The sequence below is a fragment of the Pempheris klunzingeri genome, chromosome 5 (assembly GCF_042242105.1).
Source record: "Pempheris klunzingeri isolate RE-2024b chromosome 5, fPemKlu1.hap1, whole genome shotgun sequence".
In the NCBI taxonomy this organism is placed as follows: Eukaryota; Metazoa; Chordata; class Actinopteri; order Acropomatiformes; family Pempheridae; genus Pempheris; species Pempheris klunzingeri.
The window spans coordinates 13,726,191-13,798,279 of NC_092016.1; the positions used below are offsets into that span (position 1 = coordinate 13,726,191).

Sequence of the window (72,089 nt, forward strand, 5' to 3'; positions counted from 1 at the left end):
TTGGTATCTTTAATTGTTTGTCTAATCTATGTGTAATAAAGTAATTGAGATTCCTCTGACTAAATCTTCTAGCTTTTACAATCAACTACCTTCATTGTTGCCATTATAATGAACAGCTATTTTACTAAAGTAAGGAACAGAGAGGAAGCAGTATTGCAAATCAATCATTTCTATTGTCTCTAAACAGAGTCACTTTCCAAAGAACAAAGGAAAGGAGAGAAAAATCGCATGTTTGGCACACACTGTGATAAAGGGCAGGTATTCAGGAAACAGAAATCGGCTTTAGGTTAGCTAATTACTTTTCAAATTGACCCATTTATCTTCATCTGAAAGCCTTCAAGATAAGGCGACTATATTACGTGGTGGTGCTGAGGATCTTTTGTCATGGATGGACAATGCGTGGATCCACCAAAGGCTTTGAAAACACAGAACAATTGTATGAGATTAAAGCATGCAGAGACAGTCCGTAAAATCACCAGTAGTGATAGATCATTTTTTATCATCATTAAAATTCATCTTTAAAGGTTTCTCCATCACCACCATGAGGAAACGACACCTGTGAAATGCAAATGATGTACAGAGGCTGCTTTATTTTATTTATAGTGTTTTGTTTCAAATGTATTTATTAATATTAAATAAATAGATATCAAAACTCTATACCTCACCTTAGCAAAGGTTGCCGTAATAACAGATGTAGTCGACCTATGGTTGCTTTGCAAGAGGCCAAATAATGTTTGATGTGGTAACAAGACTGCAAAAGAGACCATTAGTTAGACAACAAAAGGATTATTTCTCCCAACTTACCATACTGTGCTATTTGTTATTTAAATCCTGTTTGGATACAGAAAACATGCACCTCTAACAGTACACAGTAATTGTGGAGCTGCTCTATAGCATATTTTCCTCCACATGCAGAGGCTAGCGATTTCCCCCTGCTTCCAGTGTTTGTGCTAAGCTAGGCTAAGCAAATCAATCTCAACTAACTCCAGGTCTTTTCCCAAAGTGTCACAACTGAGCTTGTACTTCGGAGGTCAACATTCACATTTTAGTGAAGAATAAAATGCTAAAGCATCCAAAAATACTGATCTCGGCCCTAAGTTATTTTCTTTTTGGGTATCATAAGCTCAGCTCAACATTTATTCATCATCAACCAGTTTATAATAAACTTTGTTCTGATGTGATAACAATGAGAATATGCTGTAGATATAATTGGACAGTCAGGATGATCATTAAGTGTCTGCCATTTGATTCACCTGCTCTGTCGAAGAGGCCTTGAGCAAATAAGTGGGTCCTCTCCAGCTTCAGGGACCCTGCTCCTGCGCTTTCATATTCAGCATATCCCTTTGGTACCAATGCATTACAGTAAACGAAAGCTAAAGAGGTGCTAAAGCTTTGGTTAAGAACAGCTTTGGAGCTTGACATGGGCCGTGCCAATTGTGGAGACAGGCTCATTAAAGGCTGCCTCCCCTCGTGTGACAGCAGCCATTTGTTTAAGAGCCTATCTTCTCTCCAGTCGTCTCAGATGCGATGAGTCTAAGCGTAAGAGCGCTCGCAGAGACACCTGACACATGACAGTGTATACCTGCCTCAGAACGTGGCAGCATCTCTTTGGAAGAGTAATGTCCAAGAGGAATCAATTTCCTGCAATGAATCTCGGCCGCAGACAAAAGATGTTTATGGGTATATGTTTAGAAATATGGGCCGAGCAGAAGTCAACCTTAGACGGTGAGAGAATGTAATATGTGCAACAATAGATGGGGGTGAGATTATGTCATTCAATAAAATATATCAAGGGCATCACCACTGAAAGACTTTCAATAAAACAACAAAGCTCAGGTGGTAGCTCAGTCATTTTTACTCTAAAGCTTTAGCTGACTGCCTCAATGGCTAAAACATATTCAGGCTCCATTTAATAGTGTTGAGTAACAGCATAGCAGGCCATCAAAATCAAAACTTTGCATCCATGTTACACGACACCAAAAAAAAAAAAGTCTCTGGGTTTTTTTAGATTTGGTGAGAAATATCATATGATATGAGTGAAAACTCCAGATCTGCTACTAACTGGACCTAGAGGTGAGATTGTTTTGTCAAATGCTACACCCAGGTCATGAATGAATCTAAAGTCTAAATCTAAACAAATGTTTGAACATAAATTCCTTAAAAACTGAGCTACATCTGCTAAAGATGTGTGAGCTGCAACTTAAAGCTCCTGCAGCATGAGGTCGGATTGGTCTGTCAAAAAGGAAGCTAGTTTTGTATAAATTCAACAACAGTCACTGGTGCCAAGATACTTCATATGAAATAACATTTAAAATCCAGTAAAACTAAATATTGTATGCATAGAAAAACATGATATATCACCTTTCCCCACGTTCCGTATTTCACACTCTTGAGGTTTTTACACCTAAATTCCAGAATATAATATTCACCATGTGTATTTCAGATATTATTTTCAAGGAAAAAGGAACCGGTGTGAATAATGACCCACACAATGCTCTGGCTGATCTTCAGTCACTATCTAGGAATTTTTCTCTCAGCCGTTTAATAAGACATAAAACTAGTAGTAGGAGCAGTGAAGGGTTAAGCTGCTTTAGCTGTGTGCTGTCTGTATTTCACTTCCATTATAGCAGTCTCCCTCTGGCTGTATCGAGTGTCTGCTGCTCAGGATGTGGTGCAACAATTAATCCTCAGATTGATTCACTTCCTATTGAATTGCCCCCAAACTCAAGCTGTAATTCAACCTGTCCTTGTTAATCCTAGACCCTGCCTCACTCACACGACTTTAAAAAAAGGGGCGAGACATGTAGCAACTGTTTATTCATCAACTGCAACTCTATTGAAATCCCATTTGTGTTACGGCTTACAGTCACTACCATGGAAGTAGCTCTTACTGTAAGTGTAGTCAGTTAGTTTTCTATATGAGATGGGAGTTTTAAATCAATCAGGCTGATTGGGAATTAATATTATTGGGAAGGTAACTGAATAAATTGGTATGAACATGTGAATTGAAAGCTTAATAGATTTTAGCTTGAATAGTAATAGTTAATATATTTTAGTAGCCTGGGACGATGTATTTTCGACTTTCTAATAATCATTAGAAAGTTACAAACATCTTGACTTTTAAACTAACATGGCTGAGAATAGTTTGACATTTCGGGAACTACATTTATTCACTTTCTTGCCAAGAGTTACATGACAAGCTAGGGTACAGTTAGCTTAGCTTAGCATAGCTTAGCATAAAGACTGAAAACAGGGAGAAACAGCTAGCCTGACTCTGCTCAAAGGCAAAATCCCACCTACCAGCACATCTAAACCTTACTTTTTTGTTAAATTTGTACAAAATCCATAGTGTAAAATTAACAAATTGTGGTTTTACTGTGGGTCATGTGTTAGACTTACTCGAGGAAGCTGTTCATTTTTATACTTTGGTTTTTTTTGACTGCTGGTAGTCGGATTTCGTCAGCCTTAATGCTAAGCCAAGCTAACCAACCTCTGGGTCCAGTCCAGATAGGGGGTTTCCATCTGTCTTCTCATTAAAATCTACCTCCCCAAATGTTAATACTATTTCTTTAAACTGCTCAAATTTGACCATTAACAATTCATTGACCACAAGAGGAACACTGATGAACAAAGACTGCTAAATGGACCTTGTAGTCCATTATTACCCAAAAATCTTGTTCACCCTCTGTTTCCTTAATTTTTTTTTCTTTTTTGGTGATGAACATTACAACACTTAAGGCTGCAATATAAAAAGAATGTAGAATCGATTTTCTGTCACTAGGTGTTGAGTGGAAGAGGGTGAGCTCCCTTTGTTTGAAACTGAAAGGAGCCCGAGGAGCATGCAAAAGATAACGCAATGATGATATTCAAGGTGAAAGAAACAACCACATTTCTTTTGTTGTATCAAGGCAAAACATATTGATGCAGTTACTCAGCTGTACTCTAGCTGCAGGATTTAAAACGTGCTGCAGTCTTTGATTGCCTCTGATCACATTTCCATTGATAAAGTGTTGGAGCAGCATTTTTCAGAGGGAGATTTCATATCACTGTTGGGAGATAATATATTTATATTAAAAGGCTCTCAGTGCAATCAATCTTTCCTCAGGGACATGAGAAAGAAGCTTAATAAGTTTTATCAGCAGCAGCTTTTTGGAGCCTATAGAGGTCCTGTTCATTATGATTATAGTGCAGCACTACAGGGCTCCAGGGGCCACTTTGAAATTGTGAGAACAAATATTTCACAACTGGGAAATTTGTGTGGGGTTCAGTCAGTCAGATAGTTTAAACCACTGACTTCTGGGGACAGTATGCTGTGAACATCATTGTGCAACATGAGATGGTAACAATGCTAATCCGCTTCAAAGGCTACGTGCTTGTCACAAGTCCTTTAAAAGCTCAGTCACCCAGGCAAAAAGTGCCAGAGGGAAAACCACTAGGCTGCACTTTGATCTTGCCAGGTCTATCACTTTTGATAAGAGCTTCTGAGGCAAATGAGGAAAACATTGTCATTCAAGACACAAGCTCGGCTGGATGGCACATTAATTAATGGCAACTGCTGGAAGCTCAGACTACACTGTAAGAGGTTTAAATTCTGTGTTTTTCTGTTTGGGTTTTTCACACTTTTTAGCACGCTGCAATTCTCAAAGAAACTGTCAGAATAAATGTAGGTATCAAAATGATCTGTGGAAGTGGAAAGGAGTTGAATATATGAGCAATACATAAAAGCATTAAATGGCTATGCTGTAGATGCAATACAGAATTTATGTTATGTGCCCCACCATTCCCTTAATGTGCAATGCTAAATATGGTGGCTCCTTGTCTGCAGTCCAAGAACAGCCTCCAGAATTTTTACGGATGAATCTATTATGCGAGCAGATTACAGGTTTTTAGTTCCTTTTGATGAATTCATTAATGCGACTGCTGAACAATCACCTTCTCTTGAAATAGTCAAAGATTTGAAACTCAGAGCTGCTTATTTCGTCACCGCAGACACATGACGTCACATGAATATGTGAAACTGAGTGAGCAGGTAATCCTCAGAGGTGGCAGAGGTTGTGTTCTTGAAATACTGCCGGCGCTCGGCTCTACCTGTTAGTTAACAGAGGAGAATGCGTATCGATCCCGTTTCCAGTCAGAATGAGTCTCATGGCTTTCCTTTTGCTTCAAACCTCTTTAGCTCCTCTGTCGTTCACTGCTCCTGACATTATTGAGAGTTATGGTGTCTCGCTCTTAGACTGTAGCCTGAAGATAAGCATGATAAAGCTAGTGTGTACTCTTACATCCTGTGAGGTGCCATGTAGATAAATAGATGGAGAGGGCAGCATAAACTGTAGAGCCACAGCTTTGGAGAGTTTTGAAGCGTTTCATGCACCGTAATAACAAAGAGGTTTTGGGATAATTCTGGTGGGAAAGATAATAACTAAAGCGTGTCATACTGTAAATAATGTGATAACTGCTCTTCGCAGTTTGAGGGAAAAACAAAACTGCCATTGTAGTGTCATTCCCCAACCACGACGTAACCTGAAAATAAACAGGAGTAGGAATGTGAGAGCATTTACAGCTCATTCTGCTCGTGATAATGAGAGCCCGCTGAGTCAATCAGCAGAAAACTAACATGCCGGTGGGCGTCTCCTGTGGAGGCACCCTGTGTCTACTGAGCCTGAAATCTAAATACTCTGGAGTTGTTGACTTATTTAAATGAGATGGAGATTCCTTTCATGCTACATAGCAGTCCTCAGACATTCGCAGGATGATTTGAGACACTCATATGGGGCATTATGTTCACATACTCACATTTCTGGATACAATTTGCAGCAATTTCCTGCTGCTGTTTGTACAGTGAAGCGCTTCAGGCTGCATTTAGAAGGTTTTGTTGGAAAGCTTACATTATATCCATCCTAGTGACGGGGAGCTGGGTACCATTACTACCACAATTTTGACTTTAAATATGAAACTTTCAGGGGTGGGGTTTGAAATTTTAGCACAAGACAGGAGGTGCATTTTAAAAAATGAGTAAAAAATGTTGCTGTTATTCTCTTTTTAGACCTTTTGCTTCTCTTTCTGGTTGTATTTCATTTCTTTGAAGTCATTTCTCATCTCACTGTGGTCATTTTGCCTCTCTTTGTGGTCATTTTGTGTCTACTTGTAGTCGTATTGTGTCTCTTTGTAGTCGTTTTGTGTGTCTTTTGATTGACTTTCCAACATGAAATGTGAACAGTCGCTTCAAACAGATGCTCTGGTTCAGGAGCCGTTGGCCTGTACCCAGTAGACCCGTCCAGTAATCCATCCATGATACTAACAGGCCGACCACCTATCTCCTTCTGACTTTTATGGGGCACTAGGGTGGTGAATCAGATTCCAGGGGGGCCTGAGCGTTTTTTTGCCTCTTTGAACTACTGGGAGGTAAATGAAACTCATTTATCTGTGCTTTCCTACAAATACCCATAAATAAAGATATTTGAACTTCAGAGTTCGCTCAATATGGTAGTTCTAATGTTGTTATTGTTACTGGAAATCATACTTGAAGATCCTGTTTTATTTTACAGTTGTGATGCAGCACATATCACTGTGCAAAGCTCGCATAAGAGTGATGAGGATACAGTAGGAGACAACTAACTGTGAACATGAGACGCATCAGTCTCTGATCAATAATGAGCTTATGACAGTGATGGACTGCAGGAATTGCAGAGAAATTGGAGAGACAAATTGTCCGGAGCTCAGAATACACAGCCCCACCTTGTTTCAAGGTCACTGCTTTGTAGCTAAATGTGAACTCAGATGTGATCTTACATGACGATGCTCCAAAAATTATTGTTGTGTGTCTATATATACATATATATGTATATATATTTACTGTATCTTTTTCCTTTGCTTGTTAAAAATGCCATGACTTGCATTCAAATAGCAGCCATATTGATTTATGTCAATGCTATATTGAAGGCTGCAGAATAGGTGGAAACATTTAATGGCAGATCTAAGGCAATAACAACATGACATATGATACCATACAATATTTTATTGATATTAATGTTCTTTTTCTACTGTATTAGTACAATAACAAGCTTCATGCCACAGTGAGAAGGGCACCGTATTTAATTGACTAAATATACACACATAATTAAACTTAATTAGAATGTTGTATTAGTGCTTTCATACTCTGCTAAATCACAAATTAGTCACAAAATAGCTTTAATAAAAAGAGCGCCTGCAGATAAATCTCCAATAAGGACATTTAAGGAGTAGATAAAAGGCACCTGTCTGTATTTGCGTTGAGTTAAGCAGCAGCTTCTCTGGAAATGTGCTAATAGTGGCACAGTTGGTGGAGGGATAGGTGTATATCTCAACATGGCAAATTCATTCACTCATAAATGTGTTCAGAATTCCTTTGAAATCAGTTCAATCAAACAAATAATTTGGACAAAACAAGAACACAATAGTCCTTTTTGAGATGTCACAGTATGAAGAGCACAGCTGTAAATGATACAGTTCATAAATAGAACAGAGCCACCATTATTGCTATTTGTAACACCTGCTCCTATTATGACAATTCACAATGTCTACTGTGAAAAAGCCCTATATGATCATATCAACACCTGATTAACCACAATATAGGCAGATTTCACTGAATGAATAAAATGTATTTCCTGTCTAGATTATGTTACAGACAATGAATGAAGCATTATATTTGTGTACTGAGTCACAGGCAGGTGATTACGATGGATAATGGTGGTACAAAGTGCAGGACTTGGACACCTGAAACAAGGGTTTACATCCTGAGACCCATCTGGTTAGGTTTAGGCAACAACTATATATGCTCATACATGAGAAGCACAAACTGGGGCTGCATGTAGCCTGTAGCCTAATGTGATCGATCTTTAAAGCATCACATCGTAATTGCCAAACTATGCAAGCCTTGAATCAGTGTGCTGTCTTGCCTGTGTTCCCCGGGAGTCTCCCTATCTTCTCTAACCATTAAAAAGGTTATAGCTCAAGGACAGAAGTAAAGCAATTCCTAAAGTGAGATGATAATTCGCTTATGCTGCAATATTGTTGGCACAATAGTGTTTGTCTGCATTAACGCCTCACAAATCTTGTTTGTCTAAATTACCCTGTATTGCTTCTGTTAAAAAGGATAAACAGGATTATTCCATTATCTCTTGCTCCATCTGCCATTGTGGGAAAATCTGAATGCTTCATTAGAGCTGGAAAAACAGCATCCTCCTTCTGTTTTACGTTGCAAAGCATCAACCAGATTTCCTACAACACTCATCCAGGTGGCGCATGAAGGAAAACTCCAAGCGGAGGCTGCCAGCCCTGTCTGGGTTTGTTTTATTGATGCTAAAATGGCACGAGTAGCATATTAAATCACTGACAAAAGCAATGATGCTTAACATTTTCAGTACGCTGTAACCAATACGTCGTCATGTTACAACCAGATTAATTGGAAGTTTCTGTAGCTCAGCTGGTTTTAAACTTGGTGACCAGACTCATTACATTATCTAGTCCCTCTGAGGATATACTATTAAGGCAGCCTATTAGCTATACTGCGTTGTTGTCCCTAGCAGTGTCAGAGGTCTGAAAAACAATGATTTGCTGACTGAGAAGGTTTGAAAATACCACAGCCAACAACACAAAGCTGAAAATCAATACCTAAGCATGGCACCGTCATACCGCCAATTGCTATCTGGTGCTGTTGCAGTTGTTCAGTAAGTGGACTAAACCTGGATTTATAGAAATAAAGCCTTGATTGATTCCTCGCTCACCACCGAGGGATACAGGCGATTATGCTGGCTGTTCTAAAATAAGACATGTGCTACTTGACCAAAGAGGCTTTCTGAAGGGAACCCATATTTGTGTTCAGTGCAAAGTGTGGCAGGAATCTCATTGCAAGCCTGAAACCAAGAGAATATATTAATCACATTCGGGAAGCAAAGGACACCTTCACTTTAACACACACACACGCACACACGCACACACACACACACACACACACACACACACACACACACTGAGCATTTCATTCCTTTATCTTCATTCAGGTACAATGACAGGCTTTACTTAAGAGAGATGATTTTTCCTCTGGAAGAAAAAGCAAGTGGGGTACAATATGTGACAAAGAAAGATAGGAGACTCCCAGGATGGCATATTTTGTGGCTGGCTGAGAGGGATAGCGATGACGGATGTTTGATACTTCTGGGTCTTTTTCACAATTTAAACTCGGGTTAATCATAAGGGATGAGACCGCTTTCAGCCCAATCAAGGCGAGCACAAGTTGTACTAAAGTACTCTCCTGGAGAGGATTTCATCACACAAAACAGATTTAGGTGACAAGATCATTTCATGTGGTTCTGCATCCACCATCTCTGCGCAGCTTTGTGGGTGATCTAATGCAGCAGGGATCTCATCTAGAGCTGTGCCGTAGTTTGTGGGTGATACCAAAGGGCGTCAACCACACTCCAGTGAGCCATTAATTCACGTCACACAAATTAATCCAAGTGTAGGCCTCTGCCACACACAGAGCGCCCCTCTGCTTTCCCACCATACATGATATATTCCAGCATTACTGCACACGGCCACATTTTGGCACTGAGTTGAACATAAGCGTGAAAGCTAGAGGGGGAAAAAGGGAGAAAAAAAAGTTGGAAAAACTTGAAACACCCCTCTGTTGGAGTTTTAAATAATGCATAGTGCAAGTCAAAGTAGACCGTCTAGCCTGAAAGGAGTCATAAATACCACACACATGTCCAACCTTCATAATATCTGCCACATCTGAACTGCAGACAGCAACGCTGGATCTGTTGACAGCCTTACAACCCACTCTCGCTGCACACTTTTTTTTTTTTCTCTCGCAGTTTCAAGCCATCACGTTCATTTTTGTCATTAATGATTAATCTTGGCTTTCTACAGCCTGCTGCCAGTTCGCTTTGCTTAGCACAAAGACTGTAAATGGGGAAACAAACCTTTGTGGTGTTTCAAGTTGCAGATGACGGACTTTTCACAATCTGAGATGTGAATGCTTTTCATGATTTTGTTCTCTGTGTACCTGAATAATCAAATGGACATCTGCTGGAGCAAGACCTCTCTGAATATTGACATTGTCATCAAAAAGTTCCTCTGGAGCACATCTTGTTACCTTGGAAACATGCCCTGCTTTTTGCCTCCTGGACTCTACTTTAATCTCCCCAAGTCCTACTCCTGTGTGTGGAGCTGCTGATGCTATGATACACAATAGTCTGAAGTGATAAATTGCTAGGTTTTCTTTTTCTTTTTTTTTTTCTCCACTGTTACCTTCTTTTTCAGTTATATCTCATTACACAACACTTGCTGCTCTAACAACTTAATATTCTCCTCATGTATTATACTGGAATAGCTCTATGGGAGTGTTGTCAGACCGAAATGAGAGTAAAATGTCAGACCATCCTCCAAGGAGAGCTAAAATTGCTGCCAAAACACCTTAATACAATACAAGACAATTCCACTTATCACATTGTGGAATAAAGATGTTTATCATTAATAATAAACCTTAAGAGGAAAACCCTACCAACTGTAGCTGATATGTTGAGTAAAGAGATTGCATGTTGCACTGCAGCAGATTGTCAAACCATAAAGCTCAAGTCAAACATCGCCCACTCCGCAGCGTGTCACAAGACAGATATCTGATATTCAAAGTGACCATTTAGCATCAAAAGTAAACTGAGTGATGAAATTTCAATGACCTCAGATATTCTAGACATCTTGCAGCCACATCAGGAGCTTCGCACAGTAGGATATGAAGTCAGGGCTGTGGCAGACAGAGCTGGGCTTAACTTTTGGTGAGGAGGACGAATCAAAAGGGGTTCAGGTGGCCGACACGGCACAGCTGGGCCTCGCTAGCAGCTGTGTGAAATCACGAGGCTGGATGAAAAGAACAATTGTCTGGCATCAATACTCAAACCATCAGTCCAGTGAGTTTGGCAACATTTCTGTTAATAAATGACTTTTTTGACAAATGGTTAAACCACAGACTGTCAAATCCCATTCTTACATGAATATCAGATTTTTCGCCTACTGGTAAACAGATAAACAAAACAGATAAACAAGATTTTGCTTTCTCTATAGTAAGTTTCCAGTTGTATATGTATACTATGCATACTAAGTAAATGTATACTATGCTGGTTGGTACATGCTAATTTTCAGCATGTCAGTGTACACACAATCTATTACTATCAACTACTACTATTCTCTGCTACCCTCTGAATAGATTCCTTATATGCATATATTTAGCATAGATTCTTTGGAAATCCAATTCAACAACCCAGTGTGTAAGGATAGATGCAGTATTGTGTACATTTTATGTACCACACAGATAATTGATTTATTGATTAATTTTTTATTAATTTTAAGTGTTGTATGTGTCTCTAATACTTCACATGACGGAAATGTGTCCAGATCTGGATCATCTGACCATCCCAAATCAGCTCAGATTGGCTCATACCACACCGGAAAATTGCATTGTATTTTTCTTTTTTTTGTCTAATGCCAACAATTTTTGGGGGGGGGGTTTGGCTAGTGCCGATGGCTAACTGACCCGGTGGTAACACTTGTTCTCATAGTTTTAGAGGGTCATCTCTTAAATTGGTGAAGGGGTGTCTCATGATGTCCTTGTCCTCATAATGTCCTTAACTATACTTATGTGAATATCAGGGGATGAGCAAAGTTACGCCATTTAATTATAAAATATATTGTCTGAAAATTCCTTTTTCCTAACAAGATTTATTCCATGATCCCTAAATGACACATTTTTTTCAGATAAACTAAATGGACTTTCATATCAAAACGAGCAAAGTGCCCTTTTTTAACAAGGTGTTATACATTTTTGAGCTCGACAGAGAGGGACTGACGGATCTGAATTATTTTTCTCACCAAACAGGCTGTCGGCCCTGGAAAAAAATAAGAACGCTTAGTCTGTTCTGACCTCAAGAGTGTACACTGATACACAAGCTAACATACCCAGACACACAATGACAGGGAGGCGCACAGATACACACTAAATACACAAAGTGAATACACACTCACACGCACACATTATCTGTCACACAGCCAGATAAAGAGTGAGGAAATAGGTGACACATAGAAAAGCCAGTAATGCATGTTGGTGCATGGATAACATACACAGCCACAGAAAGTGTTGTGGATATTGTGTCATGTCAGAAAGAGTGATACTAATACTAATACAACTAATAATAATAATGGAATTGGGATTTGGAGAGTAATTTAAAAGAAGATACTGAGTTTAAAAATGTTTATATTTGTCTGTACAAGAGAATATTACAAGTGTTATATCAAATGTGCCCCAGTGGAGCACTTAAGGGAATACCATGTATGAAAAGCTCTATCTCAGACAGCAGAGGTTTATATTTTTTGGCTTCTGCCTGTAACAGTAGACAAAGTATACTTATGACCCATCATCAGCAGTCAAATGCTCTTTGTCCTCGTTTAATGGAGTATTTTAGCCTCTGGAGGTAAAATTATTCAGTAATTCACCACAAAAATGCAACGATTAAAGGAATCTCTGAAAACCAGAGCGCTGTGTGTACAGAGGAGTGTTTCTTTTCTCTGTTCTTATGCAGTCAGTCGTTTCTTACTTAATTACTGTACTGTTGATGTACTAGAAATTTGCTGTGTGAAAGAGTCAACCAAGTCCTTTAGAAATGTGTTTTTACAGTATATACAGTATGTAAGAAAAATACATACACAAGAATGACTGAGACAGACAGAGAGAGAGAGTGAGAGAGAGAGAGAGAGCGAGAGAGTCTGCTATTGATTGGACATCCAGTTAATTCAAGTCTTTTGTTACCTAATACAGTGTGATCTATCACCAATCACATCCTACATCAGAGCACTAAATGTGATTTACCCCGACCATGTCGATCCTCTTTCAATAAGACACCTGGGAAAAGAAGAGGGCCATAATAAAGAGAGGATTTCTGCAAACAGTGAGTCATACTGATGAGCCAACTGTATGAGTTTACTGCCAGGAATGCTTAACAAAACAAGTGATGTACTCAGGTTTGATAATCTTTTATGAACCTGATGACATCCGCTCTTTCCGTGTGTCTCTGTGAACCATTGAACTTCATGCGCTTACAAAAACATGCATCAAACCGCTGCATTCACAGTGTATCTGTCTGAAAAAATTACTAATAAGAAACAAGAAATCACAATGACTGCTTTTGTACAGTACATACAGGTGGCTCCATTGGTACTAATGGATTAGTACTAACAAGTACTTCAACACTGTTGTCAGCTGGCATAAGTACAAATGTGTTACTGAACCATACTTTATTAAATTGTGTATGTGTCATAGAACTTAATGAAAAGTAGATTCAATAAGTCAACAAACCAAACACCTTCTAAGAAAAGCCCAGAACACCTCTGGGATCTGTCCTGTCATGTGAATTCAGTGTTCGTATGAAATTATACAGCTTTTCTTTGTGGTAGATCCAGTGATAAGGTTGGTATTTTAAAAGCTGCAGGGAAATTTGAATCAGGTTAAATTATCAAGTGATAAATGTGACATTTGTTGGATAAAGGTAAGTAGTTAACCCTTAAGAACACGGATCCATTTCTCCTTTAAGTAAAATTATGCGGGATATAAAAAAAGACTAAATGGACCACAAGGTACACATTTCTGAACGTATTTTTCAGATCTGAAATGTTAAATATATGTCACAGCATTATTTTTTGAAGTTGTTTCATATGAACATTTTGATAAAATATGGTCAGGACAGGTTCATTGTAATCTAGGAAAATGTACCTTTTGATAACAAAAGCAAACTATTTAAAATTAGCCAGCTGTCTCACAGGTTTTAATCAGACAGACCATCATTTTGGACACTGGGTCACATGACTGCACCAGGATGTTGAGTAGCTGTCACTTTGGGACTTTCTCGAGTTGAATTCAACGACAAAGCAGTATGGGGTCATACCAGACCACCGAATGTATTTAACTGAACATGGGTGTGTTTTATTGTTCGTGACTTTTATGTGTAAGAGAATGAATTTGTTTTTGCTTCTACATCGTCTCATTTTAATATTTTTGTATTTTTTCTTTGTGGTTTTGTAGCTTTTTCGCCCTCTGGACTGAGTCCCGATCCTAATTACAGTGTGTATTGTGCAGTTTAAGGCTAAATGGTGAAGTATAATAGTAGGTTTTGTACGCATTAAGCAATCACACACACATGAAATACAAGACCATCTATTTTATGTGACCTCTTTGTCTTCTAAAGGGTCATTCAGATTTCGGAGTAAATTTTAATAGCTTTTTCCCTGCTGCGAATTTTTTGGGAATAAAACGGACTGAGGAATAACTATAGTGTCCTTTTTACACTGAAAACAAACGGCTGATAAAGTAGGAGTACTAATATATTTTAACTTTGAGTAAAAGCATCAATTGATGGTTTTGAGGTGAAACACACTTTCTTAAATCCCAGTAAGCGTTTATTTGATGCGGCCGAAGATAGCGATCCAGTCAAAACCAACCCGGCCAATAAGCCTTAAAGCTGCAGTGCTCCATACTTGATGTTATCCCTGTACAACCACTTGAGCGTAAACTTGGCTCTGTGACTCAAATTGGTATTTTCTGCTGCTTTACTCTAAACAGATGGCAGATAAAGCCAGGAACCTGTTTCTTTGCAATCTTGCCGTGGAATGACACAAACACATGGGAAGCTGATACCCTCATTTTTAATTTTCAAATGCTTCTTCTGACAGGAGTAGTCCTTAAATATTGTACTTACAGAGTAGTTCTACCCCACACATACTAAAACAGAAGAAACTCACACGCGGTCACAACAGGAGCAGGGTTTAGTGCCCCAATAAGATATACATGGATTATTTGTTTTTAAGTTAATGTTACAAGTTAACATTGTTGTTTTCAGAGGCAGTCCATCTGTCAAACACTTCAGAAAAAGATATATTAACAACAACTGGCAGGAAATGTAGTATATGCTGTATGTTCATAGTCCCCATAGCAGGATTCCTAATACCATTAGACACCCTTTAATACCCTTAACTGTACTTCTAGTGCCACAGCAGGGCCACAATTTCTACTTACACACCATAAATAACAATATTCAAATAACAGGATGGTGATGATGACGCCGGAGGATGAACCTTTTTCATTTAATCACTGAACGAGTTTTCCATTCTAGCACCATCCTCAGACCAAAATGTGCCACCTCTAAATAGATTTAACGTTCTTAGTGTCTCTGCTGTTAAGACTGGCTGAATCACCACTGTGTTTGTTCCTTCCAGTGGGGTTTTGACAAACATTGCAGTCTTAAGAGGTCACCAAATTTTTTGAAAATGTCTCCTAAGCCAGTCAATCAACAGAAAATTAATCAGCGACTTTTTTAGTGAACAATTATTAGTTCTGCAATGTAATTATATAGTTTCTCAAGCAAAAATGCCAGAATTTATTTGGTTCCAGCTTGTCAGATGATTTTCTAATTTTCTCAGTTTACAAGTTCATTATTTGTCACATGCAGTAGTTACTGTGCAGTGATCATTGGCAATGAAATTGTTAATTCTCAGGGTCTCTCCAACAATACTCATACAATCTGTTTAGAAATAAACAGTAAAATATAAAGAAGAATAAGACAAAACAGAGCATGAATTGAAAACTACTGTTTATACCTATACATATGGTGCAGGTATAAACAGTAGTAAATATATATACAGAGATGTAAACAGGTAAGAGGTAAGTTTTTAAACACTGTAAATGTGATATCTGTTGGTTGGACAAAACGAGACATTAGAAGATGTTATATTGGGCATTACGAAAGTGTGATGAAAATTGTTTGACTGTTTTCTGACTTTTTATTGAGGAAGAAATTAATCAGGAAAATAATTCATAAGATTCACTGAAAAGGGTTAGAAATGATTGTTAGCTGGAGGCCATTATGTTTATATTGTACAATATAGTGTATACAGATGCTATTCGATTGCCTACCTGTGTATCATAGTACCTCACATGGGCACAACAGTTTCACCCTAAAGCACTGTTGCATTATTTATCGTTTTCCTCAGTGAGTTCGAGCTGTCGCCCTCCATCCTCTGACTTGGATCAGCATAATTCAGTTTTTTTTTCCCCAACAGACTGCAAAAATGGAAACATTTAAGCGAAAAAAGCCAATGTGCACACACACAAAAATATATCAGAATAACATCTCCATTGTCCATAGACTGTATTTATTAACGTAACATCACCATAATGAGAGGTGATGGGTCTTAATGGATGATAAGGACAATTGTGGCAACAGTATGATAAACTGAAAAACAGGAAGGAGATACAGAGCATGTTGTTTGTGTTACTGCGTTGTTATTCCATATTTTTCAGTAAACAGACTCGAGGTATTGTGAAATAGTTATGTCCTGAATATGTGCAATATACTGAAGTACAGTATCATTCTGTGTTCATAGTTAATGAGAAACATGCATACAGTGAATGCTTCCAATTCCTGAAAGCTGCTAACAGGCTCAGTTGTATACGAGCTGAATCTTAGAGCAGTGTTGTCATAACATAAACCAGATGTCTTTTTGGGCTGCATTTTTTGACAGAGAAACACCTCTTTGGCATACAAGGTTTAGCGAAGTTTGAAGTAGCATCGGTGGAGTTTGCTGAATGACAGCATCATCGCTCATTAAATCTGAACGGGAGGGGGAATAAACATGTGAGAGTGTATCAGTTAAATAAATCATTACATGCTGAATAAAGAAATAACACTGTTTTGAATGATACAAGTGGCTTTGCTCTGTCTGTAACCTATGCAGAGTGTGTCTGGATTGCAAGAGAATTGCTTACACCCCGTTGTGGTCCTTCCCCTGGCTGTTTGGGTTTGGATGTGTCCCAGACAAAAGCCTGCCCAAATAAGATCAATGTGCTCGTGCTCCTCTCCTCTGAGCGGGTACTCTCCCACAGCTCCAGAGCGGACTGAGAGGACGGATAAAAGAGAGTTAGCACATATGAAGCTTAACTTAGAGAGCAATATAGTCATGTTTCAGTAAAGTCACGGTACCAAGGGACATGACTCAGATGCATCGCAGTATCATTTATTCACATATTATTGCAACTTTAGATGTACCCGATGTATCCATTTAATGGCAGTGCATGTAAAACTCTGCCTCATGGAGATGTGCATGACGCAGTAAATTAATTTTGATTTTTTTTTTTCCCTTCAGTCTTCTCAGACTGACATATTCAGGCCATTTGAATTGTACAAAGTATTGCCTGATACCTTTACAGCTCCTTTAAGATTGTGTGTCTAATTTTATCACAGCTAATTACAGTGTGGCACAAGCTGTGTAATAAGAAACCTGGATAATGATCCATTACAACAGAGGAAGATCATCAGGGCTTCTAGCACCTAGTGGGCTTGCTCGGTGCTGTGGTTGTAAACATATAATAGCTTAATGGCGGGACAATTTGGAAGCAGCTGGAGGCAAAGCAGCCGAAGCAGCTGTTTCAGTTCAGACTAGCAGAGGAGGAAGAGGAGGAGTGGGGGACTGCTGCAAACCACAACACAGCATTAGCATAAAGCTCATCACAGATCGAGCACACACGCACAAACCCGCACACATATAAATGTATTTATGTAGGCAAACACAATCACACACAATAAGGTTGTAAAACAGTAAAACTACAGCTGCAGAGACGGTCCAAAATGTCAATGTGTGTTTAATTCAGGGGTCACAAACAACAACAATAAAAAAAAAAACTCCATATAATTTTGCAACAATACCATCGTATTGTTTGTGTCTCTGTCCATTGAAGCCATTGTCACTCATCACTGATAATAAAACACATGACAGAGAAGAAAGTGCTTCAGATATTAAATCCAAATGTAACAACACCTTACATGTAGATGAGCACAAATACTACTGTGGTTTCTAATATTCAGGCTGGTGACAACAAACAGTACTCTCAGGCTCAAGTACCCAGATTTTTCTCCAAACTGAGACTTCAGAAGCTACAGCACCCTCTACTGGCACCAGTTATCTTTTTGCTCTGTGGTTCCTGCAAATATACCCACGGTCCACAAGAAAAACCGTCGCTCACATTCCCTTGCCCACAAGCTTAGAAACTGTAATTTTGTGGCTTGGGCAAAGTGATTTACTCGTACAAGATGACTGAGGTTTTCTGCTCCAGCTGATGTCAGTTCCTTAGCATGAATCTGTCGTGTTTGTTCTTGCCCTTTGAGACAATGGACATAAAAAATGTCATTTAGCACTCCCTGTGTTTAACAAAGCCAGTACATGTTTGTGTTTTTGATGGATTCTGGCCTCATCTGATTAGAGAGCAACTACCTTACAATATAAGCTGTCTTCCTGCTGTCTGCATGATCCATGCTTTGTTATAGACTGTGATTATAAACAGTACAGCTGACTGAGGTGTTGCTCTGTTCTCAAGTGGAGCACCACTTGCATTCATTCTCAGCACAAGCACACATTGTGCACACAGAGCTGAATTTTTTTGGCACCTGTGCAAACATACATACACACTCTTCTACACACACACACACACACACACACACACACACAATCACAAGACCTATTTTAATATCATGGTTCTGGAGTAGCTCAAACAGGGAGAGCACTGTAACTGCAAAAGGCAGTTTGTGATTGTTTCCCCATCAAATTTTTTGCTTTAAAAAAAAAAATCTTCTGTAACGAAGATTAATACATAACATACCTAAATCTTGCTGACATCCTGAAATTATTCGATAAAAAAAACAGGGAAACCGGCTTTGTGGCATGGAGAGATATGACACATTGCATGGGGCGCCACATATTGAAAAGAATCAAATCAGCAGTAGCTTTCAGGAATATTTTTCCAACCTCAGATGCTCCAATGCCGACATGCTGAAGGTAGAAGGAGAGGCACCTTTCACACAATGAAAGCCTCATGCTGTGACATGACAGGAAAATCCTACAGTAACACTCTCAAGGTCTTATTTACAGTCCTCTGTTCGAATAGATAAATGGTGGGTACATCCTCACAATAACAAAGCACAGAAGATGAACAAGTAGCGGAGACGCAGGAAGGCGAACAGCTGCACTGCTTCACCTACTGCAGTAAGTGTAAATAAACAGTCTTTTCTTTCTGGAGCTTTACTCCTATTTTTCGAGTGATTATGAAAAATATGGTAACGCTTGACCCGTGAATGTGACAAATAGGAAGCAGACTCTGCATACAGCTGTGAACAATTACAAACAGTGGATGGAATGCTTCTCCACTGCTGCTCTCAGGAATGTGCATCATTGCCCTTTGTCCTCTGAACAAATTGGGGGGAAAGACTATTCAAGCCGGTATAATCCGTGCATTAGAGGTGTTTTAAAGCGGCCATTCTTTACATTCTTTAACGTATACTAAACTTGACACCTGTGAAAAGGCCAAAACACCAAGTTTCCCCTATTTTTTATGAAGAGATTGGGACTACAAATAGCATTTTGTTGTGAAACCCAGTGTTGAAGAAAGACAAATAAGATAAGATAAAACCTTAACATAAGATTGGAAATGGCTGCATTTTCTGAAAAAAAAAAAAAAAGAATGAGTTTATTGCTAAAAAGATACAATTGGAAGGTATGAAATAGCATGCAATAGTATGCAATAACAATTTAAGTTGAAGTGGCGGCCGAAATACATAAATGGATTTTCAATTGCAGTTAAAACTGAACTGTCTGTTTAGGTGTGAGCAAAAACTGAAGTTCGACCGTCGAAAGAGTTGAATTAAAAGCACTAAAAGGAGCTGAACTGTCAGTCAAAGCATGGATGATATAAGTGGAAGTCCTGAAAGAAATCCATGACGGTTCAAGTGTTTAAAATGATTCATGGCGATGTCAGTTAAAGTGTCATCTGAATTTTAAGCACATACATTGCGCATCAACAGAGAAAGTTGTGTGAGTTTGAGGAGCCTGAGGAAGCTTTTTTGTTGCTGTTTAAAGGTGAAGACCTGAGATCTGAAAGGGTTTGAAGTGTCGGACACAGTGTCAGCATTGAAAGGAGATGAAATGTCATTTGAAAAGAAAGAGGTGAAAGCAGTTGAAATGTCAGTTCAAGTGGAAGCGCTGTAATGTATGCACTGTACAGCATTGAAATGTCAGGCGGTAATCCCAGGCAGGAAGACTGAAATGTCAAAGCAGCGAAAAGAAGTGCGAAAACAGACGCGTAGTATAGATAAGAACCGTAATAAGAAGAGAAAACACTATATACGTTATGAGTATTTATTATATCAAATATGAAATATGAAAATAAAAGTAACTATAAGTGTATTAAGATGAAGTGTATTGACACACAGATAAATATTATGTGAATACGCTGAATATGGGGGTGAATTCATATGCTGAAAACATCATTTTGAATATCCTCAAACATTAATGTGATTTGCTTCAATTTTTTAATTTGCATATCCCTTCACATTCCACTTTTAATAGCTTCAGTCAGTCACTGTAACACAAGGGAGAAAATAGAAGTAAACATCAATGCTTTGAAAGTCAAAAGCTTATTTAAAGGAAAGTGAGTACAGTTTGAGTCACTGACAGCCCTGCTAAAAATAAAGCTCACTCTGTTATCAGCTCTAGATTTTAAAAATGTTTCTTTTTCTAAAAAAAAAAACAACAAAAAAAAACCAAAAAGAGTTTGAGGTGTAAATCTTTGTAGGTTTGCACAGTGCCGTAGCTGTGCAAATGAGAACAAATCCTTGTTAAAAACCCTCATTCCAACCTGACAAGTTTAAACAAAGCAATTTCAGGCCCAACTGCACCTGCAGTATTGACATGCCTTGTCAGGGGTGTCTAGCAGGAAGACAATAATTTGTCTAGTAACACGATTGAAATGAGCTCAGAGTCTGGATGCTGGTGGCTGGGAGCAGCTGAGCAGCTATTAACAGGCTCGCTTTAGAAAGGACATCCCACATTAGGCATCATTTAGAGCTGCCACACAAACTACACATCCTGATGCATTAACCTGCACTTGTTTTGTTTACGACATATAGCTTACGATATTAACACTGTATTGATTTTTTTTTATCAACAAGTACATTTATCGACAGAATTGATCATCAGCCACATAAATCAATTCTAACTTGGATTACAAAACACTGCAAACAGAGAGTGTTCATTTAAGGATACAGCTGGCGATATTCTCTATTTTTGTTATTGCCAACAAATCCCATTAAAAAGCTAAACCCAACAATGAATCAGTTTCATAATAATCCCCAATGTCCCAAGCATCTCTGTGGCTCTTCTGTTCATTTTGAAGATGTAAATCACAAATGTATTCTCAGAAAAACAGCTTAGTAATTTCCTATACCATCTGGGTGCTGTAGTTTTTAAGAAAAAGTTACTCAAACCGGAAATCTTGAAGTTTTTAGAGACTATTTTTAGCTGCAGATTTGGTATGCAAGCAAGTAGGGCAGTGGATATGAGACTGACTGAAAATAAGATACAGTTAAAATGCACTTTATTAGGCTGTGGCTACACAATAGTTGGATCGATTTATTGTTTATTCTGGTCTTTTCGTGGGATTTGTTCACAATAAGAAAAACAAAGAACATCGCCAGACTTGTCCTTTAAAGACAAAGACAAAATGTTTATTACATTCAGGTTTTTGTCCGCTTGAAAAGATCCATTATTAGCACATTTTTGAAAGAGGATCAGCTTTCACTTTGCACTTCCTTCAGTGGGCCTGAGGGCTGAGGTTGCTAGGCGATAGTGGCTATCTCCGTGGTGACGTGATCCCCCTTGGGCCTGATCCTCACTCATCACCTCCACAGACAGATACAGGGGCATGTGCATACACACACGTGCACATAACCACACACACACACACACACACACACACACACACACACACACACACACACACACACACACACACACACACACACACACACACACACACACACACACTGGGAGATGACTGCTATCCAGAGGTCGCTCTGCTCTTATCTCTGGGAGGCTGTTGTCACTCACTCATTGCTGTGCTGAGAGGGGCTTCAATGGTCCGACCTGATGAGGCTTAGAGAACACCTCGGAAAACCTCTCGGTTGTCAAGGAGAACCAGATGGTGACAATGAAGAGGCCACGGGAGCAGGAGACACTCAGCACCTCCTCTGTCCACTGCTCAAACAAGTTGTGAACAGAAAGCTCTGTTTATTCTCCAAGCCTGGATGAGTGTAGACATTTACTTTGAATGAAAAATGTTTCAGGGGTTTAATTATTGACTGTGGATTTACTTTCTGATGGCATGTTGTAATTTTTATTTTTTATTTTTTGTGGCTTTCCCTTAACCGCTATGTGCCTCATCTATTGAGGGTAGCTTTAGTTAGCGATTACCTATGATGTCCCAGATGTCTGCCGTGTACTCCTGTGTAGATCTGAGGGGCATCAAAACCTCATGAAAAACTACCAACATTAACATCCATGAAATTTGAAGGATAAATTCCCCTTAAAAGACAGCAACTTGAAAAGTTAAGGGATCACTTGAGTTATTTGGTTTCATTCTGAAGGGAGTACTTAGTTGTGTACTAAATGTCATAGCAATGCAGCCAATAGTTAATGAGACATGGTGCTACAAAAAAGTCATGAGACTATCAAAATCAAAAGGATACATCATCTGGGAAACATGAATGTTTGCAGAAAATTTACACCAATCCATCCAGTAGATGTTCAGATATTTCACCGGATAGTGAAAATTAGCAGTGATCAAAGCATCAAATTCCTTCAATTACTACTTGCCAGTCAGAGATTCACTCACTGACAGACTCAATGACTGCTTTGCTGACACTGGTATAAATGTACTACAGAGTAGTGGTTACAGTACATGGAGCTAAAAGCTAAAAGCACATCTAACCACTGGCTTACGGTGTTTTCAAGTGAAGAACAAAGTCTGACCTTTTGCATCAGGTTACAGTGTGTTGGGAGGCTTCATTGTCATCCCATTGACACACATACAGCCTGTGTACTACATACCCCCGAGCATTGAAAGGAATCATGTTTTCCATTCCTCCGCTCTTCATCCACTGCAGCTGTATCCATGGGAGCACAAATCGGGTCAGAAAAACATATCAACATGAGGAAAATCATATCAATTCCAGAGTGAGGAGAAAACGAGTAAGTGTGATGTTATAGTACATTCATGAAGCAAGTCACCATATTTCAATCAAATTAAAGAGTTGGGACACAAGTCAGGCAAGTCAAGTGTTTCTCCATGAATCAAATCTGAAGTCATCAACATCATGACTATAAATAGACTTCAGCGCAGGCTTCAACTGTGTCAGAGTCTGTCAAAGTAGCTAATATTTATGTCAGTAATAGACAGATTTCAGTTGCACTTGTAAACACACTTGGCATGTTTTTTCATATTCAACAGCAGGTATTTATACATTTTTCCTATGAAAAATAGCTCGTCTTCACTGTGTATACAAAAAAAATAGATGTGTGTGTTTGCATATATGTGTTCATAAGTGTATTTTAGTTGTATCTGAATGTTTTGTGTTTTTTGAGACACGCACATGCGCATGCTGTAGAAATACATTCCCTGCTGGGATAATAAACATTGTCTAATTCAATTTCATTCGTTCAACGTCTGAATGACATTAATGAAGAAAAACTGACTATTTTTCAAGTTTGTAAATCTTTCATTTGCGCAAAAAAAAACAAAAAAAAAACTGCTTAACTCTGTTTGAATATTCAGCAGCATCTACAATATTAAGACAGACCACAGTAAGCCTGAAGCTCAGCAGGCTGTGATCTTTCTCTGTACACAAGTCTGGGACTGCTTGTATGTTTATCACAGAGCGGAGAGGCACATGGAGAAGAGTGTGCTTACATTTCTCAAGGGGCATATTCCACTAATCCTGATTGCTATCTTGGTATCATTAAAGTGGCGAGCATCTACACACACATACTGTTTGAAAGTGTTCATTAGCTGGGTTTCTATCTGAGGTTCCTGCATCAGTGAACTTAACATCAGCATTAGTGTGACAGCCTTCATCAGAGCTCATAAAATTCTGTGATGTTGAGGGAAGGTGCTTCACTACATCTTGTGTCCTTGCACCAGTGATTACAAGAGGAAATTCTAGTATCATCCCTTAATAACTTGCTCCAGAAATGTTTGACAGGCTGCACAGTAGTGACCTACTTAAAATATTTCTGTAGCTCAGTCACATAGTTCTCTCAGATTCTTCTGCCGCAGTGTTTTTAGCTACAGTGTATGCTAGCAGCATGGCTCTAGGGATGGCATTGTCATTCAGTCAGTTGTCCACCACTTTGGTCCAGACTGAAATATCTCAATAACTCCTGGGTCAGTTGCCATGACATTTTGTAGACACATTCATCGTCTCCAGAGGATCACGCTGAGTTTGGTGCTCATCTGACATTCCCACCAGCATAATCTATGTTGAATTTAGTGCCAAATTGCAAATGTTAGCATGCTAACGTGCTATTCTAAGATGCAGAGCATTGTAAACCGCGCAAATTTAGCGTGTGATCATTTTCAGAGAAAGATTAGATTAGATTAGATTAGATTCAACTTTATTGTCATTACACCTGTACAGTACAAGGCAATGAAATGCAGTTTGGCATCTAACCAGAAGTGCAATTTGTAGCAAGTGCAGAAATATCTAAAGGGTATGTACAGAATATACAGAAGGGTGTTTACAGATGCTATATACAGATTAGTGCTATGAACATGTGTGCTAATAACTACGGGTATAAATATAAATATATATACAGATTAGACTGAGAATGGAATGTACATATAATACAGGTGTATACAGGTTGAGGTGATATACATACTACCTAGATTTAAATACTATACTATTAGCATGCTGACGTTAGCATTTAGCTCAAAGCACCCAGTCACAGCACAAAGTCTCTAGCGAAGCTGTGTACTCTTGTTTAATTAAGGTGACAGAAAAGCGTTTAAGTTGGCAAAACCAGAGGAAATTTCTTCTACCATGTCAAGCTCTGATGCTGTTCGCGGTGAAAGCTGTCCATTTCTAGGGACAGAGTTTTTCACCATCATGACCGGCTGTCAGTTAGGCCGGCAAAGGCAATATTCCTGCTGCACCTTTCTCCAAATCAAGCGTCAGAACAAACAATATAGAGATCAATATAAGACAGTGATGCTCAGCTGTGATTTATACTGACAGAGCACTGACCGCAATAAAGGCTGAGTTGGATTTGTACAGCTGTATTAGACCAGATTGCACACCCTTCACCCGTGATTTTCCTGTTGTCCCACACTTGTAGTTTTTCCATTTCACATGCAGAAGAACACACAAGACTGAACCCATTGCCCTCAGTTTATACACTCATTTGGGCTGCTTTAATCTGCTGAAAGATCTGCTTGCGGCCAGAGACTGCGAGCGCAATTAATGACCGATCAACCTGACTGTGTACACACAAACACACAGATCAGTTTACATCTCCCAAGTCTGCATAATCTGGCATCAATACAGCATTTCAGAATAAAATCAGCGATTCAGGGTCAAGATTCACATTAGTCTAGCCAGTTTTTGTCTGTCTCCCCATTGCCAAACAATCTTCAAGGCCACTACTCCATCCGGAAGCATAAAGGGTTTGCTGTTGTGTCTTTATCTGGCCTTGGATCAGGAGTCACTCGCCAAACGGAACAGCCTGACAAGTGGTCCCCCATGTATGGCAGCTTTCTGAGCCCTGTGCTGAGAGATAGATGCTTGTCCTCTGTGTCCACTCTCATTGTTGACCAAGTCCTCTATCATGTTTTGATCATCTTCGTTTGACCTCACCATTCGGCGTTGTTTTGCTTGTGGTCACAATCTGCCACTTGGTTGTGTTATTAAAGTATAAAATGCAGCTGCAGGATAAGATGTAGCCTTGTTATGGTCATCACTGGAGACAAACTAAAACATGTCATCCAGTAAAACAGTTTCAAATAATTAATTCAGGATACATTCTTTAAAGTTGATCTTTCTGTCTTTTATTTATCTTTGTGTAAAATACTGATTTTCTATTCAGTGTTGTCAAGGACAATCATTAAAAATCACATTAAAAATACATTTCTTGTCTCTTGTCGTCTTGTAAATGGGCTTTAAGTATGCACATGTTTTGTTTTTCATTCTATTCATTTCATATGGAATTTTGGCCTTATGTACTCTTTGATCTGTTTCAGGCAGGACTTTATGTTCAGTGATTTGAACACGCCAACTTTTGCACGGGGGTGTGAGCAACGGCAAACATGAGCGCAGCTTTCGCAAGCAAATAACTTTTCTTTTGAAAGACTCCTCTGAGAACATCTGCATGGGAACATCTGGGAATGGCAGGAAATTCGGCATCTCTCAGCGTGACGTGCAATGAATGTTTTTCAAGTACTTCAGAGGGATGAGCAGAGTATTGAGCCCTGCAACCTCCAATCCCTGACAAAATTTATGGAGTCCAGCAGCAAGTGGTTTTCATTACTCATGTCATTTTCCAAACAAATTGCTGTATTGGGCTCCCAGCTGGGGTGCTGGAGTGATGTTTGTCTCCTGGCATAATTACTGTTATATTGGGTTTTCACGATATGTCCACAACATTGTTCCAGTTGTTAACAATGCACTTGGTGTGATGTGACTTGAATGAAAGCAACATATCAGTAACACTTGCTACAGCGTACAAGCTTGCATTTTGTTCACAAAAATCCCAATAGTCCTTTTGTGGAATTAAACCACGGTATGAGAAATGTCTGCTAGTAACAGGAATCTCCCACCAGCGTGAAGGGGCATTCCAGTACCAGTTTAAAAACCATCCAGTTTTAATAGTGTTCATCTGGCAGCAGGGAGCTACAAACATCCACCAGGAATTTAGGTATAAATTGTGCCTGAGACTGGAGAACTGAGCAGACTGCACCTGGTTTGACATAGCTGTTTCGCACACAGTTCTGCAGCTTAGATCAGAAGGCCAGATTCTCGAAGGCAGAAAATAGAAAGGAAAATGGGCTCTTTGGCCAGCTATTTAAAAACCAATGAGTTTAAAATGTTTCATTTGGCATCTACAAGCTAGTGGAAGAGAGGAATATGGGGAAAAAAAAAAAACTTTATTGCCCTTATAGAGAAAATGAAAATCTTAATTCACTCAGTATCGTTTCAACCAGTTTACACCTGATTACCTCCTGCAATTGCCTCGTGATTAATTGAAATGTTTATTGTGGATTTCTTGGTGCATTGTGTGTCATTATTACTGAAGGGAGGATGCAGTATACAAAGGTGTTAAACTAATTTGGTTTCATGGCTTCCAACCTTGTTTTCCCTCGACTGAAAACATTTATTAATTTGTTCAGCACTGCAGGTGTAATGTACCATCAGAATACAGAGTGTCCATATTGCACATCCAGTTTATGTCCTGTGCTCCTCCAGGCCGAGCAGGTGCTCAGCTTAGTCGCATCCAGTGATTTAGAGAAGCATGTCCATCCCATTATCCTCTCCTCCTCCATGCCTGTCTCAGTGGATTCTTTCCTGCCAGCATTTACATTGTCCTTTGCAGCTATCTAGGACAAAATGGAGTGCGAGTTCATGGGAGGGGAGAATGTGATCTTAAGACGCAGTTCGACTTTTTAAACTGTAATCTAAATTGTTGACATACAGTACTACCAAACCTGGCTTTTATCTGTGGGTTCTAATACCAGTTCTACAAAATTACAGGCTAATTTACTGCTTTTTTCTCAAACGCTAACCACGAGAGATAAAGTACCCAAAAAGGAAAGAAAAAGACTCAGGGAGACCCTAGAGTCTTATCAGTCAACGTCAAATTAAACAGCTTTGAGAGAGGATTTAAAAGTAAACTGTTCTTTGTTATTTATGCTATATAATAGAGTAGTATTGATACATTTCTTTCAACACATTACTCTATTGATTTAAGGAATAGCTGCAGCAAAAAATGAAGCTGTAAAAACTATAGTACCGATAAGTTATGTGATGATATTATGTGCTATTTTTTGAGTATGTCAGTAGCGTCAGCGTGCAGGAGAAAATGTAATACGACAGGAAAAACAAAGAATTCAAGCACGATAATAGAAAATAATAGAAGAAGTATTAAAAGCAAGTGAATCTGAACTAATAGAGTCGTAGAGTTTAGCAAAAATGCCGTCAATTTCAAACCATTACACAGACTGTATGAGTAAGGAGTATTTGTATGTGTGCGAATTATTCATATACAGGCATTTATTTTCTATGTATAATGTACTGTATTAAAAAAAAAAAGAAAAAGAAAGTACAGTAATCATTGTATCACAAAAGGGCCACGCTAAACATCTCATCACAGCCACAATGGCTGTATGCAACAATAGGAGATCACGTTTATCCTGGTTTCACTCACAAATTTTTGAATACAAAAAGGACCATTTTCCATTTTGCCTTGTCCAATGTGAAGATTTTCTCTTTATCTGTACAAACATTACATTCATCCTGATTTACAGTTCCCTATTATTAAGATGTACTATACTGTGTGACATTGCGGTATATGTTAAACACACTTTTCAACATTTTTCATTATATATCATTTATGTCTGACTGATGTTTTAACTACGGTGAATTCAGTACAATAATTTAAATCTGGAACGTTTTAACTTTCCAGTCTAATGTTCCTTTCGATCAGTATTCAAAGTTGAGCAGCCACTGCTAAAGATCATGATTACTAGAGGTACAGCATGAGCATGAAGGAAGGAATAACATATATGTTGTTACTTAAATGTTCTTTTCCTAAGTGTGCGGCTCGATGTCATTCTTCCCTCAATTATTAGCATATAGAGTTCATAAATACTCTATGAAGATGTAGGTGCAGCTTATACATGGTGATGTCTAGGAGGTTTCAAGAGACAACAGTAATGAAAAACTATATACCTTTGCCCTCTTCATATACTCCATCTGTGTAGTTGGACTAGGAGTGTCCCTCGGGTGAAGACCCCTCAAACCTTGGGTGGAATGTAAAACAGGTGCTGCGCAATTGGTTCCTCCACGGCGGGGGCGATAGAAAAACAGCCGCCCCTGCAGGAACATGACTGACAGAACATCACATTCTCCAGCCAGCTGTCTTTCCAGATGATCCCTTATTTACACAGACAGACTTAAGGGATAACGTACAGCATGCATACAATACATTATGGATTCTTGTTTAAAAAAAAAAGTCCCTTATATTAAAGAAAAAATCTTATTCTGGTGATTAAATATTCCTTGATAGCATATTTTTTTGTTTTCTCTGGTGGATTAGTTTTGATAGCACACATATGTTCCTCATAAGAGTAAAGATATGCAGATTAAAAACAAATTAAACAATCTGAGCTCTTTTCTTGACACCTTGTGTGTTCTTCAAGTGGCGCTGTAACATCTGGCATGGATTTATACATTGAAATCCTGGCTGGGGATTCAAAGAGGAGAGTTTTTAATTGAATCCACTCCGAAGGCTGTGAGACTGAAATGTCTTCTGGCAAGAACCTTCAAATACATACTCATGTTGCCTTGTCATGTGACCTCTTCCACTGACTGAAAGTTTTTTTCCTCTGTTTTCTGACTCCCGTGTAAAGCCGACATAGTCTTTTTATAAACATTTAAACGTGAAACAAAGAGTGTTTATTACTTTTAATAATCTAACATTGCTGTCACACGACTAAATTCCTCAAATAAAAAGGTATTTTGTCTGAGTGAGTGTCGGCTGCTGCCTCCCTTCCACAAGTCCAGCCCTGACCATAGCTCATACCGGCACAATACTAAACCTACTGCTGTGCAACAATACACACATTCACAGCCCACAGACAGCAAATTGCTTCTCTCATTCCCCACCACGCCCTGCCTTCGTTCTCAGCCACCTGCAAAACAAACTGTGCTGGAAATTTCACTACAAATTACCCTGTGTCTGCCAAATCCCCCCGGGAGCAGAGGAAATCAAAACCCTGGATCTCCCTGCCCCCACAGAGACAGACCACAGCCTCACTCACACAGGAATCATATAGTGTGTGTATTTGTGTGTAAAAAAAAAAGAAGAAAAAAATCATAATTGTTTTTTTTAAATCTAAGAAATGTAAATAACATACTTTGATAATTTTGTTGGACTGAATTTTTACGTTTTCATTCATACTTTTTTTATACTTTGTTTTTTAAATTTGCATTAAAAGTGCAGACAAGCTTAAAAACTACTGTTAACCTTTCACCAAAAAGCTGATTCGAATGAGTGTCTTGAGGTGAAGAATAGAAACCATATGAAAGTTCCCAGCTTACTTTTGTCAGCACCAATTTTATGAACAACCCATACTTCTGTGGGCTTCAGATCAACATGACATGAAACTAAGCCTCCATTCCCACTAAGAAAGAGTGAAAACTGAGACCTGTTTCGCTTCAGGGGAAAATCAAAGGAAGGCACATACCTTAGCAGTGAATAATGATCAACAGCATAAAACCAACAGCTTTTACATTGCAAGGGCCACAGTGCCTCCTGGTGATGTTTCTGCAGAACTGCCAGCAGACAGGAATGTCAGGGAGAGAGAGCGAGTCAGTGGCCGATGTGCCAGAGAGATGAGTGTTGAAAGCTCCTTGGAAAAAGGATTAGGGCTGTTTATGTTGGCCAAGTGGCCCGCTGCCAGCTGCTCAAGTGTGCAAACTTCTTAAAGCTGCAGAACTTCGGGTTGGCCGTGAGTCTTTTCACTCTATTTACCCTCCACCCAGACTGTACGGATGGTTGGGCTTTGTTCAGAGGGAAAGCCCCCTCTGCTTGCACGCTCAACCCCCAAAATAAGTTGGATTGAAAACCAGCCTTTCTGTGACACCACCCCCAAAATCACCCATACACAGATGTGCACAAATACACTTTAAGTAGATTCATTTATTGCATTTATGCATTTATTTTCGCCTTAAGTGTACAAGCAAAAGCATTTCATGTAATTCAGTTGTATTAGAAAATCCTGACCACATTTTAGTAAAATACTGTAGAGGCAGATTTTTTTTTTCTTTTTTCATTGTGTAAGTCAAACCCCTCACTCATTTAACACTAATCAGACACACCATATTTGGATTGTTGAATCTGATTACATTAAGTAAATCTGTCCTGATATGGATTTCATCAAATAAAGAAAGGCAAGGAGTAGAAGCGTCCAGGTTGGAGGTAAAAAAAAAAAAAAGGGGGGGGGGGGGCTCATGCATCAACAGTAGGATAAGACTCAGCCTGGGAGCTGGCGGGATGCCAGAGCTCTGCGGCCTGGAGCTAGATCAGAGCATCGTTCGTGAGTTGTAGTTATGAGATGAGGGTCTCAGGTCATGGAATAATAAAAGGCATAGAGCCTCTGCAGCAACAGAGCTAAACTACAACATTTGTTCTCAAGTCTCAGAAAATACAGCTCGTTTTCCCACCTCACTTATGAACTACAGTGTAGGTCTTCTGTTTGATGTATAGGATGTATACATGCAAACCCAAAAGTTGAATTAATTAATTAGTTAATCGATTCAGCTGTCCATGACCTTTTAAGTTGCTACAAATGTCTCTTTAGGATGTATCTGAGGGCGGTTACAAAGTATTTGGACAGTGGTATACCGTCTTTCAACCAGAATATCCAGATTCAGACACTTCGAGAAGCCACTGACTTTCCTATTTATTTCCTATATCCTTCCTCTTTCCTATTAGCAGTGCTGACCTTGTGCTTTGACTTCTGCACGTAGGAGGAACGCAAAGCAGTTCATTTTGCTTTTGGGTCATCGAAATCCTACTGGTTGTGCTGCTGAGTGGGAACCTATTGCATTTCTACTTTTTACTTGTGTAACATCTAAAATACTGAATGTAGTGTGCAATGGAGTGCAAATGACATGTTTTTAATTCAGTCAGCACATCTCAAAACTACAGTTCACTGTTCCATTTGTAAGAGTAGAGGCTAGTTATCTCTCAGTGCCAAATCAAGCAAGACTTGAAACACTGATATCAATCTAGAGCCTTTGTACAGTGTTTGGGTGATGCAACGCTTTAGCAAATGTTCAAAACAGTTACAGCTAACAGCTACAGTTAGCTACTGATAAGTATTGATAAGTTTGGTTCTCCAGACCTGCTGTGCATCTTTGAGGTGTAGCTGCTGCACAGGCCTTGTCTGTCATTTAAAACAAACTGTTTGGACAACCATTCAAAACTGATGTATCACACCATATAATGATCCTACATATCAGCTTATATTGGAGCTGTGAGAACGTCTGACTCCATCCCTCTACAAACACACACACAGAACAGCGGCACTGTGGGCATGCTGCCATCTTTTGGTGACTGAGAATATCGCAACTAATCAAAATTGATATTTCTAATAAAAGGTGCTGCCAGCTCTACAGTACATGTATGTATATTTGGATGTATAGCTGATGCCAGTATTGGCTAGTTTTATCCCTGTTCATCCTGTGTGGATAATTGGTGTCTATAAGTGTAATAAGATGATCTTGGAGGACAAACATCGTAGAAACTTTCACACTGCAAAGGTTTGTATTCAAACAGGAACATGCTGAAGAAAAACATTCTTCCAAATCCATGTCATCTATTGTTCCATGTAAAACTTTTAACCGACTTAAAAGTTTGAAAAACATGTCAACAAAATAACTTCTCCAATTCCATTTATTTAAAATACTTTCCGACCTTAAAAAGTGCATTGGACAAGCCACATGGATTCACCACCTTTTCATGGTGGGCTCAATTATTCATCAAACAATGTAAGATGGAGCGTGCAATACTGTATAAACCTGACAGTGAAGGTTTAAGGCACTTTCCTTTATCTCACATGTCATTCAGGGATCTTGTAGATGACTAAATATCATTTTCAAAATGCAACATCTTGTATTTTCATAGATTGCATGGTGTCAAATGAACACACACAATCTATGACACATATTGCACCAAATTCTTAGTGTAAACACAATTTACGCTGCTGGCACTGTATTCATACCCAGAGAGAAGGCACAAGGTGCATGGCAATAAGTTAACAATGAACACACAGACACAAAAATAAGTTACATCAAACAAGGCACACAAATAATGCTCAAACCCATATCAAATACAGTGGAACCTCACGCAGGTTTGGCGACGGGGCAACACAATATATCTACCATTTGATCATTTCTGTACTGGGACAGATATCAAGATTGTGCCCCCATATGTAACACTGATATGACGACACTTGATGTGTTGATACTGGCACTGGTGGAGAGGCAGGTTGCGGTAAATACATTTTCTATTTGAAATTATTGTTCAGCTTGTGTCACGCGAGGAGGTTCAGAACACAACTCGAGGAACCGTGATCCGGACAAACATCCAAAGTTTTTTCAAAGCAAAGGATCGTCTGTGTCAAGAATAATATTTAAAGGAGTCTACGCTATGAATTCCGTCTGATGAAATGTTGGTGTCCTACTCTGTCACAGAAATGAGAACACTTTGCAGCTATTTCACTTAACTTCAAGACAATCGTTGAAGTATTTGGCTTCACAGTTACAGTATTAAATAAATGGCAATGGTGGCAATTAGACACATGGTGGTACTATAATTTGCAAGTTAAAGTGTAACATGATTTGGCTTTATCTTGATTGTCTCCTACTTCTGATCTAACCTTTGACACTCAAGCCTGCACTAACCTGGTTCTTGAAAATGCTCCAATCCACTTGTACCAAGACGTGTCCCTGAGGAGTTTGAAGAGCTCATGGTGGACTGTATAGCACCGCTACTGTCTGTTGGCGAAACTACTCCATTATCTTTAGTCTTGAAATAAATTACATAAAATAATGGCAGGACGATGCCTATTAAGAGCATGGCAACTACAGCGTTCCACCACTGGATGCCCCAGTCTGCGCCGTGATTGGTCAGGCGCCGTCCTCTGAAACCAAACCTTTGTTGTGACTCCGAGTTATCCAAGAAATCCTCATCTTGATCATTTGTGGTCTGGATCAGTTTCTCGATATCGTGGTCCACCTCCATTAGAAAGTCTGTGACCTCCCGTAGATGTGGTTGGGCTCTGGCTCTGTCCTGAGGCTTCACTGGGGTGGTGGATGAATCTGGCGTTTCTTCACTTAGGTCTGTGCGAGCCTCGGTTAAAAAGCTGTGCTTCTGAACAGGTATTTTGATAGATTTCAGTGCAAATAAATCTTGTTCCTGCATAAGGTTGTTCACCCGCTTTATATCTGCCACCTGTTGACAGAAACAGGAATGAAGGTTCATGAATGTCAACACTTAATATGCCGCTGAAGAGATCAGCTCTGGTAAAAAAAAAAACCCTCAGTAACCATTAAAAGTCTTTACCTTGCAGCCATATTGTAGTGCTAGCTTGTTGAGATTGTCGCCATCTAATAGCTCCCGCTCCAGCAGCTGGACATTCCTCAGTCTGTCCTGCTCTTGCTCTTGGAAAACCAGCGGCCGCATCTCCATGACATTAAACTCCTCATCATCTGAGGATCCAGTAGACTCATTCGGCCTCCTCTTGAACATGTAAACCTGGCCATCTGCACTGGCATGGACATCCACCGGGGCCTGGAAAGCCCGAGGAACATGCTCCCCTCTCCGCATAATCAAACACCAGCCTGTAAGGAATGTCCATCATTAAAGTAAGGGTACAATTAAAAACCACACTGCCTTATGTAACTGAGTGGGGTTTTCTCATAGAGGGTTTCTTTCATCGGTCTATTTGAAAAGATACAAGGGTCAGATTTGAGCACCTTGTCAATCAAGATTAATAAATCAAGATAAAATGATAATATTTCCCACAAGTCTTGGCTGATGGTATACTGTAATGACCTCATGTGAGGTGTAGTTGTTAAATTCTTAAAAAAGTTATTTTCAGTCACCTGTAAAATCTGTCAACGTAAAACTACAATTATCAATACACAGCAAAATGTACCAAACGCTGGGTGAGCATTACTATGGAATCCCAGTATTAATGTTTGATGTTTTGACTTAACATGAGGCTCCACAATGGGTATCAGGCTGTACACCTTTGTGTAACCCAGACCTAACGCACCTCTGCGTTTGAATCCTACGCTGACCCAAGCAAAGAGCAGAAGCTTGGCGGCTGGACCTGGTTATATATCTATATTGTATCTACTCGGGCTGAACTGCAATAGATGGACGAGCTGGCTTGAATAGGCAACTTGAATGTCATAGCCCACTCGAATGCCCTAATATTACTGTTAACTTGAAAAACTTGAGTCATGACCTTTGACTTGAATTGGGACCGATCTGAGACAACATCAGTATCGGGTGCTGATGCTGATGTAAGATATCAGACTTGGATTGGTGCATCTCTACTCTTGATTATTCTCTCCAGAGTGCACACAAGTTTACAGGGAACAACACTTAATATGCCATAAACAACAAATTGGGGGGATAGTTGCTGTTTTGCAAACTTATTAAAGGGGAACATGGAGCAGGACATAAACACAACATGTCTCTAACCATTTTTACTTCCTGATGTGGCAAGAAAAAATCACAACTTAAGTTAAGACACATCTGTTACCAGAGACTAAAAAGATATGATTATATAAATCACTTCCTTCCACTCAACAGTAGTTTATCATAGTAATGTCACATGGCTATTGTGACTCTGGTTGGTCTGCTTTGGGGTCGCACTGCAAACAAACCTCTCCAGAGTTCACTGGCGGGTCGATAGCTCCTTTTAAGGAAAGTCTGCAGTTGTTTTGTCCGAGTTTGAACTAAAGTTTTCACACCTGCCTAAACGAACCAAAGCATCCAGCTAAACACACAGGAGTTGGTTTAAACCACCTAAAAGTGACAGCACCCTAATCAGTACACATATTATTCAAATACTAGTTAACTATAGCCATTTGTATGTATGCTTACTCCAAACTTAAAGGTTCGACCGAATAAAAGAGTTAATTTATTACATATAAGAAATCATTTTAACGTCATTTCGAAATGCCGTGCTCATAGATTTCTGGTTGACGATGCTTTGAAGGAGCACCTGAAGGCAGCATTAGTGTTGGCTAACAGGCTAATGCTAGCAGGTTAGCTTTAGCTTTAGCGTTCAGCATGTGTCCACTAAACTAACGGCACCACTGCAGAAAGCAACTGGTTCACCTTAACCTCGCTCATGTGTCTGACACCGCGTAGATAAATACCACTTAAAGGAAATGCATTTTTATAGACTTTTTAACCTCAGGCTGCGCTGTACCCATTAAGTTACCTTATAAAAATGCTTTAGCAGCAGTAATGCAGTGCACCGCCTTCCCATAGCAGTCCTCCACAGCCTCTACAGCTAACATCACAACTGGTGGCACGACAGCAGCTACTGGGCAGCCTACTACTTCTTCGTGACCTCTTTAGAGGAAGTTAGCAAAAGAGTTAAAACGCCCCCACTGCTCTGGAGGGTGATAGATAGATAGATAGATAGATAGATATCACCGTGTGTCACTTTGTGTGGGCTCAGTTAAGGCCGTTATGATGACATGTTTTGAATCAGTTCATCCACACATAAACTTTTACATAAAATTCCTTAATACAGCGTGAAAAGTGGGAACATTCCATCTCAGGAGCTTGAGCAGGACTCTGAATGCATCATTTAAATGCCACCTGAAGCTTTTCATTCTTGCTTTACTGGATCCGCACCACAAGTGTGCTGTATAAAGTACAGCAGGCTCTAAAAAGGGCAGCTTTAATATCATCTGGACACATATGAATGCTGCAATGGCAGTATATTGGCTTTTTTCATGGAGGGCTTTTTGACTTGTCACAGCTGCTTTAGTTTCTGAGTACTGGCACTGTGCATGTTGGTTTATTTTCACAACTTACTGGGACAGAGCCATCGCAAATGTTAGTAATAACTCCTGTGCTTTTCCAACTATGACGAGTCGAAATGTCTGCTGCGAAAACTCACAGTTACAGTTTACAACACTGGCACAGCACATTGTCGTCATCACATAGATAGTTCCTGATAATGTGACCCAAATATCTGACTTTTCCCACTACATTTAGCGTTTGGTCCGCCATAAAGAAAGAAGGAAAATCCCACTTCTGATCCTCTTTAGTTCTAGCTATCACAACGACCCTCTTTTTGGGATTAAATTTAATGTCATACTGCTCACCATAGCTTGAGCAGACTGTGAGCAGTTGCTGTAAGCCAGCACTTTAAGGAAACAAGTCGTCAGCGTATATCAGATGGTTAATAAGAGAATCCCCCTCTAAACATGCAGTCCTACATTATTTCAACTTATTAGAAATATCATCCATGTACACATTCAAAAGAAGAGGTGACAGTCTAACTTGCATGGTTTGATGTTGATACCATATATAATAAAAAGAGGTAAATTATAATGGTAATGATTATCTTGATTTTTATTATTTCTTGTTTTTATTTGTTTGCTGTGGTTCTAAACGTAGCCAATATCTGTTCACATTCACACGGTGAACCACTGAAAGTGAGATTTTAGATTTTTATTTCATTAATCCTGTTTTATTTCATTAATTTAAGCTGGTACATGGAGTACAATCTAGTGGAATAGTGCAGCAGAGGGACATTATTGGCCAAATAATTATTTGAAATGCTGCTTCACTGCATGCAAAAATGAAAATGATCGATACTCAATACTGACCACCGCGAAAACATGAAGATGCACAGTCTTAACTTAACTTAACTTAAAAAAAAAATACATTTCAGTGTACAACATCGAAACCTCAAGATCTCAGAGAGAATGAGAGACAAAATACAAGAATAGTACATGAGAACTCCTCCATGTCTGACATCTGTTGGCAGAAAATTATCATTACATCTCATCTAAACAACTGAAGCATAAGGGCTGTCAGTTTCCCTCCTCTCGTCTTTCCCTCTGTAGGTTTCCCTGTACAGGAAAAGCAGTAGTGATGACAGCAGCAGCACACAGCCTTGGGCAGAGAGGATGCTAAAGACTGAAAGCTGGGTCCTGGACCCTTTGGGAAAGAACCTAAGAGGTTTGAGCAAAGGGGTCTGGTGTAGTGGTGGTAATATCTGTGATCACTAGATGGGGCTATTGATCTTTTGTAACTCTTGCCATTTGTCTAAAGCTGCTGATGGCATCAGATTAAACTGATGCAGAGTGTTTTATTGACATTATTTTCATTGTATTTTGTTATTGATTGCTATTGTTAACTGGTATAGAATATTCAGTTTGATCGTTTATCAGAAAACATTAGGTGATTACTTTAGGAATCAAAATACAGTAAAACCAATCCATCAAACTACATATGTGCAATGTGCAAGCAAACCTCAAAAGATATCCTACAATTGGTCCCACATCCTGCATGTGAGTTCTTAGGGAAGAAAGATACAAGCTCCAGAGCAACCCAATCAATAAAAAACATTTAATCGGCTCAGTTGCAGCACTAAACACCAGGATGAGCTGAAACCAGTCGGCAGATGATGATGATGTTCTATACTGTCCTGTCCATGCTTTTGACATACTGTTCTGGCCTGTGCACACTGCTGCTTTTACCACGTGAAGAACTCTGAGCAATGCAATTTCCCCCACAATAGCCTAAAGTTTATTTACATGAAAGCCAAGATTACTCTCTAGGTGTACATTTAAAAGTCCAGCTCATGGTTATGGTTTGGGTACACTCCACCTAAGAGATGGCTGACTGAGGACCACAGCAGCTTCTTACAGAATCTCCTCCATGTGCTACTCAAGGACATTACTGGATTAATTTATTTCAGTGTTTTGCAAAAACTATGCACAACAAACAAACCATTCAACAGCAGATTGATGTATCCATCTTAAAATATTTTCAGACTTTTAGTTAATACTGTAGGTCAGCTTATCCTGGTCCATCCATGGTTGTCCAGCGTACAGGTAAACGCACAGGGCATTATTCATTACAACCACGGCACCTGTCACCCTCTGAAACAAAATACATAGGAAAAGCTGTTTATGAACCATCAAGGGTAAATCCACTGAAATTAAAAAAAGCATTAACCAGTAGATCAAAATCGACCGAAAAGTAAACTCCACAGTGAAGCTAATTTGATCAAAAGTTATCAGATATCTCGAGTAAGAGCAAATGCACTGCTGTAAAAAGCATTCAGAAAAAAAAGTTACATAACTCAAAAGCCATCACCACTGACACATGGCACTGTGCTTTATGAATAGAGTCATATGAATTATAAATATATGCAGATCAGCAGTTTAAAATGCCTCTTATTTACTAATATTAATGCAGGAATCCTACTGGTCAGCCCTGAACAGGCCGCATTCATTTGAATGTAGTCAGCCGGAGGTCAGCTGCTAATCCTTCCATGACATGTACAAATGTAGCTCACAGGAAAGTGACTCTGGGGCTAAATATAAATATAAGACCTACGTGAAACTTGCCAGCACGTTGAACTGTATGTCTGAAAGGGGTTTGAGGCTAGGCCTAACCCAGGCTGCTCTCCTCTCTTGCCAACAAGTGCATTTAAATCACCAGTGTGCAGTAACCCTGAATGATGAGGATGAGGATGAGGATGATGATGATGATGATAAGTACTGCATAAACTTTAACGTGAATTAATATCAGTATAAGATGGTCTAATGGTCTTAATGCATAGAAATATAATTTATGACTAGCTAGATGGCTAATGTAGCCTAGCGTTAGCCTGCTAGCTTAAAAACCGTTAGCTTACATTAGCCGAGGGACAGCGAGTCGCTAACACTGTTACGCTGTTTATGTTTTACCTGCCTTTGGTCAGATTTGTTTCCAACCAAATATTACTTTCTGTAAAAGTATGAAGCTTTCACTGTCGCAATGCAAGGCCAATTCATTACAAAATCATGTCTGAGTATTTGATATGGAGATATGGAGAGTAGAGGTGTCCTGAAAATATTTGGTTTGTCCTCTGTCTTGTCCTTTAATACTGAATATCTGTCGATATCAAGTCAGATACTATATTTATTTTCATTATATCTGTGCTGACCTTTTTTTTTTTGGGCATAATACAGCTCCACAATGTACACTTAGCCTACAGTAAGAATACATTAAATTTAATGAAGCAGTTAATGGCTGACAGCTACAGTAAGAAGCTCTACTTAAAGTATATTAAAGATGAGCTGCTTTCTCCTGCCTTCCTACAATATTTTGTATAGTGTCTGACAGTATTTTGCAGTATGGTACTTTGGCAGGCAGTTTGGACAAGATTTGAACTTACAATGCCGTGTGTTTTTTGTGTCTTTATGGCGCACAGTGGGGGTATTTTTGACAGTTGATGTACTGCAGCAAACAATGGATTGGGGTTGATAAAGAGACTCTCAGGGGACCAGTACAATGTGCAAGGCTGTTGGCAGGGGCAGCCGAAGGGGCTCCTTATAGCCGTGCTAGTTACACACTACATGTTGTACAGCTGCTAGTCACTCTTTAGTGTTGAACAGCACCTAAAGCTATTAGTTTAACAAAAGATAGCTAATTGTAATTAAAGTACACATGGTTTGTGCTGATGGAGGTTAAGATATCTTTGCAGAATCCATAAAACTGTACTTTCAAAGATGAGTGCATTTATGTTTTTGTTCTATGAGTTGCTTCCCACAGAGCGTGACACTGATATTGTCACCTTTGGTTAATACAGGTGCAGTATCAGAAGGAAAGTGATGCAGAGACAGCGCAGGCCAAAGCAGGGACAGACTGTGGAAGAGGTGAGTATTTAGACTGAACTCTAACGTTATCTAACATGGCAAATGCATGTGAGATGGTTGGCAAAAACAGACACCAGATTTTCCAATGGAGAAAGCACACCTAGAGAAAAAAAGAGAGGTGATGATGTAGCCTAAACTGTATTGTCACCACACAGACCATGCCATGGGCATTAATGGGGGCTATTGTGGAGTTATTTTGCTCAATTGAATTGCCAATTAAATGGAAGCTTTTCAGGCAATTGCAGTTGCTGCTGCTAGAGACAGGGACCTGGAAACTAACATAAAGGCTAGGCTGCTGGAAGTGAGAGGTTTGACGCTGAGATACTAAACAGGGTGACCAGACGTTCGGTTGAAATTGTAACTGTCCATACTGTAGAGCATTTCTCTCCTGTCAGGGATGTTTTTTTTCCCTAGCTGAAAGTAATTCATGAACTTCAAATCATCCTGATGAAATGTATCACCAAGGCAGAATTACAGGTTGTAATGGACAAGATAATGTAGATCACCGTTCTGACTGGAAAATGGAGAACTGTCTGTGGTTTATGTTGAAAGATATCATGTGGAGACTGCAGCAGCTGTGATTGGTCAACACGCATGTCGCTCACCGTGATTCTCGCTATCCTATTGAAGTGAATGAAAGCATGTAAGGGCAATCGCTTTTGCTGAATGATTGCAGTACAATTCCCTTGTTGTTGCATATCACAAAGTGAATGGAAGCATGTAAACGCAGTTACTTTGAGGTATATGTTTCCAGCACAGTACAGCCTGATAATGCAAGACATATCCATCCAGTGGTGTAGTGGTGCAATCAACGGGTATATATAAAATATATATATGTATACTATAACAGCACCAGTGGAAGTATAATTTCAGTGTCACAGTCTATACTCCTCCCAAACATACCTACATCCCCTGTCCCCTGTGGTAATGACTGCTAATGTTACACTGTCTCAGCTCTGCCAAAGAATGATGTGTGTAGGTGAGAGAGCAGCATGAACAAGATCTTATGAAGACAGAAAAGCTTTTCTCTGGCTTGTAGTCCATGTTTCCGCTACTTTATGGACAGTTGTTTGCAGGTTACTGTAGTTCTTATAACTTCACTGAAACACAAACTTATTCTTCTTCTGCGCTTTTCGGCACTTACCTTACAACTGTGGGTGCATTACCGCCACCCTCTGGAGGGGAGTAGAGCTGAACCTGATTTACCTGTAGCTCATAAAACACCAGGCCGGGGTACTATTAGCAGACAGAGACTCATATGGTATTTAGCCAAGTAACCATTTATTACAATCAGTGATATTACATTGTATGAAGACAAAATGGTACACAATTAGGAGTTAGTGTATTTAAAAACATTGAACAATATTAATATTTATATAGAAACTGTCAGCAAAACATGGACAACATTTTATTGTTTGTGATAACAATGTGTGAAAAAAGATAAATATCAATCCATGAAATATGAAAAGCAAAGAAATTAAGTCTCTTAAGTCTCAACCAAGTTTGTATTGTTATATTCCTCCACAGGTGTTTACACGCTATTCAGCAGTCAATGGCAGTAACGTTTCTCTCTCGCTTACCTGTTCTCTATTGCTTGATGTGTCTTGGATTTAGATGTTCCTCTGCTTCCTTTAATGATAATGGTACACATGACGTTTATTTGCTGGGTTGGGGACGAGACTCCTTGGATTGCCTAGTGACAAGCAACATCGTGGCAAACTTATTGATATGCATGTTAACGTTACACTACACTCATACGTAGTGGGAGTAGTGGGAGGAATATCTTGCTTCTGTTGGTGTCCAGCATGATGACGGAGACTCTGGGAAAATGTGATTTTGTTTATTTGCTTACGTCATAGGTAGTTTAAATGAAGAAATCTGTAACAGGCAGTTCAAAACAGTGCATGTCAAACTGGTCATGTGGATAGCTAATTGTAGGAGGGGCATTACGGTCACACTCAGGGCCATCCACCGCATGGCCGCAGTGTAATTCCTGCCCTGTACTGACCACTGCTGAAGCTTCTGTGTCAACTTAAAGTTACACTGGAGGGACAGATACATCATATGCTGCCAAATTATTATTATATTATTATGGAAGAAAAGGGCAAACAAATGTCAAGTTTCTTGTTATAACTGCAGTTACCAAGCTTTTGTTGTGGCGGCTCGTAAGATGTCCACTGCCAAAATACACATAAAGGGAACCATTCCCAAGTTTGTCATCTTAGTTATTTATTCATTACTACTAGAGCTGAGATGTACAACAGCATTGTAGCATTTCTCTACACAGGAACATATGTTGTACGAACAGCGGTATGGCTATCCTGTGCAGTGTGTTGTAAAATCGAACGTTAATGGAGATTTCAGTATAAAGTGCTGCTAAATGGAAAAATGACAAGCATAATAAACAGCACAACTTCCGGTTCTGTGAGCTGATATTAGAGGATGGAAATAATACTTTATTTAATAAGAAATAATAGAGTTGGGAGTGAAAACTGTGAGATTCTTGGTTTTTATGAGCAGAACTGTGCATTTTCATGAAGTGTGCTCACATCTTTGGTGTTGACCTGTCAGTTGATATTTTCCCCTGCAGAATACAACCGCTTTGATTAAATTTGATTTAACTTGTTTAAATAAGCTTTCAGTTGGGTTGTGGCTTGAAGAATTATTTGTGACGGACACAGCACATTTGCTATGTTCAGTGGTTATAGTCTTGCCTTTTATGAACTACAGTATACATTGTACCGTGAGGATTATTTTAAGTCACATTTAATACAGCACTAAGCTACAAGCAAGACTGGTTAAACATGAAGTTAATAGCAGTCATGCATATTCTAGTGCTTCTCTTCACATATGCATACCCATTCAGCCAGAAACCACAAATGACCTCCGGTTGACTCCTTTAACTAGACAGCACAATTGACTCTAGTGAATCTGATTTTGTGTTTTAGGATATATACCAGTATCTTAATTAAAAGAATCATTGAATAGTCATTGATCTCATGTGCATATGATTCGCCTTTTTAACCACGTTTGCTCAGAAGTTGCTGTTCATCTGCCAGTGCATTAAGTTAAAGGGAACCTGACTGTTGACTTCATCGTCTCATGAAGTCAACCTTAGCACTTGAAAAAGCAGAACGATAGTAAAGTTAATGCTGCCTTAGAGTGAATCATCATATCATTTACATTGCATTCAGATTCAGGGTGTAACGCTGAACGATGATCAACAGAGCGGCATAATGTGGCATATTTCAGGGCCACTGAGCAGCTCGTCCAACTGACAGAGAGAGAGAGAGTGAGAAAGAGACTGTGTGGTGAGAGAGAGAGAGAGAGAGGGAGGGAGGAAATGGAGGGGAGGGGGAGTGGGGATAAAACCGTGTACACTGCATGCCCATGTTGCCTGAAGAACAACAGAAAGGGCTTTGCTTTAAATGATTCAGAGCAAAGATTAAATATTTATTGAGGTGAAAGATTCATGTATGCCACATCTATGAACTCATTGCTATATGGCCACATTATGTCCAGTATCTTGTGTAAAATATTAAAAAATATATGATATGCATTTGATACAGCTTTTTAAATGCAACGTGTTCATGTTTTAATTGCAGTTTTGATTGATCAGCTCAGCTACACATCAGTAAAAGGCTTCAGTGGGGAAATATTTACATATTTCTCCTCTTTCTACTCAAACTTCTTTCTCTAGCAAGTTCTGGGAGCTGAAGTTCTCATCAGAATGAGACTATTTACATGAAGTCTTATGTATGTTATTAAAGTGGATAAGTGTGCTATTGAAGGCAAGTGAATTTAAAAATCTACAAATGTACAACAATCTTTCATGTCATCATTAGCACATACCAGTAATTCTTTTCACTGTTATTGAAGTGTTGACACAAGCCTGATTACACCCTATATTGCCGCCCACAGTGAGAAACATTTGATTATTTGTCTTGCAAAAACTAGAGCATAACATTTTTGTTTTCATCTGCTGGGTGGACGTTGAAATGAACCACAGGTGACTGAAGGTTCGTCTCGGAAATCCGCGGGGGTCCCGCAGCAGTTGGTGTGCGGAAACCAAATTAAATCCTTATGGCTCAGGGTCATGGCAACAGTTCAGATGTTTATTGATTAAATGTCAAATGCCCAGGTGAAGGTGATTCACAACTCAGAGGGGCCTAATTCAACAATCCATCATCAGTAGAAGAACATTCAAACCAACACATCATCACTGTTTAGATCACGTGTTTAACCAATACAACTCCACACTGTAAAAGTATAGCTGGGACACCAGTGATGCTGCCTTTAAGTTGTTTTTAAAGGCGTGTAAATGCTTGATATTGGGTCACATGAATGTACAGCTGAGCTTTAGATAAAGATGATGACAAATGTGCCTGATGTGTGTTTAATGAGGATACAACGCCACATTTTCTGGAACATATTGAAACAACTTGGCTTTTAGATTGAAGTACCATGTACATTTCTTTTACTCGCTCACATACAAAGATTTGCTGCTTTTCTCCTTTTATATAATTTTAAACAGAATTTTATGGGTTTTGAAGTCCTTGTTGGACAAAATAAGCAACTGGAAGAAATCACCATTGGATCTGGGAGCTTGCAGTGGATATTTTTCAATATTTTCTTAGTGACTGAATTGAAGAAACATTAGCAGATGACTTGATAATGAAAGTTCTTCGGTGCAGCTGTATTCTCAACTGAGTATAAGAGAGAATGACGGCAGAAATTTGAGACTGTGTTGTTATAATACTATTCACCTTGTAATTGAATATTAAACAACAAAATATAAGCTAAACTACACTTCAGTGAGAACTGCAATTGAGAACAAACATCCTTATATATCATATTGGTGTGTTAATGATGGTGCATTTCAAGCTGCTATGGGTACAACTACAAGCAAGCGAGGCCTTCAGCCAGGGGACTGGGGGAGCGATTTGCTGATAGGTGCAGTGCAACTGTAGTGGGGTATATTAATTTGGATTCCAAACCCTAAGGGTGACCCCTCACATGAGACACAGCTCTGGCAGTCCTGGTCTTCTTGCAGGCCATGAGCGTACAGTGACACATAACCTTGCCCTGTCACCACCCTCACCAGTGTGTCAGCTAACATTACTGTGATTGACGTTGAGCCAGCACTCCAGCCCTATGAGATCTGAGGCTCTGTATAACCTCGCCCTAACTGTGTACCAGGGCTAGGACATTTGGAGCATGGTACTGGATCATGATGCCATCTGTGTTTTGTAGCCTGTACCTCTGTTAAACAAGGGCACAAGCCTTTGTGACCTTGTTTAAATTGGAGCTTTTGTCATGGTGTTACTTCAGACAAAATCCTAATGTTTTTGTGAAGTATCACTCTTTTACAGACAGACACTGTAACTAAAGTACTTTTAGAGAAAGGTAACATAGTACCGTGACTGAAAGGAGGAATGTATATATTCTCAAATTGACCATAATCAGCTACAGCGTCCTGTAAGTGACACAAACAATGACAGTAAACTTTTTCTATAGAGATTAGTAAACATTTTGAGAGGTAGAGATTTCATCAACAGATAAGTCACAGTGATGGCATTGATTTATCACTTGATCAGGATTTTTTCTATTGAAGCCAGAATTGAACGTCAGCTTCAGGGTTACGACTAACAAAGTTTTGACAAATGTCAGTCAGCGTTTTACTGTGTGCTGAACTATAGACTGGCTTGAGGTACACACAAAAGGCTGCTTACCTGTGAAAGGCTCAAAATGACTACTAGATGTACTCCATGCACGTCATTATTGCGCTAGCTGTGAAATACTAGCATGCTGCAGTTTTACAAATACAGTGACTAGGCAAGCATTGCTCTGCAAGCCTCTAATTTACTATCCCTGGCCTACAAGTGACTTGATCAGTCACTGGTTTTGACATCAATATAGCGCCACCAGGCTCCCTCTGTCTTGCTGACACCATTCTCAACAAGATCACCATGCACCTTGGCATAGACGCACGAGTCTAGCAGCGGTAGGTTAGCTGCCTACCTAACCCACTTTCATATCCAGCAGCTTAATGCAATAGTGAAACTGCTCAGCAAGGTCTCATCATAGTGGAAAAGGAAAATATGCAGCTATATAATAAGCCAGAAGAAATTCTCTAACATCTCATGTTATAAAAAGAAAATGTGGCTAGGTGCAAAAGAAATGTTTCTGTAGGTAGACTGTTAATTGTAATACTTTAATTCAATAATTCAAGTAAGGTTTTTACTACTCTTGCATACACCTACCCTCAAGGAAACATTGAGTGGAAAGCCTTTATGCAGTGGACTATGTTGGGAAAACACTTAACTTCTGAAAAGGGGCCATCTTGCAACGCATAGTATCCTCAGTGTGAGTTCAAACTGCAGGAACGATTGTTGCTACCTTTACTATGTTGTTTGAATGTCAGCTTCGTTGTGACTGTGGGATTTTAATAATATATGACAGTTGTGTTCAAGAGATCCACTATGGTTTTATGCCTTAGTTGAACTGCGACGTGACCTCAACTTTCCTGCCATTAAATCATCACTGACGATGAGGAGAATGAGATGCACTGAAATATTGATTATTGTATAGAAGACTGTGCTCTTTATGCCATCATAGATCTGATGGATACTCCCGAGAGAATAAGCAACAGCAGTAATATGAAAGATAGAAGAATAGAAAAACCTGTTCAGTGTGTGTTGTCCATTCAGATAAATGAATTCTGTAGATACTGTTTTTGAATATACAGCAAAAAATAATAATTGTATTTCTGATTTACTCACTCATCATAAACATCTTTGAAGAATAGACCAACACATAGGTTAAAACTATTCTTTTTATAAATTACATGAAATGCCTTATTTTGACCACTATCAAAATAATGTGTGTATGCTATGCTACATACACAATGTTATGTTACAGAAACCTTAACTGACTAAAATGTTTTCTTCTTCCTGTTATTGGCATCCATGTATTTCTGTGGTTTACATTTGAGGCAGCAGCCTGTTGGTCATCAATGCAAATACTCGGAGCAGTAATGTCTGCCCTCCACACAGCGCAGCATGCCACTGCAAACTAGTTACTAATTCAACAGGGCTTTGATGGTAAGGTTACTATAGGTGGTAAATGCTCACGTTTGTAGCCTACACAAGTCAAAGGCAACAACTGAATTGGCTTTGAATCTCAGTGTATCGTTATAAATGTTTTTAGTAGTTTAGTTTCATCACTGACCATGTGTCCAGATGCATTATAGAGTACATTTCTCTTTTCTTACTGTATTCTAGAAAACTGAACACTATGAGGAACTTAGAGCACTTTTATCTCATTTGAGAAGATAAAACCTACTGTTCATGGTTGTGCGGTGTAGGGATGGGAATCGAGAACCTGTTCTGGTTAAGGACCATTGTAATCGAATGTTTCTGAGCCTATCAATTCCTCTTTTTGCTGCCAGCAGGTTTTTCTGACAGCCGAGCATTGTAAAATAGTGACGTCAAACTCATGTGTCTATGCTTCTGGAAACTTCCAAAAAGAAGGAGTCATGGCAGCGAGAAAGAAACGGCCCATACCGTGGCTTCATTTCACGGAGAAAGATGACAACATTCCTAATGTCTGTGAAATGATAATTTCAAGTAAGGGTGGAAACAGCACCTGTCTGTGCGACATGGGCTTACATTCCATGACTGCCATGTATTTTAAACTTACATGTGTGCCCCTGCTTCCCAGCCGAGCAGCACGTACGCTATGGAGGGTAAATATCCGTTGTTGTAATAGCATTAGCGTCATGCAGGCAGGCTTAGCAGATTTTTTTTTTTTCCTCCACCGCATCTGAGGGGATGTTCTCCACAGCTGGAGATACCATTAGCCCAGAGAGATCTAGGATCCTCCTGGAGAAAGGAGACATGCTTATTTTTCTGCAGAAGAATTGTTGATTTTTATATACCAGTTTTATATTTGGTTCAAGCTTATTCCCTTTTGAAAGGGAGTATTGTAATGTATTCAAATATTACTAGGCATACATCCCTATTTTTCTAAAGAAGAACTGTTAATTTTCTGTCAGTTCTTTATTTGTTTTCACAGATAAATCATGTGGACTCAGAGATGATAAAACAGTGCGTTGATGCTGAAAACCTATGTGGGCCTACTTTTTTTCCACAAAGAAAATTGATCAAGAATCAATATGGAAATCGATTAGGAATTGGACCGATATGCAGAATCGATAATGACACTGGTAACAATAAAATCTCATCAATTTCCATCCCATGGAGTAAAAGTTAAATGGATGCGTAACATTGTCACATTGGTGTTTTTGATGAGGAAATCCTGCTTAATGCAAGCTGGCAGTGGCCTCTGAATGAACCACAGTAAAAGATGCACAGAAAAGATGACATGGGGGAGGGGTCCTATAGAGATACATACACGACTGTAATCGCTGTAATCCAGACATACCGAAGTTATATACTAATATAGCTTGAGATTAAATAAAATTCCTCGTGATCTACAGAGATAACAGTGGACTCAAATATTTGAAGGACTGAAAGACAAAAAATGATTTTCAGTGAGAGGACAAAGGATCACTGATGTTACCATGTACTGTTAACATATCTGCCAGTTGTATTATGAACAAAACACAGTGGCACTCATCTTTCTTTTGAAAAGGTATTGTATACAATTCAATAAAGAGCACTACTGTATTAACCTTCTGTAGAGAATGCCATGACCTACCGATGAAGTACATTTTCTCTCCATTTGGTGGTCATGCACAGGGGAAGAGAACAATTAGGCCAAAAAAGGAAATGGTCAACATCAGGAAACAATGCTCCTGTATCCAACTGTGCTATTCCTTTGCCACTTTTTCAAGAAGACAATAAAAGAAGACAGGCAAAACTGAGAGTCAAATCGAAGGTTAATTGGAGCCAGGAAAATGTCAACCAATTTTACCAATCACCCACAAGGGATATGCAGGGCCTGGTGAAAAAGATGTTGGAATATCTGTGCAGTTTATTAGCTTTCTATTCATAATGGCCTCCTGAAGAGAGTGATGATGACATCTTTTCAGCACTCTGTTCCCCCTCAAAGCATTTGTGTGTGCACAAAAGCGAGTGTGTGTATTTGAGTATGTGTGTATATGTATAGATGTGTTATATGCTTCCTGTCAAAGTCAGGATTGTTATTGAAGATGCAAGCTCCCTGAGAGCCGACAGGTGTTGGCACCAAATCTTTGGCACCTCTGTGGTCATGACATATCCATCCCCTCCAGTTAGTTTTACCGTAACACATGGTGGTTTGAGAACAACAACCTCTCTGCTGAGGAATATAAACGGCGTTTTGAGCCCGATATGCCGTGTGCTATAAATATGACAAATATAATGGTGACAATAAAATGCACTGTGCTGTGCTTCTCAGGTCTTTAAAGCTGCTTTTGAAAATCTTTCATCTCTGCAGTTACGTGTGAATTCAGCTGCTTGTGCGTGTATTTTTGGAGGATTGTTACAGCAACCTTCACTGAAATTGAAATCTCAAGGAAGAAATTGACAAGAAACATAAAAAGCTATAAGGGGAAGGAAATTGGCTATTTTACGGTTAATCTGAGCCAAAATATCACATCGGTAGTTTATAGTGGAAATTGGCTGGCCCTCAGTTGAAGAATGAAAAGAATTGACATACACACAAACAGTTGTTATGTTTAAATTGTTGGCTTTAAATTGTCAGTAATCTGGATCAGTCTGATTCAGAGTGTAATGCAGAACTGTTGTCCCCTAAAATTTTTATTAAATTCTTCTTCACATTAGTAGGTTAATTTGGAATAGGTATATGAGGGGGAAAAACAAAACAGAAATCATTGAAAAAGAAAATTAACAACCCTTTGCATTTACAACTGATATTGACAGTTTCCATCACACTGCTGTTAATTAAATTAGTTCATGCAAGTACATGTTTACTGCAATCTTATTAGTACTTGGAGTAACCCATGCTATCACTAACATTAAGTCATGCTGTCACACCCTTTAGTGTTTTGTGTGCCTTTGACAAAGTGCAGCTTAGCCTTGATCTTCCTCACAGGACTACAGAGACTAATGATAATAAAAAGGATCACTCTTGGTATAAGAAAAGGTGCTGTAGTCCAGTCTTAATTGGTGAGTTCCCTTGCTAAGTTGATCTAGTCTTGAGGCTGCCAGTTAGTGAACTGGTCAATTAATCTTTCCTCTCTCATAATGAGGTGGGGGATTTCAGAAGGCTAGTCCTTCACACAAAGACAGACAATGTGCCCAAAGGATCTTCTGTCCCTGCACCAAGTGACCTGACAATTAAAAAATGTACCTCCCTACTTCCCCCTCCTCACCAGGTGGCAAATTGGTCTGACCTAGCCTCATATCAAAAGGACTAACCATGACTTCAAATCAACTTCACAGGCCCATAAAGGGGGAGAGGACAGTATCCACCATGAAATAAGATTGTTGTATTAAGACTTTTGGCCCCACATCATTCTGCCACCCTCATTTTGAGGTAAATGAAAAGAGACTGGTTGGATCCTCCCTGCTGTGTGTCACAAAGGTCTACCCTCTCGGAGGAAAAAAAGATGTGTTGTGGCTTGACATTAATTTGATGATGCAGATATGACAGTGGAACAAGCTAAATGTTTAGGGTTAAATGTGCTTGACCTTGCATTGTAGCAGGCTTTAAATCTATTTAGCAAGACAGGCTCGAAAGCAAGAAAGATGATTATAGAGGAGCCATTCACAATCAAAGGCAGAATAGAAACCAGTGATAAAAATCCTTCACCTTTTACACACCTTTTTAATATCTATGCTTTGGATATGTATTTTATCTATGCTTAAGGAAAACTCTTAAACTCAGTAAGGTATTGAGCTGGTTTTCATCAATTCCATGATAATTGATAATCATACTGTCCTTTGTATCAGAGATATAATAGTACCTACATGTATTCATCCCAAACCATTTGGTACGTGACACTTCTTGGCTATGCTACAAGAACCAAAGAATTCCTGTCAAAATACTTAATTATAATCCAACTACTCCGACATGTGGAACAATAATTCAAGAGCTCTACTAAGGCTTGCAACATTTTCGCGTTGCACCACTCAGTTTGAGCATGCTCATGGATATGCTAGCCGTCAGCTTAACCAAGGCAGGCTATACCAAGGTGAACCAAGTTACCTTGTGCTGTCGATGCTATCGGAATGACAAAAGAAACACTCACATCTGACAGAGTGCATCACTTACATTCAAATGTATGTGCCAAAACTATATCGGCGCCCCCCCCGCCTCTCGACGATGGTTGGCTTTTTACTCTACCTTTTGAGTGAAGCTGTTCGAAACAACTACAAACGCATTTGATTTGTGCCGTGGTCCAACAGTGTGCAGTCAGAACTAGTTCTGAGACGGAACCATTTTATAAAGAAATTATGAAAATAGAAGTAGTGGTTTGAACTCTGTGACTGATGGCGTTGTGTTAGAGCAGCGTGTGGCTATTGTAGGTACTAAAAGTGGAGCTAGTTTTAACTACTTTATATACAGTTAGACCATAAACCAGCATAAAAGAGCTGTCAGCAGGTGTCTTGACTCCTTACAAGAAAGACAAAGGAGGTTTTTCCTTTTGCTATGAGACTTCCTTGTTTGCAGCTGCATTACCGCATTACATTACTTTTGCGAAAAAATATATAAATAGAAAAATATTTGATAAATGTAATTCATAGTTAATGGGTTAAAAAAATGTACAGCCCCCATAATCTGTCATCTTAAAGTAAACAAGCGTAGCATCACCACCAAAATATAAGTCAAAGTTATTAATATTTGCTAATGTCTTTTAAAGCTTTTTATATCAGTAACTTATAAACTCAGCAGGAAAACAGGCCTTTATTTGACATATTTTGAACATACAAAGATACCAGTTTTGCTCTGCTGAATTATAAAGACATATGTTCTGAGCCTTTGTGAGTACAGTCTCATGGTTACAGCTCAGTGGCTAACCATTACCGTTACCGATGACATTGTTTAAGTTCACTGTTGAGTGTCAGTTGCTACAATCCTCATTGATCCATGACTTCATCAGGTGCTGCCATGCAGAACGGTGGTACAAACCAGGAATTAGTCCACTCATTGCCTCAACCTGGTTGTTTGACCCCTGACATTTTGACATTGTCTGCTAGAATTTGAACGCCACAGAATTTGACAGAAATACCTGCTTATATGTCTCATTTTTTAGTAGAAGAAAAACATCTTACATGTATACATTTCAAGGAGGATTTGCTTTACTTATAGTTCACAACTGAATGTTTTATTAGTAATATATTGTTTTATATAAGTAAATACAGTAGTACCTTCATGGTCTTAATGGGTACATTAAAGTTAATTGATGCAGTCTTCACATCATTGAATATTATTAGTGATTTTGGTCCCTAAATGTCTTTCAAGATCCACACAAAATAAAAATAAGCACACTAGATTGTGACATACACATGTCCTCTCAGAATACTTATTTTTTTCACTCTCTTAGAGGACTCAACAAGGGGCCTGTCATATCCATTTTTGTCTGGTGGACTACTTTCTTAACAGCTCGCCACCAGCTCCCTGTTTGGATCCATGTGTGGAAGTGGATTCCTGTCTGTGCTGCTTTTATACATTGCTTGGAAACCCACTGCACTTACACTTTGTTTGCAGTGACGGTGTTTAAATTTGATCACTTCAAGATGTGATTGATGGACAAACATCAATGTGAGATTGCACCTGCTGTACTATAGTATCTGTTAATATACTGTATACCTTTACAACCTTTTCTCAGTAACAAAGAAAACTCGTTTTGTACATGCCGTGCTATTCAAAGTGACGCTACCGTACTTGTTGTATAACTTATATACAAGAATATTTAGCAGTGACAATATTGAGCTAAAATTAGCTAACATTAGCCACCACAAGCTATACCAGAACAACTATGGCTGAAGCAGCAGAACCCCTGAGAGTACTGAAGTGAGTTGGTAAGTTTTATTGTCTACGAATGCTTTTTATTTGGAAGAGGAGCAATGAGTTATTTCTTCTCTCAAAAGTTACATAGTCTTGCTTTAGTGTCCCAGGATCTGTATCAAGATCGTTTATGTTACGTTATCAGTGTATACCATTGTTAGATCTTTTCAAATCCCCAAATATTGATATCAGTAATGGCCTCAAAAATCCAGTGTCAGTTGGACTATTACTCCGTCTTGCACTATTAGGCAGTGACATGCAAGGAGGGATGTATGGCAGAGTCTGTTTCTCAACCAGTAGGTGGTAGTCATATTACATCAGTGATGTGTATTCATTCAAAGGTGATTTTAGGAGGGAACCCATCCCATCTTACTCTGCATCTGCTCTCTAGTTGATGTCTGCATCTGCATGTGGAGATAAAATACATCAAGTAACTGACAAAGTAGACATGCTGCTGTGTGTTACTTCTTTGCTGATCTTCGATATGCTAAAGATACAAATGCAGTAACAGTTTTGTGTTACCTGGTGTATTAACTCATTAAAAATGTAACTTACAAATACAAGTATACAGAAATATAGAGAAGCACATACAACATTTGACTTATAGCGTGAAAATGTTAATAGGAATCCTGCACTTTTCAGAAAAAAAACACATAGAAAGAAAAAGAAAGAAAAAGCTGAGTTTTTTTCCTTTAGATGCTGTATAGTCCACAACATATATTTTGAACAGAATATGTCTAAACATGAACTTAACCTTACCCATTTTCAATTTATGGCGACTGAATTGTTCAAATAGTAAAACCCCTGTGAGGGATGATTTAATAGTGAGAGTACCCTAAGTACAGGTCAAGATCAGAGTCAAGTTTTTTTGGCTCTGTCTTGTGGAGTACAGACTCTACCGAGAGTAATTATTTGTGGAGGGTTTAGGGCCCTGGGGGTGACGGAGTGGGCGGGAGGGGCAGAGGGTGCGCTGAAACGGAAAGCACGCCAGTCCCACTCACGGTTGATGCTCAGTGAATCTGAAAGGTCATGTCATGTTTTCTGGCAATTGACTCGATTGGTTTGGATTCTGCAACATAAGGCCGGGACAGTGGTGTGTGTGTGTGTGTGTGTGTTCCTGCACATTTGCTGGGAAATGTGCCCCTGGGTTATTTTTTGCATTGACCTTATTACCCTGCACAGTGACGAGCTTGCCACATAACTTGCTCCCTCTGACTTTTTAACACACAAACACATGTAGATGCAGATACTTTACTCATTAATTGTTAACATCCATAAAAACCTTTTAGATATTTATGAAATATATTGACTGCATTCGCATTAATCCAATGCTTCTGTAATGCAAAACATATAGATAATCACCAACAATTTAATGCTATATTAACCATGATGAGACATTTTCATTAAATGCTCAAGTAACTATTTTATTAAATGTGTGTATATCATTGTAGAATATCTCCGTAAGAAAAGAGAGAGAAGCTGGTTTGTGTGCTTGTGTGTGTGTGTGTGTTGCAGTCTCCATTTCCCTAAGTGAACTGAGACAAAGACAGCATTAGCACATTTAATTAAGGTTGATCACAATCATCAAACACAGACAGCTTACAACCAGAAGCTAGCTCACACATATTGTACATTCTATGCTGCAGTCTTTTAAGGATGTATCCACCGATATGGCTTCTGCCTTGCAGCCATTCTCTGTAAGTAATTTACCAGAACAATGTAATCTTAACCTCTCCCCTTTACTCATCATCTGGGAGGCTCAACCACCCAGCTATAAATAAAGAAACACCGTCAGCATCAGACGGATTTCTATATATGGTGTGAAATGGACCAGTCGCTTTAAAAGCTTTATAGCAGAATTCGATTGGAAATGTCAGTTTCTGTATTTAGCGATGCTCATTAGGATCTTCAACCTATATATTCATTGTATTATTTATATTATTGACACAAGCATGTAAATAGTTTGTGTCTTATTAGAATATGTCCCATAGAAACCACCAAAAAAGGAATGAGTCCGTCCTCTAGGCGATAGCACACTACATGCAGTCTTACCAGCAAATCCTTTGCCAGCCTTCACTCTGCCATGCCTACGCGGTTGACTCCTGCACTCCAGCGGATCGGTGGCAGAGGTCCAGAGTCACTTAGATCATTTTACCCGGGGCACAAAGGGGGCAGAGAGGAGCCACTGACCCTGTGCTCGTCAGGCAGGGCTTTACGCCTCGCTGACTTCCCTGGTGTGACATTTCTCCTGTATTTGCCCCCTCCCAACGCCTCCCTATGTAACCACCACTGCACTGCAGCAAAGGATTATTGTCTGTAGAGATATCAATCAAATGAACAGCATCTGGGGTCAATCTGCTGTCAGTGCTCCCTCTTTGCTGTCCCAGCTCTCATGTAAAGTGACAATAATGACAGAATGTCTGAAATGTTACCAAATGCAGCCTGTTAACGCAAGGCGACACTTTGAATCCCAGGGATCTTAACCAGACACACTATACCTGTCTCCCATCGGCCATGAACATACTCTTCTCTTACTTCACACAACATGAGGTGTGCGTGGATTCAAGCTGCCCCCCTCCCCCCTCCCCCCCCACAACAAACACCCCCCTGATATAGGTCACACAATGGTCATGACATTATAAAAGGATCAATTGTGCCTTAAAACAGTGCCTCTCCTCCATGGGGATGTGTAGTAGAACAGATGGGGCTTATGCAGAGCGGCTTAAACATCTATTTAAAGTGCTTTAGAGACAATGATCTAATGAGACATTTACATTTTGTTCAGCTGGGTTGAAAAAGCTTAGAAAAGCAACTGTCAACTGATATCGCCAGCATAAATGCCCTTAAATTTAACTTAAGCACATACATGGTGGGAAATTAAAATAAGGTACAGGTAATTTTTTTGTCATGAACTTTCAGCAGACACATTGCCCAAATTAAACAAATTTTCACTTGCATTTTATGTCTCCAAAATTCTTGTTTTTCCCAGTAAAAGAGCACCCTTATCACTATAGCATATAATATACAAAGTGCTCTTGTTTCATTAAAGGTTTTAATAATAGATGAGAGAAGAATAGGTAAAAAATACAGATTAGCAGCTGAATATCCACCACATTCCCCTATAGTTAGTAAAAAATATATATATGATAAAAGGCTGCAGTAAAGTTGAATGGCTGCTATCCATAAGCTGCTGTCAAGGGAGTTGTGAAGAAGGGGTTGGGAAGGTAAAAGCTAGGACATGCTGTGCTGCGATCAACACGTGTCTGCAAAAGCCTGGAGGTTCCACAACAATCTGTTCCAGTTGGTTCACTCTTGTGCTGTGACCTCAATTTTTGACTGCTGTTGGAGCTTCCTTGCACTCTAGTTTGACACAAGAATAGTACAGGCAGCTCTACACCCGCCCAGCCGAACAGAGGTCAGCAGAGTGGAAGAGCTGCTCGAATATCAAACAATGAGGCTGAGGAGGAACATTGAATTAACATGCGCTTATCCTGGGCTGCAAGTGGATCTCCAACTTGGCAATCCTGCGAAATGACACTTTCAATTGGGGTCAATTGGACCCCTGCTTCTGGATTTCAGGCAGCTTCTCTGCCTAGAGGTAATCAAGGGCCGTAGATATAATTAGAGTAACAGGCTTTCATTCTGTAGTTCAAGCAGTGCAACTGAACATTTGAGCAACACTAGGGGTCAGTGGCAGTCCATGCAATCATGTAGTGAAGAGACCCTTTCCAACATGTGTGTAATCACTTTTGGTGATGATCAGAGGACAGAATTTGTATTAGATGACCAAAGGTTACAGTTTATTCAATTGCACAAATGTTTAATAGCAATAATAACAATTATTTTTACAACAAAAGCAACTGCTGCCAAAGAGTAATCATTAAACAACCATTCAATGCATTTCTATTTTTGAACTCTGTTCTATTTCTGTATTTCATTTTTTAAATTTTTGAATATTCATCTCTTTCCCACTGTCTCATTTGATGCAGACACTGTTATTGTGGGTTCTTAGCGTTGTTCGTTACTTTCTCCACTCCCTCTCAGTGGCACAGCAAAACATCTCAGCAGCGTTGACACGGTGGTCTAGTAATTATCTAATTGTTCAAGCTATGTCTTTCTTTGATTTATGGTCTTGTATCAGTGGCTGACCTGATTTATAATGAGGTTCCCCCACTTGTGAAAATATGAACCTGAATTATGTGGCACCAGTCCAATTATTTCTTTGTTTGGCTGAGGCTCCTGTCGACATTGACGGTGTGCATCACAAATAGCTGCCATTGAAGCTTTCACCTAATAACAATAATATGATCCATCATTTTAGATTGGCCCAATCACACCTCCCACCATGTTACCTACTTCATCTATCATTGTGTAGATGCACCCTTATCCTTAAAGATTGCAATCAGACATTTTTCTCTAATGGAGTATTGGTAGTTCATCAGATTTGAGTTTTCATCGCAATGTTTATCAATTTCCCACCTGCCAGGTACAGTATATGATATGATGATCATTACCACGGAAAACCACAAGAGCAGCAGCTGGGAAACAACATGACTGCACCTTCCATTAATCCAGTAGGCCTCCCATTATCAAGTTCAGGCCACAAAGTCAAAAAACTGGGCACTAAGTGGAGCAAGTTGCTTGGCACAAGGACAAAGTTGACAGAAAACATAAGGCCCCCACACACTGTCTGGACAGCAGGAGGCCGTGAGTACATGGGTTGAAGAATAGACCCAGCCGCAAACACATCCACTATACAGATGAGCTGCCCCCTTCAAATTAGCACCGAGCACGGAGACTGCTGCTGGTGTCTGATGAAAAGATGCACGGCTGCCACTATTTGTGCTGCTAAGGCATTCATCAAATTAATTACTAGTGGATCCAAGCACCTCTCTGATACCTCTTTATTTTGAGTCCAGTAAATGGGGACTCAGACTAGTGCTGACAGAGAGGCCTAATACAACCAGTCTTTCGCTGCACATAATTAATTGAAATCTTTGCTAGCTTGACAAATTGGAATGATGAATCTATCTTCTATGAATAGCTTAAGAAAAAAATGCATAATCAGTCAAAACCATACAGTAGAAGCAACATCTTGCTCTCTCTGTCTCACTCACTCAGTCTCTGCCTCTCTCTCTTTTGCTCTCTGCAGCGTAGTATGATCCATTAGGCTGAGAAAGCATGGCTTGTTGAGAAGACTTCGCTTCCTTTCACCACCTCGATTGATAACTTTGGCTTCTTACTTTAATAGAGCGGTCAAGGTGGAGAGTTCCTTTGTATAGTTCAATAGAATAGGGGAAGACATAAATCAAACTCCACTGTTCTTTGCCACAGGACACGGATTGCATTGTAGCATCTAATCTCTCAAATCATAAATTGTCATAATTGTCAATATAAATGAATGAACTAAATCAGTGATAAAGCACCTCTAATCAATATTTTTGTAATAACAATGGATAAAATGACTGTAATGTGAAAGGGGTCACTAATGAACACGGAGAATTATTACTAGCTTACTCTGCAGTTGCGCTCAGCTCTCTGCTCTCTGCTCCTGTTTAGTGCATTTTCAGCACACCGCTACAACAGGCAACTGTTTTCAGCAAAAAACCTTTTAAAAATAACTCACCATTTTTAACTTACCTTGCGCCAAATGACAGACAGACACTGTTAGTGGCTAGCTGGTGAACATAGTGGAGCATTTAGCATCCAAAGAATCAGATATTTTTCTCAGGAGTTGGTGGAGACCAAAATTAGAGCTTTAAGGAGAGTGAATAGTGGACTTGCATTCACCAGATGGACAGAAACATAATCCCACCTCCTGAATTTGAAAAAAAGCAACTGTTTGCTAATAAGTTCACCATATCAAACATCTAAGTTTTGTGCACCTGCAGCCGTTTAGGTAATTTCCTGGTTCCAAGTGAAGCTGTTTGCTCTGAGGTGGGTGGAGTGGTGCAGCTGAAGTAATGTTTATGCAGATCACGGAATAGTGCAATTTTGGTGCCGATTTTGGCATGAAATGGCACTTATCATTCCACCTGCTCTAACAACCTCTTATTGCAAATGCAGGCATAAACAGCAATTTCTTTAGCTTTAGTTAGTAGAGGTGTTAAAAAAAGGCACCACTGATTTCACTGTATTTAAGATTACCCTATTGAGTGAGCAATACATGAGGCTCATGTATTGAGCCAACAGTATGGTGTGCTCTGATGTTTTACCCCATGTCAATTTTTAAAAGTTACAATTAGAAACAACTTTTGTGCGAGAAAGGGAAAGGTTTTGTATTCTGCATTTCCTCTGATAATGAAATTGGATTTTATGAAAAACAGAAAAGATGGTATGGTAAGGATAATTTCAGTCCCTTTAACTTACATTTACACCTACCATTTAAAGACTGAATTTGCAAAAATATTGCCCTGTGCCACATTTTCATTGTTACTGGAAAATACTACTCCAGGCACAGAATGTCATGTTAAAGATTTCAAGGGTATAATAAGGGTGTTTGTAGGGAGGACAAGATCATCACATGTGGCAGTAGATGAAATATAACACAAAAAATATGCACAGCAGTCTTTGTGTGTGTTTGTAGATACATATGTGTGTGGACATGTGTATGTATGCATGTATGTGTCTGTGTGTAGATTGAGTAAACACTGAATGTGAAGGTTGCTGCTGTGAAGGACATATCTTGTCTATGGTAAGTAGTCATCCTTAATAGGTTTGGTTTGGATGTGAAATATTAGTGTGCCAAGTCGGTATGTGACATTAGTGTTGTCTCTAGGGAAAACTGCAGACTGATCTCAGTTCAGCAAGCACTGAGACAGGATAGGGGGCTAAATAAAGGCACAGATAGATGAAACTGTACCTAAACCTTACAACCCTGAGACAATCATTTCTCTCCACCTTCTTCGATGTCCATGTTCATCACATGTACGATGTTGTTGCTCGAAAACATTCTTTGTATCAACATGAATGTTTTTCTCAATTTTTCCCATTCAGTGTTGAATTATGTGTAGTTTGTATGCTAATTACAATGCACTTAATTCCAGCAATACAGACTGATGTGTTTGCTTTTGAGCTTTCAGCTGAGGTTAACTTCGGCTTGAGTTTGTGAATCAGGTTATTATTGGTCATAATACTAATGGTATTATGATGATTACTGAAAACACAGGCTTGTAAAATTAGATTAACCGAAACTGCAATATTTTATCAGTCTGCCTCTAGCTTTCTACTTATAAGAGCCAGTGGAGCTTCAGTCTAATACATTAACTGGTCATTGCATTAATAATATTTTGTTCCATTGCAATTATTAATGTAATGTTAATCTCTGTAGATCTTAAGAAAAAAAAAAAAATTGCCTGATTGGAGATGAAGATTTTGAACTGAACAGTGTTGAAATGTTTATATGTATTTCAAAGACAGTTTTACTTGTGCAGTTCAGTTTTTCAGTATTATTCAAAAAAAGTAATTCAAATCATGCAGTCAATTAGAAAGAGGCCAACTTTTAGACACACTTACTTTAAAAAAAAAAAAAAACAAAGGTTCCAGGAAGCTAAGGATTTTTTTTTTTACGTGTTTTAAAAAGTCTTGGCTCTCTGAATGAAGTGGTTCTTTGATTGAAACCCTTGCCATAGAGCGTGACATGAGCATTTCCTTTCTGTTCTCCTATTATCAGCTGAGCCTGTGGTGCACAACCTAATCCCTCTTCATCAAAGCGGTGTGGGCAGCAGTCAGCGAGATGTGACCATCAATTAATCACCCACTACCCCCCTGACCAAGCTCAGTCCCTGCACAGATGTGAGGCCTCATTGGTTTTAAACACTCTCACTGGGAGATCTCTTGCAGACGAAAGACTGCCACAAACTGGCTTTGTCAAAGGGCTTCTGTGGACAGTGAGGCTGTCCCCAGTATGAGAGTCAGGGTGCTCTGAGGGGAGGTCAGTGAGAGAGAGCACCATCAGATTAACCTTTAAACTGAGCCTTAACTACTTCCCTCTTATAGTGCTGCTTTACTATCTTCGTTTTTAATTGAAAGGAATGCTCTTATTTTCTCTGCCACATTGTCAGTATGCCTTCTCTGAAAGTTGAGACCAGCTAGTGAGCTCATTTACTCAATTTCACTCTAAGGGTTTCACTGCTCTACTGCTAAGCTGCTTTCTGGGAAGTCCATTGTCTTATTGGAAATCTTCTGAATATTGGATAAACCAATTTCCCCAAAGCCCCCATTGCTAACCCAGCCTCCCCTGCTCCAGCCGCCCAATTCCCAACACACAAGGCAGATAAAACATTGCTTGCTCACCTTACTTTTCATTAAATCGCAGGTAAATGTCATTTCAAAGTGCATTTTCATTCATCCCTGTGTACTTTAAACTCCAAATGCACTATACTTTTTGCCACCTAGCCATATAATATTCCATGTAAATTTAAGCATCTCAAGACTAGTAGCTTAGAGCACTGCAGAACAGAAGGGTTGCAGAGTTCATAAATGAGTAAGAATCTCCAAATGAGTTTGGTGACCTCTTAAACTCCATGAAATTAATATAAGCAGACATCCTGCACGCTGCAGGCTACTGCAGAGCTTGGGAAGATCACTTAAGCTCTCTGAGTTCCATAAAAGTTTTATAAGTTGACTTTCAAGACACATTGTAGGTGCTTACTAGTGACGACAGGGAGCAATATGGCAGCAAACAAACCTTTACTGCCTTCACTTAACCCCATATAGAGGTGCAGCGGGAATGCTGTCATCAAAACATGCCACATCACCCCTGGGTGTTGCACAGGATGCTCATTCCAAGATTTCTCAATGATTTTATACATGCATGAGAGTGCGACCACTGAACACATGTAATATGTGATGTGGTTTACAAACTTCATTAATTTTGTTGTTAAACTGAACTTAGATTGTCTTTTTATTGTTGCTGCTGTTTTGTGGGATGCTGCCATGTGAGATTTAATAAACCGTTGGTTCTGTGATTAAATATATATCCTCTCTGTGTCATCTCAACAACATAGCAGATGCATCATAACTGGTTGCATGGACTTTTCTAATGAAACTTCCCTGAAATTAAATATTGCACTTCATTACTTTAGCTCTGACAGCATAACTGCCTACAGACAGCAGGAATGGCAGATCATGTTAACGATTAGCTGCTTGTACTGTATACATGGATGTTGCTTCTGAATGTGAGAGGTGAAGCCAATGGGGAAGTGTCTTAAACCTGCATTCTTTCAGTCAGCAGGAGGCAACCCCACTGGTTGCAAAAAGAAGTCAGATTGTATTGCAGTTTATGACAAAATGACCCTACATCTCATTTAATGTTTTACCTTAGTAAATCCTAATGAGTTTATGGTCACAATAGCCAGTTTCACGTCTTCTGTACTACAGCATGATGTGCATTTTGTAAATTATGGACTTCACTTTAGAGTAAAATAGACGATAAAGCAGGGTATCTTTTGGGGTGGGTTACCTTGTGGCCAACCAATCAGAGGTCATGCCGAAACGTAACCATTCAGATGCAGGTTTGTGGGTTGAAGCGGAAAAAATCATGCAACAGTTCTGGCTCTAAAAAAAATCAGAGGTAGCGACAGCCAGATTGCCAAACTCAAGGCTTCAAAATGGCAGTCCTCAAACCAATGGGTGATGGTGGCCATGTCTAATTCCTACATACAGTCTTTGATTGAGAGTCTCCATCGTCAACTCCAAAACAAGAAATTACTAATGATAGCATTGGTTATTTTCTATGTATTTAATTCAATATTGATTTGATTTGCATCATTTCTAGGTATTTGTTTAAAACCAAAGTCAGGCAATCCTCTGATTCTACTCTGTGAGAGAACCAGGTTCTTCCACTTACATTAAAGTTTTAAGCACAGTAAGCACGATTCAGTTAACAGAGCTTGCTGTCCTGTCAGTCTTTAGAAATGGTCTTGACATGTTTGTCTTAACGCCTTAACACCAGTTGCATAGCGAAAGCAGCACGTCAGCAGCAGCTTCAGTCTTAAATCTGTATCTCCGTTTTATATGTTCAGCCATAGTATTGTGCCGTAGTAGCCTTTTGGCTGCGCTCACATCCCCATACAAAATCAATGTAGTTGGTTGGAAGAAGAGCAAGTTAGAGGGAAATATACATGAAGTGTAAAGATATACTTCAAGTTGTAGTGATGCATGTAAAGCAGGTGAGTGAAAAAATGGTGAAGCCTATTAGCCCCGCCATTCTATTACTATCGATAACTTCTGTGTTGAAATCGATAGATGGCACAAGTATTTATATGTGAAGTTACCCTTCGTAGATAATTATCACCTTATTCTGCAGTTCCTCCTCTGCTATATGGAGGTTTATAGTGTCTTTGAGCTTGTTGTTTTGGTTATCTGGCCCTGCAGTTTTTGCTCACTGCTCTCATCAGTGTTTTCAGCGAATAAGCTCTAAAAACCCACTGCATGCTGCCTGCCCAGCCAGATATTTCAGTCAGGATTTGGTAGAGACCAAAAACAGAGCTAAAAGGAGAGCGAATATTGGACATGTATTCATCAGGTGGACACAGACGCATTCCCAGATTGATGCTTAAGCTGCTCCACATCTGGGGGATGTGTAAATAGGAAATGGATTGCAATTAATGGATTTACAATCATATGTTAACCAGACACATGATTAATGCTAATGTTGCTCTGTTTCTGCTAGATGTGCAAATCGGCAATTTTAGCTATAACTTGATATACAAATAGTATGGTGGTGGCTGTCTATCAGCTCGTTTCAAAGTTTTTGCCCCCTAATGGTGTAAATGGGAAATATTATACATTCAACATTATTCTGCTCTTGCTGTAACCTTTTCCTTAGAGTAACACCCTTGGAAATCACATATACCTTTTTACCTGAAGATGCATAGGAAGTTCTTCTAATTACTTTCTTTAGCCTTGGAGGGTATATGTTAACCGAGTGTATGTTAAACTACAGTAACCTGCTCCACCCTCATGAATCTTAATGCTGTTCTTATAAAAGGTGCTGTATTAAATCTCTAGTGTCCCAGAGTGTGACTGTTTAAGCAGTTGGTGGGGTACTAATCTGAACATGCCTCTGGAAATTAAAAGAGAGAATTGGCTGTTTAAATATGATCAAGCACAGTGATGCTATGGGTATTTGCTGGCGGTTATCTCGTGTTCAGAAGCTGGCCCAGGTTAAGCAGCATGTTTTTGAGGAAAATGGGCCAGCAAGATAAATGGGGACAGTGAAATGTATTTAATGAGGATGAAACCGACTTCTCCCATAAGGATGTACTCATGCTTAATGAGTTTTTACCCGCAGCCCTAAGAGGAGGTTTGCAGGAATAGTCTTTCCAAGTTGTGAATGTGTCAGAATGAGACTGTCAGATGTTTCTGTTTGTTTTGCAATTACTGTGAGAGTGTAAGAGAAGTTAACAGTTCACAGTGTTGTTGATGCAGGAAAAAGGTACCAGTGAACAACCAGTGAAAAACAAGAACATTCAAACAAATTTGACATGTCTTACAATATCAAATTAATAGATATAATTAAAGGTGAACATTTGAACTTGTAGTTTAACAGTGTAGAAAAATGTGTTTGGGTTAACTGTAGTAGTAGGAGCATGTCTGGTTTGCACACCTTCACACCTGCAGGGTACAAATTTTTAGTAAGCGTTTCCCATTGTGATGCTTTAGATCCCTTTGAGAAAGTATCTGTGATCAAGAACTACAAAAACAACTTTACATAGTGATCAAGGAGAGACAGCCCATGACTATTCAAAAAAGGACCTAATATTAATGGCGTTCTGTCACAGATTTTGATTGGTCATTTTTACATTGGATGTGCCTCTAGATGCTATATTAAACCATATTAAAAGTATTTAAATAAGAAAATGAACCATTACAAGAGAGTCGTCTCAAGTGTGTGTATGTGTTTGTGTGTGGGGAGGGGTATTTTATGTAGTGAACATATGTGAGTCGTGAGTAAAATGGAGATATTTCTATCTTTGTGTCTCTGAGCCTTTAGAATCGAGCTGTTTGCCTCAAGCAGAGATGAGAGGAGGGCTACAGAGGCCTGGTAATTAAATCCACTTCCTTCTAACTCCACACCCCCTAATTTTTTTTCTTCTCATTTTCAAACTTGTAGTCTTCAGTGCCAACTGACGCTACTTAAAGTGATTTTACTTGAGTGAAATTATTGTGAATTTGGGCAGCGCCCATGGGTGCCAAAAAAGCTTTGAATGACACGTACATAGTCGTACTCCTGAAGACCTGTAAACACAACTGTGGATTGAACAAACTAACTGAAACTGTGCCAAACTAGTACAGAGGGAAAAACATCTACAACTGACAGTCAGTCAGTCAAATAGTACTGCACTGATCTGAGTACAGCTCTAATCTATACTCTATGCTCATATTTTGTGTCGGGGGTGACAACAGGAACAGCATCTACAGCAAAGGTTTATACTGTACATTAAATTGTGACACTGTGTTGCACAGGACATGAGCTGGGAAAGAATCAGTGCATTAGAATAACCACTAACTTATTCTTTAGGGTACACTTCCCATAACAATATGCTGCAACCTGTGTGTAATCTCATGTCCCAGCACCACATGTTATCTACACTGTGACAGGGGATAAGAGTCTGTCATCTGTAGAGGTAACTAGGAGGTGACTAAATCAGATGTGCACTGGCCCAGAAACAAGACTGTCACACTCTGATGAGCTCCATGTGACTAAAACGCTCTAATAGTGTCAGGCTTTTAATACAGTGTCTCCGACACAGATCTGAAAAAAAAATACTGATGGCGTTATATAAGAGTGATGTTCATATGTATCAATCGGGTACAGCCACGCTCTGATTTACACCGCCTGAGCTGTGTTCCAAAAATAACGCTGTCCTTCGCAGCACCAATAAAATAAAAGATAACACAGCTAAAACCTGTGTCACACAAATGACCTCATAACTGCAGTGCTAATGTACAGGAAGAATTGGTTCTGTAATTCAACTTGCCATAAGTTCTCCCTTTTAGCAGTCTTGCTCACAAAAGTCACGTCTTTCACTCTCGCCTCACTGTGCCTCGCAAAACAAGTTTTTTGTCTTGTGAATAATTGACAATTTTTTTTATCCGCTATAAACAATTTGTGTAATTTTAATTATAATATAACAAACAAACAGCATTTTTTAAATAGTTTTTGATTACTTTATGGTTTCAGCTTTTGAGCACAGTAACAGTAGCTCATGTTCATACCATGACAATAAATTTGCTAAACTGATGATGTTTATCTCACTGTTTGATTAATAAAAACACAGCTACTGTAAACAGATATCTGCATCAGTCATAGGGTTTCACATATTAAACCAACAATCCTCAATTTCAAAGTGAGACATTTTTATTTCATTTTTATTTCATGTAAATAATTCCCTCCATTGTACACACTATACTAACAGTCTTCCTAGAATGACTCATGACAATATTTTAATATCTGAAGTATATTGTTGCAAGAACGCTACCTAAAGTAATGTCCTGTCCTGAAAAACAAATTTGTAAAAACTGCAGACTCAAATGCTGTTGAGACTGCCAGTGTTCTTTGACTCAATAAATCATTTCGTGTGGATAATGTTGAGTTGAAGGAAATAAGCCAAAAGCTTTAGACAGCAATTATAGATTTGGAAAGCCTGTTGTGTTGTTAGTTATCAACTTAACAATCCAAGGTGATACTAAACAATTAAATTAAAAGATTAAATGCATTGTTTTCTTGATCTATGCCAAATGTTAGGATACCTTTAGTATTTCTATTTTTTTGCTGCTGTGTATTTTCAATCTGCTGCATTTTAAGGAAAGAACATAGCACTTTTTACTCTTATACATTTATCTGACAGATTGTATTCATTTGCAGTTAGATTTTACATGCCAAGCATTTGATGAACTTACAAGATATGCTTTATTGCTATTGATTAAACTATCCGAAAGTACATAAAGTAGTTATAATCAGCTTCACCTCAACCAATACCTTAACATTAAAATGTTACTAAATCCATAGAATAAATGCAAAAATAACATATTAATGAAATAATCAAACACACCCAAAGAAGACGTTTTACTTAGTGAGTGCTTCTACCTGAGATTCATATGTTTTGCTGATAATACTTTTGTAGGTTCACATAGAATTTTACCTGGTGAGCTTGTATTTGATTTATATATTGCCACTTTTGCACGAGTAACATATTAGTAGAAATATTTCTTTCACACCTGGTTGTCAGTTTAGAATTTCCTACACCATCCTTATATAGTCCATTTTACTTTTCAATCACTTGATCACTTAAAGTTAAACTTGACCTAAGTTGAACATAATACACACACCACCAGGTGTTTAAATTTGGCTTGTTAACTTCATGCATGGACAGTATGTCATCAATCATTCTCTTTCTTCCTCTCTCCACCTACAAGGTTCTGTATGAAATAAGAAATCCAAACAAAATCAGTAATTCTGTTAAACATAAACTTAATGTATTCTACTTCTTAGGCTTTAGTCTCCAGAGCTCTGAGTGATATAGTGCATGGTTTGATGAGATTATTAGGCATGAGTGAAGAGGCGAGGTCAGAACCAGATCATTGTATGCAATAATCTCAGTTACAGTCACCATCAGCATGGAAAATGTGTGGGTTAGAAATGTACCAAGTGTGTGTGATTGTGTGCGCACACGTGTGTGTTTGAGGCCGCAAAGAGCGCAGAAGGGTGGGAGAGAGAGGGAGAGAGAGGGAGAGAGAGGGAGGGAGAGGGAGGGAGGGAGAGAGAGGGAGGGAGGGAGAGAGAGAGAGAGAGAGAGAGAGAGAGGGGGGGGGGAGAGAGAGAGAGAGAGAGAGAGAGAGGGCGAGAGTGAGAGTGAGAGTGCTGGATGTTACAATCTCCCCTGTGGGCTAATAGATTCGAGATGACATGCTCTCCGCTTCCGAGCTGAATGTTCACTGAACTTTCTGGCAAAAGAGGCTGCCACTAAAGAGGGTTCAACCAGAGGTTAATATAAACAAACAGCAGAAAATGGAGAGCTAAGGATTATTAAATACAGGGATGACTGACAAATCCCTCATTGCTATTAGCCCCTGGCCTCCACCTATGCCCCTTGCCAAAAATACTGTGTCTCCCTATTGTTGTCTTCATGACCCTTTCCATAAGTTGGAGCTTTGCAGGTCAAATATTTCTTATTCCTGAGTGTGAAGTGACACGAAGCATATTGTTGAAAACAAACAAAAAACACATTGAGTGTAACAGTAGCTTATAGTACCTTTATAGCTCTTTGTGTTTTTCTTTAGTTTACATCCATTTTTGTTGCTCTGTCCAGAAGATTCACGACTGTGTAGTTTAATATCTCATCAATGGGCATTCATTTCCCAGAAAGACATTTATCTGGCATGAATGCATTTTTTCCCAAACTCACTTTTTGGATAATACCCCCCCCACTGTCACCTTCACTGTATATCAGTGTGTAAAATGGTAAAGTTCATGGTGTTTAAATTGTATGCTGCCCTCCAGTGGTTGTTTTAATACATTGCTCAGACTGTCAGACTGCATGGCTGAGTGTGATGAGAGGGACGAAACCAAGGTTCATCTCTTTCACTGTTTCAGGAGCTTCTCTATTTTGTCACTGGTAAATCATTTCATATATTACAGCCTAGAAAAGAACATCTTGTGAACACATATGTGCAGAAATATGTTGTCATGCTTATTTATTTTTAAATTTCCCGTGTGTCACCCTTTATTATGAAGTTATAAAGCTACACTATCTAGTAAAGACCAGGTTAAGTGAAGAATGTGAGTTGTCCCTGCTGGGGTACTGAAATTTATCACTGCCAGCACTAATGTGCAAATTTTGTGATGTTGGCCGTACATTGTTAACAGTGATTGTCATCTAATTAAATTGTGGTTTCTCACAAGAGAAGCTTTTAATGGTGAGATAAGCACAGGGAGTCCACTGAAGCATTCCCAAGATCAATACAGATGTTACAGTCTGGAGTGCGAATTGTCTTCGGGTTACATAGGTCAGTTGAATTAATTAGTATTGTGTTCTAATATCCCCCACTCAAACTTTCTGACCAAGCAGCACTCCTGACTCTAATTTTATTTGCTGTTGGGTAGCTTTATTAAGGAGATTAATCTGCCATGTTTTCATTTGTACGCATGAATGTCCGTGGATATTGTTAAAATCAGACGCCTTATTCTGTACAGATATTTTCAAGGCTTCTATACTGTATTTATGTCCTCTTGTCCATTTTGGCCCACTTTTTTTTTTTTCTTGCAACAGCTTTATAAATCATGCCCATCAACCAGATCTGGAAAAAGCTTTTTCTGTCACTGCAGGGGGGCCCACCAACAGACCGATGTCTATCCTATTTGCAATACTGTGATTTCAATCGTCAGGGCCTGGGTAGGTAAAACAGAATTGCTAAAAACATTTTTTGGGGACACATAAGTGTTCAGCACTGAGGAAAATGTTGTTGTCCTTTGTGTGTAGCAGCATACTTCATACGTGGTCTGAGAGGAGCCCATCAGGGTGAGTGCTGTGCTATATTCTGTTGGCAAAGACCACAAAAACATCAATTCTTTCTCAGCCAATACAAGCTAAATTTGAAGACATACACAAGAAAAACTGTGCCTTAAGTTTTTGCATGACACATTAGTACATATCACAGAATTCTCTCCTGAGTATAATTGCTTCTAATACATAATTACTTTAATTTGTTTGAACATATAACATCACCAAAATATAATCAGAAATATGACTAAAACAATTTTTGACTTAGTTGCATCTAGTTAAAGTGAGAAATGTTTTATGTATATTAAGTAAATAAAAATCAGCATATGTAAATGTGTATTTATTAATACATACATATCAAATACATTAGTTAACGTAAGATAGAAAGAAAGAGAAGGGCAGAAGAGGTTGTGGAGCTCGTGGTGTCAGTCCAAGCATACTATAGCAGTGTCCTGCTGAAGACATGTCACTGTGACTGTGTGGACCCTGGGGTTCCTTACTGTGCCTTGTGTCAGTAGAGTGAGCCAGGGGCTCAACTCAGGGGCTCAGCTCAGGCCACCTAACTAGGAGTCAAATCGGAGGCGCTCAGTCGGCACCTCATGCCTGACTGGCCCATGACCCTGAGGGGCGAGACCCATGTCTGGGTCATGTACAGTCCTGTGACCCAGTTACCAAGTGATGGGAGAGTGACAGTCATGTTCTTATGAAGCAGCGTCAACTTCATCTTCAAACAGTACTTCCACTGTTTGCATTGTTAACTTGTAGTCCCATCAAATCGAACTATGACTCGTTTAACACAAAGGAGTCACTTAAGTTGTCTCCAATATTTTTTTTTTTTGCTGTGCTAAGGATGGAAATGCCAAATGAGGCATCAAATTCAATTGTTTACTATTTAAGTCACTTTTGGATTTTCTTTTCCACTCAATTTTTACCATTTTACTATAGAGATGTCCAAGTGGACAGCTTGCCCCACATTGGCTAAAGTGTTCCTGTCCTCACACTGACCAAAAATATACAGTTTTTACTTCCCTTGTGGTGAAACTGAAGAGACACTTGGCATCCCTTCTATTTAATTCAGAGTTGAATTGTAAAGAGATGCATGCAGTCATTTATTTTTCTAGGTTACACTAAAATTGAGTATGTTCTAAAGTAAAGTAGAATAAGTTCTTTACCTGCACATTAAAGTTTGAGAAATCTTCCTATAAAATTCAGTACTAAATACCCACTTCAAATACATAAAAGTTAAAAAACAAAAAACAAAAAAAAACTAATCCATTGTCTACAATAAACTAACTATATTTTCTATATTACATATATTTTTTTCATATATGTCTAGTACTTTTTTTTTCTCAATTCTACATTCCCCACATTCTATTTAAAACTCAGTGTTAAACTGAAATTACATTTGCAATGTTATCTGAGCCATACTCATCAGATCTGACATCTGATATCTCACGGGTAGAAAGGAGCACACTGCAGGCTGCAGAGTGGTGGAGAGCCACTTGGAGCACATCACCTGCTTCCCTTGTCGTCACCCACTTCCTTGCAGCTGTGAGACACCACAGGGCCTGGCCACTGCTCCGTGAGCCAACCCTAATGTACACCATCCCCCTCTTTGCCCTCTTAACGGCCTTTACACATCGATGTCACTCTGCCGCTCACCTACAACACTGCAATGTAATGACTTGTCTCTTTAGGTCAATGAATCGTACCGTGTCATGTTCATACATCCCTTTTTTCGCAGTTGTTTTAGTACCAGACTGATAGTATTTTTACGAGATGAAAAATAGCGCCTCACTGTAAAGAGAATGAATAGTATTTTCTAAATGCTTTTAGCACTTGGTGACAGATTAAGTGTTTAGTTTAATGTAAAAATAGCAACTAATGGATGCCAAGCCATAGTAGCTTTGAAAAGGGTAGTACAGGGTAGTGTTGCTTATGGGCGAAAATAGTAGTG

General features: G+C 39.2%; 1 protein-coding gene across 1 annotated transcript; it reads right to left on the minus strand.

The window, feature by feature from the left end:
• Positions 1-32,438: 32,438 nt before the first annotated feature.
• Positions 32,439-36,292, minus strand: lysmd4 (LysM, putative peptidoglycan-binding, domain containing 4). The gene is made up of 3 exons (XM_070831093.1): positions 36,197-36,292; positions 34,300-34,577; positions 32,439-34,188 (listed from the first exon to the last, which is right to left on the minus strand). The coding sequence occupies exons 2-3, from the start codon at positions 34,561-34,563 to the stop codon at positions 33,634-33,636; spliced, it is 819 nt and encodes a 272-aa protein (XP_070687194.1). The 5' UTR covers positions 34,564-34,577; positions 36,197-36,292; the 3' UTR covers positions 32,439-33,633.
• Between the last annotated feature and the right edge of the window lie 35,797 nt (positions 36,293-72,089).

Bases quoted from the DNA above. Each gene is read 5' to 3' on its own strand.
- lysmd4 (XM_070831093.1), bottom strand. From the start codon at position 34,563: ATGCGGAGAGGGGAGCATGTTCCTCGGGCTTTCCAGGCCCCGGTGGAT. The intron at 34,189-34,299 runs GTAAAGACTTTT...TTCTGTCAACAG, and splicing joins CACTACAATATGGCTGCAAG to GTGGCAGATATAAAGCGGGT.